General features: G+C 41.9%; 2 long non-coding RNA genes across 2 annotated transcripts; both read right to left on the bottom strand.

Annotated features, from left to right (window-relative positions):
- Positions 1-20,260: 20,260 nt before the first annotated feature.
- LOC133644187 (uncharacterized) lies at positions 20,261-27,513 on the bottom strand. The gene is made up of 3 exons (XR_009824737.1): positions 27,454-27,513; positions 27,314-27,368; positions 20,261-20,930 (listed from the first exon to the last, which is right to left on the bottom strand). It is a non-coding gene; the product is annotated as an uncharacterized LOC133644187 (long non-coding RNA).
- An 8,500-nt stretch (positions 27,514-36,013) lies between these two features.
- On the bottom strand, positions 36,014-60,347 carry LOC133644188 (uncharacterized). Its single transcript, XR_009824738.1, has 3 exons — positions 60,304-60,347; positions 60,153-60,218; positions 36,014-36,079 (listed from the first exon to the last, which is right to left on the bottom strand). It is a non-coding gene; the product is annotated as an uncharacterized LOC133644188 (long non-coding RNA).
- Between the last annotated feature and the right edge of the window lie 11,742 nt (positions 60,348-72,089).

Below are 72,089 nucleotides of genomic sequence, written 5' to 3'. Positions count from 1 at the left end.
CAGCCATACCTGCGATTTGGCCCACAAGTTTGACACCCCTGATTTACCAGAACATACCTTCATTCCTGGCAGCACGATGGAACAGGGGTTAGTGCATGTGCCTCACAATACGAAGGTCCTGAGTTCAATCCCGGGCTCGGGATCTTTCTGTGTGGAGTTTGCATGTTCTCCCTGTGATTGCGTGGGTTCCCTCCGGGTACTTCGGCTTCCTCCCACCTCCAAAGACATGCACCTGGGGATAGGTTGATTGGCAACACTAAATTGAATGTTGTCTGTCTATCTGTATTGGCCCTGCGATCAGGTGGCGACTTGTCCAGGGTGTACCCCGCCTTCCACCCGAATGCAGCTGAGAAAGGCTCCAGCACCCCCCGCGACCCCAAAAGGGACAAGCGGTAGAAAATGGATGGATGGACCTTCATTCCTCGTTTTTATCGGGGCTAATTAGTTCCACACCACACTTGTCAGGTTACACCGAAGAACATTAGCCGCGTCGTCAGCGGTTAACATCCAGTGGCTGACCCAGGGTTCGCACTGGATGCACAACGGCTACGGCGCCCTCCGCCAATCCCCACCATCGTTCTGAATCGCATTGTGCAGCAAAATAGCGCGGACTTTTACGAGATCTTGCTTATCTGCGCGTGATCACGCGATGAGGGGAGTTGTGGTAAAGCGAACCACAAACACTTCATTCTCTCCTTTCACAGGAGCAGATACAAATAAAGTCTGTCCTGCCATTCGAGAAACGTAATGGCTGCTTGAGGGCTACACCGGGGAATGTCTCCAGCTTTGCCGTCCATCAATACCCACAGTCACTTGACTTGTGGAAAAGACGACAATTTGGCCTACTTTTGTATTTGTAGCAAACAACACAAATCTCATTCCGCTCCCGCTAACCACTCCCCTTCTTCCCCAGCTCCTGTATCAGCTGGTATTTGACATAGGACCCAAAGTAGCTGTCCAGGATATAGAGAGGGGATATGCCTGTGATATGATTCTTTGATCTGTACCTCAGCGTGTCCTCATGCATTTGTGTCAACCAGGTGAATTTACATATGAAAAAAAAAGTCTATGTCCGTCTTAAACACGGAGCGTTTTATTTTGTGTTCGAGCATGACTTTCTCTCAGATTTGATCTAAATTGATCTGCTGTGTTGCGGCGACAGTCAAGAATAGAAAACATGCGTAATATACATTCTTTTGGCAGTTTCGCCCATATTATGTTGTAACTTTATACATTCATATGCAGTTTTTGTTTATATTTAATACAGAGTAGTGATTCATGTGTTTACAAAACTGCCTTTGAGGCTCTGTACAAGACTAAGCACTGTCTTCTTGTGTACGTTGTGAACTCGGCCTAGCAAAAAATTTGCACTGTCATATTAAAAAGTTAAAGAAAAATGTCAATTCTTTGTTGGCACAGACAAGAGAAGGATGTTATTTTGTTAGTTTTGTTTTCAGCATTAGCATTCACAGTCTATTGGCAGCTGAAGGGTTGTCTTCTTAATGTGATTTCCAGGGTTAATGGGAATGAAACTTTGTTTTTTTAAATGTTCTTAACTCCTGTTTATATATCAAAGTTTTATTGAGCAGAAAAGTGCAGCTTGGAGTGTCCTTGTTGACATAGCATACTTTTTGAGACTGACTCAACAGTGTCTCTGCTGGTGGCAACTAAGTACTGCATTTTGACTCACAAAAAACCTACAATTCATGTCTATTCAAGCCACAGTTGTACGAAGGATTATTGGTTTCATGTTCCAAGGTGCTGGTTAGTAACACTTCTCCAAGCTTTTTATCCTAACTCCATTATACTGTATGTCCCTCTCTGTTCCGCGGGTTGTAAAAGCTTGATGCTGCTCGCCATCTTTTGTCCTTGTTCGTCCTGAGCTCAGCGGCATTTTGGACAGTCAACTTGAAACTGTGCGTCTCTCTTTGATTGTCTGCTGTAACCTATTTCGAAATGGGTCAGTTGTAATTTAAATACCAACATTTGTAAAGTTACAAGGGACTTAAAGGCCTACTGAAACCCACTACAACCAACCACGCAGTCTGATAGTTTATATATCAATGATGAAATCTTAACATTGCAACACATGCCAATACGGCCGGGTTAGATTAGTAAAGTGCAATTTTAAATTTCCCGCGAAATATTCTGCTGAAAACGTCTCGGTATGATGACGTTTGCGTGTGACGTCACGGATTGTAGCGGACATATTGTGACACCATTGTGGCCAGCTATTAAGTCGTCTGTTTTCATCGCAAAATTCCACAGTATTCTGGACATCTGTGTTGGTGAATCTTTTGCAATTTGTTTAATGAACAATGGAGACAGCAAAGAAGAAAGCTGTAGGTGGGAAGCGGTGTATTAGCGGACGGTTGCAGCAACACAACCAGGAGGACTTTGAGTTGGATAGCAGACGCGCTACCGTGAGTACGCAGCTTTGGCTTCCAAACATTTGATCGCTTGCCCGTACGTGCGTGCCGCTATGTGCATGTCACGTACGTAACTTTGGGGAAATATATGTGCTGTATGAACTTTACGGAGGTGAACTCTGTTGGGCTGTGGGATTGAGTGTGTTGTGCGGGTGTTTGAGTTGTATTGGTGGGTTGTATGGACGGGAGGGGGGAGGTGTTTGTTATGCGGATTAAAGGCCTACTGAAACCCACTACTACGGACCACGCAGTCTGATAGTTTATATATCAATGATAAAATCTTAACATTGCAACACATGCCAATACGGCCGGGTTAACTTATAAAGTGCAATTTTAAATTTCCCGCCAAACTTCCGGTTGAAAAAGCCTTTGGAGGATGACGTATGCGCGTGACGTAGCCCGGGGAACAGAGGTATGCCTTCCCCATTGAATACAATACAAAAAAGCTCTGTTTTCATTTCATAATTCCACAGTATTCTGGACATCTGTGTTGGTGAATCTTTTGCAATTTGTTTAATGAACAATGGAGGCTGCAAAGAAGAACGTTGTAGGTGGGATCGGTGTATTAGCGGCTGGCTGTAGCAACACAACAAGGACTACTTACTTGGATAGCAGACGCCTAGCCGATGCTAGCCCCACCGCACGGATGATCGGGTGAAGTCCTTCGTCGCGCCGTCGATCGCTGGAACGCAGGTGAGCACGGGTGTTGATGAGCAGAGCAGATGAGGGCTGGCTGGCGTAGGTGGAACGCTAATGTTTTTAATCATAGCTCTGTGAGGTCCGGTTGCTAAGTTAGCCTTAGCGTCGTTAGCAACAGCATTGTTAAGCTTTGCCAGGCTGAGATCTATTAACCGTGTAGTTACATGTCCATGGTTTAATAGTATTGTTGATCTTCTGTCTATCCTTCCAGTCAGGGATTTATTTATTTTGTTTCTATCTGCATTTGAGACAGATGCTATCACGTTAGCTCATGCTAAAGAGCTTCGTCGATGTATTGTCGTGGAGATAAAAGGCACTGTGAATGTCCATTTCGCGTTCTCGACTCTCATTTTCAAGAGGATATAGTATCCGAGGTGGTATAAAATACAAATCCGTGATCCACAATAGAAAAAGGAGAGAGTGTGGAATCCAATGAGCCAGCTTGTACCTAAGTTACGGTCAGAGCGAAAAAAAAAAAGTATTTCACTGCATTCTAGTCCGTCACTCTAACGTTCCTCATCCACAAATCTTTCATCCTCGCTCAAATTAATGGGGTAATCGTCGCTTTCTCGGTCCGAATAGTTCTAGCTGCGTTGAAAACAATAGGAAAATATGAGGGAGTGAACAACTGACAACGTCACGCTACTTCCGGTAGGGGCAAGGTTTTTTTTTATCAGAGACCAAAAGTTGCGAACTTTATCGACGTTGTTCTATACTAAATCCTTTCAGCAAAAATATGGCAATATCGCAAAATGATCAAGTATGACACATAGAATGGATCTGCTATCCCCGTTTAAATAAAAAAAAATTCATTTCAGTAGGCCTTTAATTTGTGGCATATTAAATATAAGCCTGGTTGTGTTGTGGCTAATAGAGTATATATATGTCTTGTGTTTATTTACTGTTTTAGTCATTCCCAGCTGAATATCAGGTCCCACCCGCCTCTCACAGCATCTTCCCTATCTGAATCGCTTCCACTGCCCTCTAATCCTTCACTCTCACTTTCCTCATCCACAAATCTTTCATCCTCGCTCAAATGAATGGGGTAATTGTCGCTTTCTCGGTCCGAATCGCTCTCGCTGCTGGTGGCCATGATTGTAAACAATGTGCAGATGTGAGGAGCTCCACAACCTGTGATGTCACGCAACTTCCGGTACAGGCAAGGCTTTTTTATCAGCGACCAAAAGTTGCGAACTTTATCGTCGATGTTCTCTACTAAATCTTTTCAGCAAAAATATGGCAATATCGCGAAATGATCAAGTATGACACATAGAATGGACCTGCTATCCCCGTTTAAATAAGAACATTTCATTTCAGTAGGCTTTTAAAGTTAGTATTATTTGCCCATCAACTGTGTTTTGTTCAGGAGAGAACACACAAAAGCTAATACAAATAACAGAAGAAATTAAAAAGATGGTTTGACAAAAACAGACTCTTTGAATCTCAGTAAAACGAAAATAATACTATTTGGTAACAGTAGAAGGGAAAGTCAAACACAATTACAAATAGACAGAGTAGATATTGAAAGGGTAAAAGAAAACACATTTTTTGGTGTAATAAAAGATAAAATGAACTGGAAATCTCATGTAAAAAATATACAAGATAAAGTAATAAAAAACACTTCAATAATGAATAAAGCAAAACATGTTCTAGACAAAAAATCACTTCATATTCTTTACTGCTCGCTAGTGTTACCATATCTGAGTTATTGTGCAGAAAAATGGGGAAATAACTACAAATGTGTGCTTCATTCACTAACTGTGTTACAAAAAAGATGAATTAGAATAATACATAAAGTTGGATATAGAGAACATACAAACACTTTATTAAATCACAATTAATGAAATTTAACGATTTGGTGCATTTGCAAAAAGCTAAAATTATGTCCAAAGCAAACTATAACCTGCTACCCAAGAATGTACAACAATTCTTAACGAAAGAGAAATATAACCTTAGAGGAAAATCTAATTTAAAACATTTGTATGCCCGTACAACACTTAAAACCTTTAGCATATCTGTATGTGGAATTATATTATGGAATGGATTAACAAAGAAATGAAACAAAGCACTAATACATTTCAGTTTAAGAGACTGTTCAAACTACAAGTGTTCACAAAGTACACAGAACAATAATTACTATCGATATTCCGATATTGTCCAACTCTTTAATTACCGATACCGATATCAACCGATACCGATACAGTTGTGGAATTAACACATTATTATGCCTAATTTGGACAGCCAGGTATGGTAAAGATAAGGTCCTTTTTTTTTTTTTAATTAATAAAATAAAATAAGATAAATAAATTAAAAACATTTTCTTCAATAAAAAAGAAAGTAAAACAATATAAAATCAGTTACATAGAAACTAGTAATTAATGAAAATTAGTAAAATTAACTGTTAAAGGTTAGTACTATTAGTGGACCAGCAGCACGCACAATCGTGTGTGCTTACGGACTGTATCCCTTGCAGACTGTATTGATATATAATGTAGGAACCACAATATTAATAACAGAAGGAAACAACCCTTTTGTGTGTATGAGTGTAAATGGGGGAGGGAGGTTTTTTGGGTTGGTGCACTAATTGTAAGTGTATCTTGTGTTTTTTATGTTGATTTCATAAAAAAAAAAAAAAAAAAAAAAAACCCGATACCGATAATAAAAAAAACGATACCGATAATTTCCGATATTACATTTTAAAGCATTTATCGTCCGATAATATCGGCCGGCCGATATCGGACATCTTTAATAATTACGATTAACATTTTTTTTTTTTTTCTGACTTGCCTCTGGTGAGGGCGGTCGCATTTTTCTCCGCTCCCTCCTTCCCTGCTTGCTCTCTTTGTTTTTGTCTTGTCTGAACTATTTTGAAGCCTCTTTTCTTGAGCTGTCCTCAAATCTAAACATCAAAATGAATTTGATCAACTGGACTCTCGACGCAATTGACACAGTCTTTTCGACAAGGAAAAGAGGCTCGGGGGAGCCTGGCTGCCCTGATGGAACCATTGCTGCGGGGTACGTGAGAGATTCCTGGAATACTTGGAGAATCATGTGCCTCTCAGTCCTTTCCATCGAGGACGTGGAAGACATCTACCTATTTGGAGCTGTGATCGCAGGGCATTTGCTGATTGGGCTGGGCATTGCTCTGGTGTATCGTCAAATTCGGAAGACGATGGCAGCCACTCAAGGGGCCAACAGGCTGTTCAACGCAATGGAAGGATTGGGTCGCGCTGTGGGATCACAGACTGGAGCGATTGCTGATTTGAATCGCAAGGTAGATTCCATCTTGATGATGTTACAGAAAGAATAAATTGGAATTGTCAGAGCCAGCATATAGAGCAGGAATGTCATTGTTTTGACTGCTCGAAGAAAAAACAACATCTTAATCTACGATTTGACTCCCTCGAATGGCCTTGAGGAACAGGCTGTTTGAAAACACTCCCCTGAGGACTCCTCAAAGATGGACGCTTTTGACCTTTCCCTTTTTTTCAAAAGCACCTGGGTCGGACTCTTGAACTCTTGAACTCTTGGGGCCGGCCTCGGCCCATAAAGACAATCCAACATCTCACCCAAGTTAATTGGGCATACATGCACGCACACACCCCTCCCCAAATCAACGCCTTCACCACTGCTTTATTCCTCCGGGGTTGTGGGGGCTGAGCAGCGCTCAACAGCAGCTGCCGGCCTCCAAAGTCCTGTTGGATGACTCTGTTGCGAGTTGTTGTGATTAAATGTACCATGTTTATGTGTGCCATGCTATGTGAGGTTTTTTTCCTCGGACTCAGTCTGGACCATTCCTGAGGGTCCAGCCTCAGACTGATATTTTTTTTTACTTCCCCCCTTCCCCAATGTCACCTTTTTCCCACCTTTTTGAGGAGCGCCTAAGTGAGGCTGATCCGTTGGCGGCCCCGTCTTGTCTCCCTGTAACGTATGTCTGCTCTTAGCGGGATTGTGCCGAAAATGTAATTTCAGTTCTTATGTGTCTTGTACATGTAAGAATGGACAATAAAGCTGATTGATTGATTGAACATCTTGAAAACTTTTTTTTTTAAGCTCAGTTTCTTTCTACTCCTTTTCGGACGTGGTGTAATGAAACAACTGGAAATACTGTATGTGATGCATTACATTGTATCGTATGCATGTTCCAAATAAACTGAAATTGAACTGAACTAATATATATATTATATATTATATAATTATTGCAGGAGACTGCAACATATATCGCGATATAGATTTGAGGTCATACCGCAACTTATTTAAAACAATCTAAATTTGAATAAAGGCATGTATAATGTTGTCAAATACACCCTTGCCTTCTTTTGGAAGTTGTCATCTCTTGCATTTTGAACTGAAAAGTAGGTCAAATCTATATAAGTATTGGACTTTTGCACATTTACCCAGATCTGCACCGAACTCTAATGGTGTCTTCCTTGGCCCTGCGTGCACTAACCCGCTAAAAACTTTGTGAAAATGCGTTTAGAAAGTAGTTTCCGCTAAAACAAATGTTACCTTTATGATAGGGCAATAAATACTAATGGATTCCATAAAATGTATTGTGCCTGTAATAAAAGTTAAGACTTAGAAGAAAAAGACAATCATGCATATGTGTATATAAGCAAAAGAAAGAGTTGTTTTTATTATTCTAATTTATTAATCTGTGTGGGGAAAGTATATTGGAGCAATTGAAGCCACCAACAATGATGAAAGTCGAGCATTAAAATGAAAACAATGGGCAGTAAAATTGTGATAAAAGAAAGTTATGTGAGAGAGTTACACATAGAAATAATACAATTTCCTGGTATCAATTTTCTCCACATGTATTAGCATTTTCATCTAATATTAAAAAAAAAAGATGAATCTTATTGAGGGGAGTTGTATGTTCAAATATTCAATCAATTAATCAAAAGGTTATTTATATAGCCCTAAATCACGAGTGTCTCAAAGGGCTGTAGTCTTTTTATGGAAAAGTTGACAGCTGAAAGAACAAATCTCCCCCTACAGAAACCGCCAATGCACCTCTGGAATATTAACCGCTTTCCGATCTTTTATCATCCCCCAAAGTCTTCTCTCAGCAGGTCTTCTTGCCAAACATTGACTTTATCAGTCGACTTAACACATTTCTTGACTCTCTTCTTTGCCCTGCTGGGCTCACAGTGCCCGCGTGACACACAGAAGGGATCGAACAACGGGACGGCTAAGCTTTCCTCCGTGACTCCAGCCAAGCGTGGCAAGGACTCCTTGAAACAAAAGTGATAGTGATCTAGTGATAGCAGGACACTTCTTTTATTGCTACTGCTTTCCAGTTGCTCACATAAAACTGTAATAATTCTCAGCTTTAATACAGAGTAGTGATTAATGTGTTTACAAAACTACATTTGAGAATGAAAGCGCAATGGATGGAGGTTTTGTTTGGTTGACTTTTGGCAGATTTGAGTGATATAGACCAGTGTTTTTTAACTGTATGGCCGCGAGCGCCCTCTAGAGGGCTGACAAAAAATGTATGTTACTCAGCTGTACTCAGTGGTAATACACTTTCCCACCGCTTGTGGCAGTAATGACAAAATTAAACTGAAGAAGTCTGAAGCTAAGGTCATAAAGAAGTGTTTTAAGCACAACAATTATGACTAAAGTGATAAAGCTTTATTTTTATTTGCACTTAAATAATATTGACAGCTTACCTAAGAAACATATATAAATGTATTCTTCTATGTTAGCTACCTCTCTTTGTTTATAATGTATTTTTTCTGCTGGATCTACTCTATTTTATGCTGCAGCTAATACATATACTGTAATATTGTACATGGTAATTGTTATATATTGTATATATATTATACAAAAATATAACATATCAGTATATATCATATACTGTATATATAATATGGAAATATTACATACATGCAGTGTTGGGACTAACGCGTTACGAAGTAACGCGTTACTGTAACGCCGTTAGTTTTGGCGGTAACTAGTAATCTAATGCGTTATTTTTTATATTCAGTAACTCAGTTACCGTTACTACATGATGCGTTACTGCGTTATTTTACGTTATTTTTCATGTAGTATCGGCTAGAAACAGAAGATCTGAGTGTGTTTTTTGCAGCGCTGCGGCGTCGTGCTTCTGATTCTTCCTGTGTCACAAGGAGAGAAGAAAAGAGGCGCGCTCTGTATGTGTCTGGGTGTGGGTGTGGGGAGTAGGGGGGGCGTGTCTTCGGTTCGGCACACACGTGATCCGCGGTTTGATATATGAAACAAAAAAAAAAAGTTGTTCGCACGTTCAGTCCACACACAGCGTGGTCATGGCGAGCGGAGTAACGGAGGAGCTTGAACGCCCCGCGCCATTTAATCGGTGGTTTATAGGTGCAGACTCCGTTGTGCAAAACGAGGGTTTTAAACACATGTTGAACGTGCTACAGCCACGTTACGTCATCCCGTCGCGCACCCACTTCAGCGATAAGTTTGTGCCAGATCTTTATGAGCTGGGGGAAAAAGTTGTGGATGAACTATCCCGAGCATCATCTGTTGCGCTCATCAGAAGGCTGACGTCCAGGGGAACTATAAGCGCTCACTTCATCACAGCAGACTGGCAGATGAGAAGACACGCCCCCTCTACGAGAGTCACCTTGCGCAGGTACTGACACAAGCAGTGGAGGAATGGAAGATAAAGATATCCCAGTCACACGTGATAATGCCAAAAATCAAATAAATGCAGTGAATGAGGCAGGACTGGGACCACAGATAGGTGCTTTGCACATGTAGGGAATTTGGCATCACATCTCAGTCAAAAGGATGGAGCGCCTCCTTGAGAGGATCAGGAAGGAGGTTTCCTACTTCCACCCAAGCACAACAGCTGCTCATGTGCTTAAGACAAAGCAAGAAATGCTAAAGCTGCCTACTCATAAAGCTCATACATGATGGCCCAACGAGGTGGAACTCCACTTATGATATGTTGGAGCAGCAGGCAGCTATATACTCTGCATTGACCCACAAGACCCTGAAGACAAATGTCAAAGACATCATCACCCTGTCTGATGATGATGTGAGAGTGGCAGAGGAGGTCCTCCAGGTGCTTAAACCCCTCAAAACTGTTACATCTCTACTGAGCACTGAAACTTCACCATCTGTGTCAATGATCCTGCCACTGAAAACAAGGATTGTACAATCCATGGCTCCAAGTGTGGAAGACAGCACCATCACTCCAGATGTCAGGCTTTATTTCACTACCTATGTTTCAAGGAAGATGATGTGCCTTCTTATGTTGCACTTTAACTTGTTTTTTATTAATGGTCATTGGTCCAAGTTTAAAGAAAGGAGAATGCCTTTTTATGTTGCACTGTTTTTCATTAGCTATGTTAAAAGGAAAAAGACTTTTGGACTTGACTCGGGACTTGCCTGTCTTGACTCGGGACTTGAGGGCAAAGACTTGAAACTTACTTATGACTTGCAAAACAATGACTTGGTCCCACTTCTGCTGATATGTGCTATATAAATACAATTTGATTGAATGTTGAAAAATGAACAAAGGCGTCAACAAAATGTAGCATTCTCTCGAAGGGCTAATGTCCCTCCATAGTGCAAAGTCACTTCAAAGTCACTAATCCGACGTTTCTTACAAGTATGATTACTGGAGGACAAGGATTAGCTACAGGTACCAACAGGCCAAGCGGTGTGCGGCTTCAGCGGTCGCAGATTTAAAAACTCAGACATGGGAGGAGTTCGAGTAAGCCATGGAAAACGACTTCCGAATGGCTTCGAAGCGATTCTGGACCACTATCCGCCGCCTCAGGAAGGGGAAGCAGTGCACTGTCAACACCATGTATGGTGACGATGGTGTTCTGCTGACCTCGACTGCGGATGTTGTGGATCGGTGGAGGGAATACTTCGAAGACCACCTCAATCCCACCAACACGTCTTCCTATGAGGAACCACGCCTGGGGAATCTCTGGTGGGCTCTCCTATTTCTGGGGCTGAAGGTTGCTGAGGTAGTTAAAAAGCTCCTCGGTGGCAAGGCCCCGGGGGTGGATGAGATCCGCCCGGAGTTCCTTAAGGCTCTGGATGCTGTGGGGCTGTCTTGGTTGACAAGACTCTGCAGCATCTCGTGGAAATCGGGGGCAGTACCTCTGGATTGGCAGACCGGGGTGGCGGTTCCTCTCTTTAAGAAGGGGAACCGGAGGGTGTGTTCCAACTATCGTGGGATCACACTCCTCAGCCTTCCCGGTAAGGTCTATTCAGGTGTACTGGAGAGGAGGCTACGCCGGATAGTTGAACCTTGGATTCAGGAGGAACAGTGTGGTTTTCGTCCTGGTCGTAGAACTGTGGACCAGCTCTATACTCTCGGCAGGGTCCTTGAGGGTGCATGGGAGCTTGCCCAACCAGTGCTTTGTGGACTTGGAGAAGGCATTCGACCGTGTCCCTCGGGAAGTCCTGTGGGGAGTGCTCAGAGAGTATGGGGTATTGGACTGTCTGATTGTGGCGGGCAGCTTCTTGTATGATCAGTGTCAGAGCTTGGTCCGCATTGCCGGCAGTAAGTCGGACACATTTCCAGTGAGGGTTGGACTCCGCCAAGGCTGCCCTTTGTCACCGATTCTGTTCATAACTTTTATGGACAGAATTTCTAGGCGCAGTCAAGGTGTTGAGGGGATCCGGTTTGGTGGCTGCAGGATTAGGTCTCTGCTTTTTGCAGATGTAGTCCTGATGGCTTCATCTGGCCAGGATCTTCAGCTCTCACTGGATCGGTTCGCAGCCGAGTGTGAAGCGACTGGGATGAGAATCAGCACCTCCAAGTCCGAGTCCATGGTTCTCGCCCGGAAAAGGGTGGAGTGCCATCTCCGGGTTGGGGAGGAGACCCTGCCCCAAGTGGAGGAGTTCAAGTACCTCGGAGTCTTGTTCATGAGTGAGGGAAGAGTGAATTGTGAGATCGACAGGCGGATCGGTGCGGCGTCTTTAGTAATGCGGACGCTGTATCGATCCGTTGTGGTGAAGAAGGAGCTGAGCCGGAAGGCAAAGCTCCCAATTTACCGGTCGATCTACGTTCCCATCCTCACCTATGGTCATGAGCTTTGGGTTATGGCAGAAAGAACAAGATCACGGGTACAAGCGGCCAAAATGAGTTTCCTCCGACGGGTGGCGGGGCTATCCCTTAGAGATAGGGTGAGAAGCTCTGCCATCCGGGGGGAGCTCAAAGTAAAGCCGCTGCTCCTCCACATCGAGAGGAGCCAGATGAGGTGGTTCGGGCATCTGGTCAGGCTGCTACCCGAACGCTTCCCTAGGGAGGTGTTTAGGGCACGTCCGACCGGTAGGAGGCCATGGGGAAGACCCAGGACACGTTGGGAAGACTATGTCTCCCGGCTGGCCTGGGAACGCCTCGGGATCCCCCGGGAGGAGCTGGACGAAGTGGCTGGGGAGAGGAAAGTCTGGGCTTCCCTGCTTAGGCTGCTGCCCCCGCGACCCGACCTCGGATAAGCGGAAGAAGATGGATGGATGGATGGAAGGATTAGCTAAACACATTACACTACACACGATATGCTAACGGCTAAACTAGAGCTCTTCAATGTAAACAGGGGATCGATACAAAAATTGACGGAAACGTTATCAAGTGTAGTATTAGTATATGGTCGATACTACAGTGGTTAAATCAATATTAAAAAAAAAAAGTTGTTTTTGCTATCGTTTACAAAAATTAAGGAAATAAGTTCCTAGACGGATTAAAGGGCAAAAACCAAATAATTTAATAGAGCAAATAGTAGGAAACCATTTAAATATGTAATTGATATTGTTACATTGCCATACTTTGTTTTTGTGTAATTATCAAAAATGTAATCATTCAAAGACATTAAACATTTGAAGCATAAGTATCAGCATTGACACTTGTTTGATCGATACCCAAATGTGTAGTATCACCCTAATCTAATATAAAGTATTAAAACAGAAGAATAATAAGTGCTTATTTCATCTTAACAGTAAGTATAAAACTATATTACAACATAAAATGTCCTGACCTGCCAATACAGGTTACACCTTTAGTTTTTCTCGTGTTTAGTGTTTATTTCTCCGCCCTTCCTTTTTTTTACCACTTCCTGTTGCGAGTGCTGATTGAACACACCCGCTCTGGTGCGGTGACTTATAGACTCACCCGCAGGGAAGACTAATTACAAAGGTTTATATACCAATGTTGCCTGGCTTTCGACGCTGGTTCATTGTTTAATGTTCATGCCACACCTTTTCCATTTTCGAGCCGTTTAAAGATGCTTTGTGCAATTTCCTCAGTTACGTTTTTCAAAGCAAAACATTTAACAAGAACACCACCGACTAGCTTATGTTACCATTAGTGGTTTAACAGAACACGTTTGTCTATATTTTTCACAATTACAATGTTTATGTAAAACGATATTTTACCTGATTGGTGTTCACAACACGTACGCGCAGGGAGCGCGTGCACACATACAAAAGCAGTCCGAGAGAAGCAACGAACAGTTTCAGTCATGTTGCTGTTATGATAGAATATACATTCAATTACAGCTAACGCTAGCTATCCAAATTGCTATTATTAGCGAACAACGTTATTACGTACAAGAAGCCGTAAGAGGGCAGGATATACAGTGTAAAATACATTGGAAAGTTAGCGCCCTCTAGGCACCTATGTAAATGTTGCAAACAGCCCCTTTAAGCGTACACAAGTAGATTAGCAAGTACCGTATTTTCTGGACCATAGGGCGCACCGTTATATTATAAGGCGCACTGCCGATGAATGGTCTATTTTTGATCATTTTCATATATAAAGGCGCACCGGATTATAGGGTCTTTTTTTTCTTTCTAAATTTGAAAACACTATCTTGTGGTCTACATAACATGTAAGGGTGGTTCTTTGGTCAAAATGTTGCATAGATTGTTTTACAGATCCCCGTCATCTTTGTTGTAGCGGTGTAGCGTGCAAGGACGGGAGTGGAAGAAGTGTCAAAAGATGGAGCTAACTGTTTTAATGACATTCAGACTTTACTTAAATCAATAACGGAGCAGCATCTCCTCATCCGGACACAACACCGGAAATGTGTCCCGTGAAAAACCGTCTGACCGGAACTCTAATAACTAAAGTTCCTTGGGTGAATAATGTATACTCACTACACCGGTATGTTTTAGCGTTTTCATGGCGAGTTTACTGACAGATATAAGTAAGAACTTTACACTACTTTATATTAGAAATGGCAACAGCGGGGGATGAAAGCCACATAGGAAAACAGAGAAGAAGAAGAAGCTTATCGACTAGTGTCTGCACGGACTACAAAGGCGGACGCTCGCAATTTTTCAGGACTTATGCAGATCCAAATACAGATCAGCAGGCACCAGAAGGTAAAAAAAAGTTGCTTTTGCATAATATTGTAAAACAAAACACCAGATAATGTCTATCCTTATACACACACACACCATAATAATACTCGTATGTTGAAGCACAACAAACGGTGCAGCCTACACGTATCTCTTATGTATGACTACCATCTGCTGGTCACACTTATTACACACCATGTACCAAATAAAAATGCTTCAAGGTGGGTAAGCTCAACCAAACATTCCTTACATTAGGCGCACCGGGTTATTAGGCGCACTGTCGAGTTTTGAGAAAAAAAAAAAGGATTTCAAGTGCGCCTTACAGTCTGGAAAACACTGTAGATTAATAATAGTTTTGGGAAAATAATACAACCGGAAATGACGTGATATGTTACTGCAGGGACGTGCACATGATTATAGAGGGGCAGGGGCTCAAAGTCAGAAAAGGGCAGGATTTTTTTTTTTTTGGTCCTTTACACAATATGGAAATTAATGTCAAATTAAATTTGCTAATAGGAAGCTAACTACTTAGCTGTGTGTCCTTTGTAGGTAAAAGTGATTGCCATTTCTTTTGTGTCAACAAATTATGGTCATAATGAGTTAATTCACATTATCATAGGCTTGAAAGACATGAAAAGCAACAAAACACTGGTTTATTATTAGGCTATTTATTGTTAAAGATAAGCACTTTAATATTGAACATTGAACAGTGCAACATGAACTTTGAAAAAAAATACAAAAATAAATACCCAAATGGAAAAAACTTCAATGTGAAAATCTGTCCTTCTTCCCTTAACTTGATGAAAACACCATCAAGTTGTAACTTATGGTCTTTCTCACTTAATGCTCAGACTAAACAACTGAAACGCAATACAGGGCCAAAAATATGGACCAGGGGCCAGTAGAGGGCTGTATCCTTTCTTTTTTTGGCATTGTGCTGCAGGCATAATCAACATGAATCAAGTTTAAACACAGATGGTAATATTCCTAACAGATAACCTACATCTTATATCCCCAGAATGCTGAAATTATTATTATTAATAATAATAATAATAATTATTATTATTATCATTATTCTTATTATTGTTATTATTATCATTATTATTATTATTTGTTAACCCACACAGTAATAGCAAAGTCACAATAAACTTTATATCTAAAACTTTACTGTGAGAAAAATGTGATCCGCCGTAAACACAGTGCATTATATTTTGAAAATTAACCCGGTGTTTTATTTTGTATTTTGTACACTATTCCTGTCCCGCACGATCCGCTCTGATCTGTGCGGAATTGATGTGCCGTGCTCAATTGATGCGCTGTGCTCCGACGTCCGGCAAAACAGAAGCTGACACATTGAATAATAGAATAATACAGCGTTTTTCTGAAATATTACCCATATTAGATGCTGAATAAGTGGACGGCGACTAGACCATAACTCACAGGTTCAAGTTGCTCCACCGTCACGTCTCAGGGTCGCAGTTGGCTCTCTCTCCTCACTCACTCGCCCTCTCTCTCTCTCTCTCTGGCGAAAGCAGCAGGCTCAAACAACCCGGTATTACAAGAAAACGTGGAGTTTTTGTACCGCTGTTTTTTTTTGTTTTTTACATCCCTGACAGGAATTTTATTAATGTTGTTAAAGAAAAAAAAAACACACACACACAGGAAGAGGGCACTTTTTAAGACGAGGCAAAAAAGGGCAGGGGTTCAAGCACCCATAGGGCCCTATGTGTGCACGTGCCTGTGTTACTGCATATGTCAGAAGTTAAATTCAGACCCTCTGTAACCCGTTTTAAAATTATTCGATTGTCATTTATATGCAAATTATTAGTTTGTGGTGTATATTGTTATCGCAGACAGGGCTGGCTCTAGGCGAGAGTGTACTCATTGTAATGCAGCCAAAGTAAGACAACTTTTCCCACTTGGTGATACTCTAAGAGGCTACTGCATCGCAAAAATGCAAAATACAGGCAGGAGTAGAACAAAAAGTGTCTTTATTGCTCAAGACAGGGGTAAAGAGAAACACAAAAATAGATAACAAAAAACTTTGGTGCATAAGAAGAACAAAAGATGGCGCCGTGAAAAATACAGCAACCAGTAGAATCTAATAAACAAGAACAGCTTAGCTACCTGAGCCGGGAGGAAGACTACACAGAACAGGAAGGCAGAAAGTCTTACTGAAAAAACAGGAATAGGAGAGAAGAATCCTGAGCATGAACTCGAAGTCCTGTGTCCATGAGGAGTAATCAGTCAGTGCCTTCCTGCCCATAAAGGTGTGGTAAAATAGGCCAGTTAATGATGCACAGGGAGTGGTTAAGTCTGGAACAGAAACAAAAGGGGCGGTAACAAAGAAAAAACACAAGCCACCAAGGAAAAACCAATGAACTGCTCCAACACACCGGACACCAAAATGGTCTTACCACCCAAACAAAAGGGTGACAAGTGGAATGAAAGTTGGTGTCACAATAGCGTGTGACACAACTATTTCAGATGAATAGGCTAGGATGTCTTGAGAGTATTTAAAAATTATTGTGGCAATAATTAAACTGATATTGATTTAAATGTATTACCGTTGACCAAATATGTTGTATACTTTTTAATTGAAAAAAGATTGTTACTGCTGTCTGTTACAAATAAACACTCACTTGGGTCTACATGTTGAGTCGGTCTCTCAGCAGCAAACGTGCTGCTGCTGCTGCCTGAATAGATGCTGTCATCTCTGCATGCGTTGTAACTCTAAGGTACTTTTTTAATATGATACAAATATCACATTTATTTTGGATTTATTGATAAATAACACATGGTAAGAAATTGCCCTGCAATCATATTCCAAAATTATTTTTTCACAGGGAGGCTCAGGTGAACACAGTATCACCGGTATCTCCATGTGCCTGTCGTAGATGTAAGTATGTTACGAACAATTGTAACATACATTTCATTTAAATAATAGCTTGTATTGCAGCCAAATAAGCCAATAGTCAAGCTCACATTAAATATAGTTTAGACTTTTTCCACCCTACCTGCATTACGGAATTTTCTGCTTTACAGATGTTGCTTAATTACATTCTATTTACTTAAGAAGTTCACCCACGTGAGCTTATAGTTACCGTAGGGGAACTTCTGTGGCTTTCCCTGAATAGGAATAACAGCAACAACAGCCTGTTGCTGCTGTAATTAGCCCATATAAGGAAAGTCATGATGCAAACGATAAAAAGGAATTAGCTAAATGTACATACTACATACATACCTCTGCTTTCAGCCCGTATTTCCTCCTACTCCTTCCTTCGCTTTGTAGGCAGCACCGGATAACTCTGATGTCCCACTTTTTCTCGTAAAAGATTATCAAATCAGATAAAATTGCTCCACTCACTTCTTCGTCCGTGACATCGCACTCAACCTGCAGTAGCAGCAGTACATCAGTCAGGTGCATGGCGCAGGTAGCAACAAGCCATAGGTTTGATTGTTTTTCTTAATTTGTTTTAAAGAAAACATTTTAATTAAGTGTACAGAGCGCATTATGCATACATTTTTAATTTACCGCATTTTTCGGACTACAGTATAAGGCGCACTCAAAATCCTTTCATTTTCTCAAAAATCGACAATGCGCCTTATAACCCGGTGCGCCTAATGTACGGAATAATTCTGGTTGTGCTTACCGACCTTGAAGCAATTTTATTTGGTACATAGTGTAATGATAAGTGTGACCAGTAGATGGTAGTCACACATAAGAGATACGTGTAGACTGCAATATGATGCCAGTAAACACCAAAACTTTAAATGTTCCATTGAAAATAAAGAACATTACACACGGCACTCAAAAATCTGTCAAAATGTTTTAGTATGACTTGGAAGCCGCACCGCTTGATAGATTGTCGGCCCATTACGGCTACCTTAGTCAGAGGTACAAGTATTACTATGGTGTGTCTATCAGGACTGCAAAATGGCACCCATTAGCAGACCGATCTTCTGGCGTTTTGTCTCACAATATTATGCAAAACCAACTTTTCTTACCTTCTGGTACCTGCTGATGTGTATTTGAGATCTGCATAAGTCCTGAAAATTTGCGCACATCCGCCACTGTAGTCCATGCCGATACTGTAGTTGATAAGCTTCTTTTTCTCTATCTTCTTGTTATGGTTATGCTGTTGCCATTTCTAATATAAAGTAGCGTAAAGTTCTAACTTATATCTTGTATGGAAGCGCTAAAAACTACCAGTGTAGTGGGTTTACATAATTCACCCACGGAACTTTAGTTGTTAGAGAGTTCCGGTCGGACGTTTTTTCCCGGGAGACATTTCCGGCGTTGTTGCACTAGTGAGCCACAGATGAGAAGATGCTACTCCGTTGTCATTAAAACAGTTAGCTCCATCTTTTGACACTTCTTCGACTCCCATCCTTACACCGCTACAACAAAGATGACGGAGAAAAGACGCTGTCGAAGGTGAGCCACGTGAATAAGACCGCCCACAAAACGGCGCATCCTGAAGTGACTGTCAGAAAGAGATTGAAAATGATCTGTAAAACATCATCTATGCAACATTTTGACCAAAGAACCACCCTTACATGTTATGTAGACCAGAAAGAAGTGTTTTCAAATTAGAAAAAAAATCATACAATATGACCCCTTTAATGCGCCTTATATATGAAAAAAGATAAAAAAATAGACCATTCATTGGCAGTGCGCCTTATAATCCGGTGCGCCCTGTGGTCCAGAAAATACGGTATGCATTTTTGTTATTAAAAAAGTTTTAATTTGTTTTACGTTCTGCAAATGTGCCAATCAAAAAACTTTTTACGTTTTGTTGCAAAATTGTTTTCCTCAATATCTTAAATAATGCATGGATTTCATTGAAGCCAACTTTAGCATGGGTGTTTATAAAGCTTCACAATTTGTGTTTTTTCAACTATGAGGAGGTTGACTAAGTGCCATTCTTTGTTGAAATTTTACCTCACACTGAGGGAAACATAATAAATATTCAGTAAGTGGCGCATTGCTGTGTTACTGTCTCGGTGTCGTGAGGTCAAACCGAACAAAGCCCAAATATTTCCCAGCTGATGTCTTGATGCACGTTGTACTTCAAAGTGCACCTCCTCGTTAATCACCTCTGATGACTGACACGCTGCTTCTTCAATGGCATACACATCACTTCCTTACTCTTCATTACACCAGTGTTTTTAGGCCAACTTGTGATCATCATCCAAAAATTCTCCCCAAGTCCCATCCCCTTCATCCCGCTCTAATTACCAGCTGTCTAATTAACCCGCATGTTGTGGTTGTTTATTGCTCCAGAGGAGTGTGTGTAGATGAGGATGATGTTGCAGAATGTAGGCCAGATACATGAAAGGATGTTTAGCTTTTGGACACTCAAGACAAGTCGTTCATCCGCCGGATGGTGTTTGCAATCACGTTGTCATGGCTCTTTTGGGATGTCGCTCATCGCTGTGGCTTTGTTTTCCATTATTGTGTTTTGTCCCCAGAGCTCTGCGTTGTCCTTGGCTGCTTGTCAATATGTCAGCAACAGCTGTGCGTCAGAGATGTTAACATGCACTTGTAGTTTTAGTTCTTGAATTTTAATCTTGCATTTGTGATAAAGTACTTCAACTATTTTCATAACTTTGCATTACCTATGCAGTGTATCCAAAAATGATTCACAGCGCTTCACTTTTTCCACATTTTTTTTTTTTACAGCCTTATTCGAAAATGAAATAAATTAATGTTGTCCTCAAAATTCTACAGACAATACCCCATAATGACAATTTTGAAAAGGTAAAAACAATTTTGCTAGTTTAGGATGAATAAATAAATACAATAAAAAAATCACTTGTACATACAGTATGTTTTCACAGCCTTTGCTCAGTACTTTGTTGATGCACCTTTGTGTAGCGGGTATTTGGGACACCTTAATATATATTAGTGTGTTATTAGCACTAATAGGATAGGATAAATTAGGAGACTAATAAGGATAAAAAACATGGGCTAGTGTAGAACAGAACATCTAAATTTGGCTACAGAAGCTGGTATTCAGTAATAACTACACAAACAGAAAATTAAGTTTGGTGCAGATACCATGTATTGTAAAGAGTGTAGAACTAAATAGTTACAACAGAAATAAAGGGGAAAAAAATAGAAAACCCCAAAATATTTACAGGTGCAGTAAGAGATTGGTTGATAAGTGCACTTCCAAATGTTTTGGTTAAATTGGAATTGAACAACAAAACTTGTGTGTCACACAACAGAAAATATACAGTCCCAGAACTGATGCAACGATCCATGAGGGTTTGTCGAGAGGTTGTATAGAATGTTCAAGGGTTATAGCTAGGAGAAAGAGTGAGTGGGATGATGCACCAGGGTTCATGGAGTGTGTGGGGGACAGGCTGTGTGGCAGCCTTCCTACCAGACCAGTAGTTTTCTGCTTCTTAGGTGGACACAGTAGCCCTAGTTGTAGGTTCAAGCTCGCCATCGATTGGTTCCAAATAGAAACACCTGGCCTGTAGTACAACAACAGGATCAGTAAATTATCTAAATAAAGGCTTCCTTAACTTTAAAATTTATACTCAATTTCCACGTGTACACATTCTTAAATAATCATTAAATGTATGAATTACAAATAAACATCAAGTGCATGACAACCCAGTCAAAAGTGCTATAGCAGGGGTATCAAACGTACAGCCCAAGGGCCAGATCAGGCCCGCGAACAGGTTTTTTTCTGCCCGCGGGATGAGTTTGCCAAGTATAAAAATTTACCAGAAATTTTGTAATGAAAGAAACAGCTGTTCTAAATGTGTCCACCGGATGTCGCAATAGCAATTCTTTGCATCTTTGGAGATGATGCTATATGTACAAAATAAACCATGTTAGTACATTAGTCGAGAAATATGATCAAATTACATAAACATACTGTAATTTGATTTCAATATTTTTTTTTGATCTTGATAGATTGAAAATTAACACCAATGAGTAGACTGATGAACAGTGTTGGGTTAGTTACTGAAAACCAGTAACTAGTTACAGTTACTAGTTACTTTATTTCAGAAGTAACTCAGTTACTTAAACCAAAAAGTAATGCGTTACTGTGAAAAGTAACTATTTAATTATTTCCTTAAATTTATTTTTATTATAAAAGCTCCCATTAAAGGCCTACTGAAATGAATTTTTTTTATTTAAACGGGGATAGCAGATCTATTCTATGTGTCATACTTGATCATTTCGCGATATTGCCATATTTTTGCTGAAAGGATTTAGTATAGAACAACGACGATAAAGATTGCAACTTTTGGTATCTGATAAAAAAAAGGCTTGCCCCTACCGGAAGTAGCGTGACGTAGTCAGTTGAACATATACGCAAAGTTCCCTATTGTTTACAATGATGGCCGCATGAAGTGAGAGAGATTCGGACCGAGAAAGCGACAATTTCCCCATTAATTTGAGCGAGGATGAAAGATTTGTGGATGAGTAAAGTGCAAGTGAAGGACTAGTGGGGAGTTGAAGCTATTCAGATAGGGAAGATGCTGTGAGAGCCGGGGGTGACCTGATATTCAGCTGGGAATGACTACAACAGTAAATAAACACAAGACATATATATACTCTATTAGCCACAACACAACCAGGCTTATATTTAATATGCCACAAATTAATCCTGCATAAAAACACCTGCGTGTTTGTTACGCTAGCTCCTAGCTCCTCTGCTAGCTCCTAGCTCCATAGAACACGCCAATACAATTCAAACACCTGATCAACACACACAATCACTCAGCCCAAAAGACCGTTCACCTAACCCAAGGTTCATAAAGCTTATATATTTTTAAAAAGTTACGTACGTGACGCGCACATACGGTCAAGCTGTCAAATGTTTAGCAGCCAAGGCTGCATACTCACGGTACCTGATATTCAGCTGGGAATGACTACAACAGTAAATAAACACAAGACATATATATACTCTATTAGCCACAACACAACCAGGCTTATATTTAATATGCCACAAATTAATCCTGCATAAAAACACCTGCGTGTTTGTTACGCTAGCTCCTAGCTCCTCTGCTAGCTCCTAGCTCCATAGAACACGCCAATACAATTCAAACACCTGATCAACACACACAATCACTCAGCCCAAAAGACCGTTCACCTAACCCAAGGTTCATAAAGCTTATATATTTTTAAAAAGTTACGTTCATACGCAAAAAAAAGTTGCGCACATACGGTCAAGCGATCAAATGTTTAGAAGCCAAAGCTGCATACTCACAGTAGCACGTCTGCGTCTTTGTCATCCAAATCAAAGTAATCCTGGTAAGAGTCTGTGTTGTCCCAGTTCTCTACAGGCGTCTGTGTATCGAAGTCAAAAGTCCTCCTGGTTAGAGTCTCTGTTATCCGAGTTCTTCCATCTTGACTGCATCTTCCGGGAATGTAAACAAAGAAGCGCCGGCTGTGTACTGTTGTTGCTGACTACGTTCGAAAAATACGTCCATTTCGCACCGACAACTTTCTTCTTTGCTTGCTCAGCTTCCTTCTCCATAATGCAATGAACATGATTGCAACAGATTCACGAACACAGATGTCCAGAATACTGTGGAATTATGAAATGAAAACAGAGCTTTTTCGTATTGGCTTCAATGTGGAAGGCATACCCGTGTTCGCCGGTCTACGTCACGCGCATACGTCATCCTCAGAGGCGTTTCGAACCGGAAGTTTAGCGGCAAATTTAAAATGTCACTTTATAAGTTAACCCGGCCGTATTGGCATGTGTTATAATGTTAAGATTTCATCATTGATATATAAACTATCAGACTGCGTGGTCGGTAGTAGTGGGTTTCAGTAGGCCTTTAATGCCCTTTTAGCCCTCTTTTCAGTACTGTTATTGCACTGGAGAATAATACAATCTGTTGATCAACTTGACATGCATTTGCACCACTAAACTCTGCTAAGCAATGTGGTCTACATACAACACACAAAGACAAAGATATGTTTCAAAGGGCCAAATTATTTCAGGCCAGAACAAATTGACAAAATGATTTTAAATAGCTGCAACATAACATACATAAGTAACAAACAGCATAATAACAACATAGCTGTAAACATCGCTTCACCTAAGGAAGGCACACGTGACATACACAAAGCCTAACCAGGCAGATTTGAATTGTTGTTTTGGGCAGTAGATGGGATCTTTTATCCAAGACAACTTACATTTAACTAAAATGTTCTTTTCTTTGTGCTCGACAAAAGAAAAGAAGTGAGAATATCTCCATGTTAAGACACTCGACTGCGGCTCCGTTGTTAGTAAACACAGACACGCCCCCACCTCCCCTCCCCTCCCCACACCCAGACACACAGAGCGCGACACCGCAGCGCTCCAATAAAACACACTCAGATCTTCGGTTTCTAAACGATACTACACAAAAAATAACGTAAAATAACGCAGTAACGCATCATGTAGTAACGGTAACTGAGTTACTGAATATAAAAAATAAAGCGTTAGATTACTAGTTACAGCCGAAACTAAAGGCGTTACAGTAACGCGTTACTGCTGATGAACATTATCACATCATTTATTTAGAAAAAATAAATGACAAAAATAAAGTAAATATACTATTAACCACAACAGCTACTTGTAAAAAAACAAAACCCCAACAAAAATATGATTTGTACAATTTCAGAATGTGCTTGTTCTATTTTTAAAAAAGAAAATCTGAAGTTGCCTTTATTTTTAAGTTATCCTGCCGTGATTTTACCAGTCCAGCACACTTGGGAGTAGATTTTTCTCCATGTGGCGCCACGATCTAAAATGAGTTTGACACCCCTGTTCTATAGTGTGCTACATAGCCTGCACATTAACATTCAATAAATCATCCAACAGTAGTGTGTAATCTGCTTACCTGTGTGCATGTAGACACACTGCATCTCAGAGTAAGTTCATAAATAAAACCAAATAGTCAAAATAACACTTTACCATAAACAGGATATGAACTGAAACCCAATTTTATAAAATTGATGCTAATGAATTTACCATGAATAGATTTACGTGGACCCCGACTTAAACAAGTTGAAAAACTTATTCGGGTGTTACCATTTAGTGGTCAATTGTACGGAATATGTACTGTACTGGGCAATCTACTAAAAAAAGTTTCAATCAATCAATCAATTCTTACGCTAATGTTCGGCGCCGCTAGCTTAGCATGTAGTAGTGATGGGTCCGGCAACACCGATGCATCGGCGCATGCGTCGAGCTCATAGAGCAAAACCCTGTGTCGGTGCGTGTACCGCTTTTAGAAAGTCACGTGACCGATCATGAGCGGTTTCGGTCACGTGACCGATACACGAACTGTGTCGCATTGACGCCTGCGCGCCAAACTGTGTTTATAAGGAAGCACATCTGTCAACGAGATGCTGCTGCCAACAGAATCGCCGCACTTCTGTTGTTGGTCATTTGTAATTTATCGTCGTCTGAGATCATGGAGCAGCCTAAAACAAAAAGAAAGATTTCCGCCGTGTGGGAAAATTTTGATCATATATCGCAGTGGTCCCCAACCTTTTTGGAACCGCGGACCGGTCAACGCTTGAAAATTTGTCCCACGGACCGTGGTTTTTTTTTTGTCATAAAAAAATACAATCATGTGTACTTAAAGACTGTATCCCTGCAGACTGTATTGATCTATATTGATATATAATGTAGGTGCACTAATTGTAAGTGTGTCTTGTGTTTTTAATGTTGATTTAATAAAAAAAAAAATATATATGTATATATATATTTTTTCTTGTGCAGCCAGCATCCTGGACCAATCGATCCACAGACCGCGGCCCGGTGGTTGGGGACCACTGATATTTCGGAAAAAAAGATATTTGTCTTCATTTCCTTGTCGTTTCATCCTGTTCTCTCAAAGTTTCCACTTGATCTATTAGAATTCAAAATCTCTTCAAAATGATTCTTACTTTACTATTCATATTTTCTGCAGGTTAAATGTCGTATTTGTACGACAGAATTGTCGTATATTAACAAATCCACCTCCTCAATGCTGAGGCATTATAGGGCCAGGCATGAAAATTAAGTTCCAGAGACAATAACTAAGAAGAGAAATCGTCTAAAATTTAATACGTTGGAAAAACTGATTTTTTTTAATAACAATGTGTAAAAAAAAAAAAAAAACAATTCCCAGTCCACTAGCATCCTCATTCACAACACGTTCTCTTAGATTTCCATGTTATGATACATGTTCACATTATTTATTGACTGTATCTAAAAAAGATAAAAATATATTTTTATTTAAATGAAGATATGAAATAATCCTAAATGAAATACAATGACTTGGTTTATATTATTGTATATACTAGGTCATAAAATCAGTGTCGGTCCATAGGTTGCCTGTAGGGATTTTTAATGTCCAGCAGATGTCAGTATTTAGTGACACAATATCAATACAGTTTTGCAATGTGTTGAAACGCTTCATGACGCCTCATCAACCCATCACTACAGGATATGAACTAAAACCCAATTTTATAAAATTGATAATAATGAATTTACCATGAATTGATTTACGTGGACCCCGGCATAAACAAGTTGAAAAACTTATTCGCGTGTTACCATTTAGTGGTCAATTATACGGAATATGTACTGTACTGTGCAATCTACTAATAAAAGTTTCAATCAATCAATCAATTCCTACGCCATACTTGCCAACCCTCCCGGAAAATCACGGAATTCAGCGCCTCTCCCGAAAACCACCTGGAAGAAATTTTCTCCAGAAAATCTCCCGGAGCTGGAGGCCACGCCCCCCCCTCCAGCTCCATGCGGACCTGAGTGGGGACAGCGGCGACAGTCTGTTTTCACGTCCGCTTTCCCACGATATAAACAGCGTGCCTGCCCAATCACGTTATAACTGTAGAATGATCGAGGGCGAGTTCTTGGTTTCTTATGTGGGTTTATTGTTAGGCAGTTTCATTAACGTCCTCCCAGCGCGGTAACAACACACAACAACAGCAGTCACGTTTTCGTCTACCGTAAAGCAGTTCGTCTGCCGTAAACAGCAATGTTGTGACACTCTTAAACAGGACAATACTGCCATCTACTGGATAGCCTCCGGAACACTGAAATTCCAGTATTTTTTTATTTATATGTATAATAAAATAAATAAATAGAGGATAATAAAGAAACGAGCTATGGGCCACAAATGGCCCCTAGGCCGCACTTTGGACACCCCACCACCAGGGCTGCGTTAACTTAAGGGTTTTAGCGCCCCCCCACAAAAACAAACCTCAACAACCCCTCACCCCCAACAACACCCCCACCCGCCCCAAAAACATAAGTTTGAAAAAAAACAACTCATGATTGTACTGTAGGGACGGCGTGGCGAAGTTGGTAGAGTGACTGTGCCAGCAATCGGAGTGTTGCTGGTTACTGGGGTTCAATTCCCACCTTCTACCTTCCTAGTCACATCCGTTGTGTCCTTGGGCAAGACACTTCACCCTTTGCCTCTGATGGCTGCTGGTTAGCGCCTTGCATGGCAGCTCCCGCCATCAGTGTGTGAATGGGTAAATGTGGAAATACTGTCAAAGCGCTTTGAGTACCTTGAAGGTAGAAAAGCGCTATACAAGTACAACCCATTCATCATTTATCATTACATATAAATATATATAGCTAGAATTCACTGAAAGTCAAGCATTTCATACACATATATATATATATATATGAAATATAAATGTAATACTTGAGTTGGTGAATTCTAGCTGTAAATATACTCCTCCCCTCTTAACCACGCCCCCGCCCCACCCCCGACCACGCCCCACCCCACCCCCCGGAATCGGAGGTCTCAAGGTTGGCAAGTATGTCTTATGCTAATGTTCAGCGCCGCTAGCTTAGCATGTAGCATCGTCATTCATTACTCACCAGTTCCTCTATTTATTGAGTCACGACGGCAGCCACGTAGGCCCAGTAGGAAGCACTGAAAGTTTACAATGAGCACAAGTTAACCATGTAAATTAAACGCTAGAGCGAATATTTGTTAAAAGTTTTATGGAGAGCCATACCTGTCCACAGCTGTCGGCTAGCTTCCCGGCACTCTGAATGGAGAAGACGCCGCAGCAGGTTAAACACTCGGTTGGCTCAGCGCAATCACGTGACAGAGGTCACATGGTGCGCACCACACCGGTGATTTAAAGGGACAGGACGCAAAACTATTATACTGTGGTGGATATACACACACAGGACACTTATTAATTATTACGGTTATAATTCACTGCGTTCTAGCCCATGTTTACTTGCATAGGTGCATAGGTGCTTTTACTTTGAAGTGTTGAGACACACCTCTGTGGTGCTGACGTAATTACCTGTGCGACAGTTTTGTTGTTGTTGTGTTGTTCTCTCTGAAAATAAACGGAGTGTTACTTGGCTCTCCAAAGAGGAATAAATCTCCGTCGTTTCTCTGCCTACACTCCTACATTGGTGACCCCTTTTTACTCTTGGACGTTTCCAGAGTTTACTGAACATGTCTGCTACACTAAAGTTGCCCGACTTTTGGGAAGGGAACGCAACTGCGTGGTTCGCACAGGCGGAGGCTCAATTCGCCATCAAAGACATTACGGCGGACGAAACAAAGTTTTATCATGTGGTGGCGTCCCTTACAAGCTCGACTGCGGGGAGAGTGGTGAGTCTGCTAGAACGTCCTCCTGCACGCAACAAATACGCCGCTCTGAAGGCGCATCTACTGGAGACTTTTGGACTTTCTGAATCCGAACGTGCGCGCCAACTCCTCTCACTTCCCGGTCTCGGCGACAGTAAGCCTTCTGAGCTGATGGATCACATGCTGGCTCTGCTGGGAGACCATCAGCCGTGTTTTCTTTTCAAAGAACTATTCCTGCAGCAGCTTCCAGAACAGGTGCGTTTGGCACTTGCGAATTCATCTATTACGGATTTTCGCCAGTTGGCCAGGGAGGCGGACAAATTTTTCTCAGCTGGGAAGAAATGTTTTGCAGCCACGCCCCCTTCCACGTCTACTGCCACCAGTGATGATCATATGCACCAGCCATACTCCATCTCTGCCACCACTACTGTGCCCCGACGTGCAAAGCAGTCAGGAGGATTGTGTTTCTACCACGCCAAGTTTGGCAACAAAGCCAAGAAATGCCTTCCCCCCTGTACATTCAGTGCGTCGGGAAACGCACCGGCCGCCACCTATTAGCAGCCGTGGGTGACGGCCGTACCAGCGGCTTGCTGTTTATTACTGACTCCCTCTCCGGTCGTCGCTTTCTTTGTGACACAGGTGCCCATATGAGTGCGCTGCCAGCATCAGCCACAGACATTCGCGCAGGGCCGTGTGGCCCCCCCCTTCTGGCCGCAAATGGCAGCACAATCCACACCTTTGGCACACGCACTGTGACAGTGAGTTTTGCTGGTCAGCGTTTTACCTGGGATTTTGTGTCAGCAAAGGTGTCCACTCCCCTGTTGGGTGCTGATTTCTTGTTTGCCAACAAGCTTCTAGTGGATGTGAGGAACCGCCGCCTCGTCCACGCTGAAACATTCGGCTCATTTCCCTGTGAACACAGTGACACTGCCCCGACGAAGCTGTCCAGTGCCCTCTCGCCCGCTGATGACTTTTCTCACCTCCTCAAGGAGTTCTCAGACATCACCGCACCTACCTTCTCCTCCACCTCCGCCAAACATGGTGTGTCGCACTACATCTCCACCAATGGCCCGCCTGTGCACGCCAAAGCCCGGCGCCTTGACCCACACAAGCTCAGTATCGCAAGAGCTGAGTTCGACGCCATGGAACGCCTTGGCATCGTCCGCCGGTCGAACAGTCCCTGGGCCTCCCCCCTTCACCTGGTGCCAAAGCCCAATGGTGGTTGGCGCCCGTGCGGCGACTACCGACGCCTTAATGCTGTCACTACGCCGGACCGGTACCCTATTCCACACATCCATGACTTTTCTGCCCACCTGGCGGGTGCGTCTATTTTTTCTAAAGTGGACCTCGTCCGGGGCTATCACCAGGTACCAGTTCAGCCTCAGGACATTCCCAAAACAGCGGTGATTACCCCATTCGGGCTTTTTGAGTTTCTACGGATGCCATTCGGACTAAAAAATGCTGCCCAGACCTTTCAGCGATTGATGGACACGGTGCTGCGTGACTTGTCATTCGTTTTTGTCTACCTGGACGATATCCTAGTGGCCAGCACGTCTGAGGCAGAGCACCTATCACACCTGCGTCTTCTCTTCAGTCGTCTCCAGCAGCACGGCTTGATCATCAACCCAGCGAAATGCCAGTTTGGACTGTCTTCCATGGATTTCCTGGGCCACCACATCACTACAGCAGGGGCGATTCCTCTGCCGTCAAAGGTGGAGGCAGTGTTGGGGCTTCCGCAGCCTCACACTGTCAAGGCTCTACAAGAGTTCTGCGGCATGGTCAATTTTTACCACCGTTTTGTGCCTCGGGCTGCCGACCTTATGCGCCCCCTATACAGCGCTCTCAAGGGTAAAAAAACTTCTAAGCATGCCCTTTCTTGGTCCACGGACATGTTGGCAGCTTTCTCTGCTACAAAGGATGCACTCGCGGACGCAACTATGCTGGCTCACCCGGTGCCTGACGCCCCTGTTGCTCTGACCACGGACGCCTCAGACTATGCTGTTGGTGCTGTTCTCCAGCAGTTGGTCAATAGTGTTTGGCAACCTCTCGTTTTTTTCAGCCGCCAACTTAGGTCCAGTGAGCAGAAATATAGCACTTTTGACCGTGAACTCCTCGCCCTGTATTTAGCCATCCGTCATTTTCGTTTCCTGCTGGAAGCCCGTCCGTTCACTGCCTTTGTGGATCACAAGCCTTTGACCTTCGCCATGGCCAAGGTGTCGGAACCATGGTCTGCCAGGCAACAGCGCCACCTAGCTTTTATTTCTGAATTTACCACGGACATTAAACATGTGTCAGGAAAAGACAATCCCGTGGCTGACTGCCTCTCCCGTGTGGTCATTGGTGCTGTCCACCTTGGAATAGACTATGCCCGAATGGCTGTGGACCAAGTTTCGGACCCCGACATTCAGGCGTACAGAACAGCGGTCACTGGCCTCCAGTTGGCGGACGTCCCGTTCGGCGATGCCAGCACAACGCTGCTCTGCGACGTATCTCTGGACCTGCCCCGTCCTGTGGTGCCGCAGGTCTGGAGACGGCAAGTTTTCGACGCCATACATGGCCTCTCGCACCCAGGCAGCAAGCCGTCACAGCGTCTCGTGGCAGCAAAGTTTGTCTGGCATGGCCTCAAGAAGGACATTCGCGACTGGGTCAGGACCTGTGTGGCATGCCAACGCGCTAAGATCCATCGCCATGTTAAGGCCCCGTTGGAGCAGTTTGCAGTTCCCGAAAGACGTTTTGACCACGTCAACGTTGACCTGGTAGGACCCCTTCCTCCCTCCAGGGGATTTACTCACCTTCTGACTATGGTGGACCGGACCACCCGTTGGCCGGAGGTTGTCCCACTGTCGGCAACGACATCAGCTGATGTGGCCCGGGCCTTCATTGGTACCTGGGTCGCCCGGTATGGTGCCCCATCTGACCTTTCGTCTGATCGTGGCCCCCAGTTTACTTCCGAGCTCTGGAATACTGTTGCCTGTCAGTTGGGTGTCTCACTCCACCGCACTACAGCATACCACCCTCAAGCAAACGGCATGTGTGAACGTTTTCACAGGGACATGAAGGCCGCCCTTAAGGCTTCTCTCACAGACGACGGCTGGGTCGACAAGCTCCCGTGGGTGATGCTGGGGATTAGAACTGCGCCTAAAGAGGACCTCCTGTCTTCCTCAGCGGAGTTAGTTTATGGCCAGACCCTCAGAGTCCCAGGTGAATTTATACCCCGCACTACAGTCCCCTGGTCTGCTTCTGACCAGCGGCGAAGCCTCATGGACACTGCCCGTACCTTCCTACCAGTCCCGACCTCGCACCACTGCTTGCCCCAGGTGCACATTCCCCCTGACCTGCGAGCAGCGGGGTACGTGTTCATCCGCCACGATGCCCATAGGGGGCCCTTGCAACCACCATACGACGGTCCTTATCGGGTTGTGGAGGCTGGGGATAAGACATTTGTCATTGACATTGGGGGCAGACTGGATCGCGTCTCAGTGGACCGGCTGAAGCCAGCCCACCTGGATTTGGGCCGTTCAGTTGAGGTGGCTCAGGCACCACGTCGCGGTCGACCCCCACACTGCCAACCGACGTCTGCTCGCCGTCAGCAGCCGGCTGTCACCCTCCCGCTTCACCCCCCTCCACCTGCCCAGGAGCTTCGGAATCGCTTTGGGCGGGTCATTCGGGTCCCTGGTCGTTTCACTGGGCCAGTTCTTGTGAATTCTGGGGGGACGTGTGTGGTGGATATACACACACAGGACACTTATTAATTATTACGGTTATAATTCACTGCGTTCTAGCCCATGTTTACTTGCATAGGTGCATAGGTGCTTTTACTTTGAAGTGTTGAGACACACCTCTGTGGTGCTGACGTAATTACCTGTGCGACAGTTTTGTTGTTGTTGTGTTGTTCTCTCTGAAAATAAACGGAGTGTTACTTGGCTCTCCAAAGAGGAATAAATCTCCGTCGTTTCTCTGCCTACACTCCTACAATACTTGCAGATTTGAACCTGGGTTACATTTGGCTGAAATTACAGCCTCAAGTATTTTTTAATACGATACCACAAGCTTGGCACACATATCTTTGGGCTGTTTTGCCCATTCGTCTTTGCAGCACCTCTCAAGCTCCATCAAATTCAATGGATTGATTGATTGATTGAAACTTTTATTAGAAGATTGCACAGTGAAGTACATATTCCGTACAATTGACCACTAAATGGTAACACCCGAATAAGTTTTCCAACTTCTTTAAGTCGGGGTCCACTTAAATTGATTTATGATACAGATATATACTATCATCATAACACAGTCATCACACAAGATATTCATCAGAGTATATACATTGAATTATTTATATTATTTACAATCCAGGGTGTGGGATGTGGAGGGGGGGTGGGGTGGGTTTGTTTTGGTTGATATCAACACTTCAGTCATCAACAATTGCATCATCAGAAAAATGGACATTGGAACAGTGTAGGACAGACTAATTGGTAGGATATGTACAACAAGTAGTGGACATAGAGAGAGAGATCAGAAAGCATAAGAAGAAGTATCTAAATTTGATTATTTACATTTGATTATTTACAATCCGGGGAGGTGGGATGTGGAAGGGAGGGTGTTAGTTTATGGTTGAAGTTGCCTGGAGGTGTTCTTTTAGTGCGGTTTTGAAGGAGGATAGAGATGCCCTTTCTTTTACACCTGTTGGGAGTGCATTCCATATTGATGTGGCATAGAAAGAGAATGAGTTAAGACTAGAAATGTCTGATAATATCGGCCTGCCGATATTATCGGCCGATAAATGCTTTAAAATGTAATATCGGAAATGATCGGTATCGTTTTTTTGTGTGGTTTTTATTAAATCAACATAAAAAACACAAGATACACTTACAATTAGTACACCAACCCAAAAAACCTCCCTCCCCCCATTTACACTCATTCACACTCATTCACACAAAAGGGTTGTTTCTTTCTGTTATTAATATTCTGGTTCCTACATTATATATCAATATATATCAATACAGTCTGCAAGGGATACAGTCCGTAAGCACACAGGATTGCGCGTGCTGCTGGTCCACTAATAGTACTAACCTTTAACAGTTAATTTTACTAATTTTCATAAATTACTAGTTTCTATGTAACTGTTTTTATATTGTTTTACTTTCTTTTTTATTCAAGAAAATGTTTTTAATTTATTTATCTTATTTTATTTTTTTTAAAAGGACCTTATCTTCACCATACATGGTTGTCCAAATTAGGCATAATAATGTGTTAACTCCACAACTGTATATATCGGTATCGGTTGATATCGGTATCGGTAATTAAGAGTTGGACAATATCGGAATATCGGATATCGGCAAAAAGCCATTATCGGACATCCCTAGTTAAGACCTTTGTTAGATCGGAATCTGAGTTTAACGTGGTTAGTGGAGCTCCCCCTGGTGTTGTGGTTATGGCGGTCATTTACGTTAAGGAAGTAGTTTGACATTTACTTCTGTATCAAGGAGGTGTAGCGGATTTTATAGACTAGGCTCAGTGCAAGTTGTTTTACTCTGTCCTCCACCCTGAGCCAGCCCACTGTGGAGAAGTGGGTAGGAGTGAGGTGTGATCTGTGGTGGAGGTCTAGAAGGAATCTGACTAGCTTGTTCTGGGATGTTTAGAGTCTAGATTTGAGAGGAAAGCGTTGGTTTTCATCCAGGATGTCTCTATACATTGCTGCATTCCTCTAGTCTACTCAGTCACTTTGCGAGTATTTTAACACATAAATACATCATTGAAAATATTGATGTCATGTTACAGAGAGAAAAAAGTAAATGAAGCCTTTTAGACAAGTGACTAACTAACCAAGGTGAAAATGCCCCCTGGTGGCGAAATGTAGATACAACTCCCAACATGAACCTTCATCAAATTACATACAAGCTCTTGCATACAATTATCCATCCATTCATTCGTTCCATGTTCTACAGCTTGTCCCTCTCAGGGTCGCAGGGGGTGCTGCAGACTATCCCAGCTGCATTCGGGCGGAAGGCGGGGTACACCCTGGGCCAACACAGATAGACAGACAACATTCACACTCACATTCACACACTAGGGCCAATTTAGTATCCATCCATCCATTTTCTACCACTTGTCCCTATCGGGGTTGCGGGGGGTACTGGAGCCTATCTCAGCTGCATTCGGGCGGAAGGCGGGGTACACCCTGGACAAGTCGCCACCTCATCACAGGGCCAACACAGACATACAGACCACATTCACACTCACATTCACACACTAGGGCCAATTTAGTGTACACATGAAAAATAATAGACACTACCTAATGTGACCACACATTACAGTGTGTCACAATGTGATTGTCCACACTTTTTCTAACGCTCCACTAAAGTTGTACGGTATACCGGTATTAGTATAGTACCGCGATAGTAACGAATCATATTCGGTACTATACCGCCTCTAAAAAGTACCGGTCCCCCACACCCCTGTCGTCGTCACGTCGTGTCATTGCTGGTTTATGAGCAGATGAGCATGTTCGGCAGCGCACAATCACAGAGTACTTACAAGCAGACACAGTGTGTAGACAGAAAAGGGAGAACGGATGTATTTTGGCTTAAAAACTAACTATAAAAGTGAAGTTATAACACTGAAATGCCCTCAGGAAGAGGTGCTTTAGGACATGGCTAACTAGCTAGCGGCTAAAGTCCATCCGCAGTCTGCAGTGTTTTAGCTACTTTTAAATCACTAATCCTGGCCTCTATGGTGACAAATAAAGTAAGTTTCTTACAAGTATCATCCCTAAACATGCTTACCTACACACCGTAGCTCACCGGCGTCACCGCTCATGACGCCGTTCCTGAATGTAAACAAACACCGTGGGTGGATCGACACCTAACATCCACTGTAGTGATACCAAGTACAGTAGCGTATCTAGTCGATACTACTATGATTACATCGATATTTTTAAGCATCACAAAATCTTCTTTCGTTTAAAAAAAATGTATATTATGTTTATAAACTCAGGAAATATGTCCCTGGACACATGAGGACTTTGAATATGACCAATGTATGATCCTGTAACTTCTTGGTATCGGATTGATACCCAAAAATTTGTGGTATCATCCAAAATTAATGTAAAGTATCAAACAACAAAAGAATAAATGATTATTACATTTTAACATAAGTGTAGATAGAACATGTTAAAAGAGAAAGTAAGCAGATATTAACAGTAAATGAACAAGTAGATTAATAATTCATTTTGTACCACTTGTCCTTAATAATGTTGACAAAATGATAGAATGGAAAATGACACAATATCTTACTGCATATGTCAGCAGACTAAATTAGGAGTCTTGGTTTGCTTACTTACTACTAAAAGACAAGTTGTCTTGTATGTTCACTATTTTATTTAAGGACAAACTTGCAATAAGAAACATATGTTTACTGTACCGTAAGATTTTTTGTTAAAATAAAGACAATAATGCCATTTTTTGGGGTGCCCTTTATTTAGAAAAGTACTGAAAAGTATCCAAATACATTTTGGTACCGGTACCAAAATATTGGTATCTGGGACAACACTACGTTCCACACAACAAAGTAATAAAAGTATGCCTGATTCGTGCTGACACATACTGGGTGGATATCGGTATCAGCCAATACTCAAGACTCCATTATCGGTATCGTATCAGATGTAAAAAAGTTCTATCAGGACACCTCTAATTATAACAAGATCAAAAGTCAATTGTCAGCAGCTTTTGTTGACTCAATACTGTACTTTCAAAAGTCCTTTTTTTCCTATGGACTTTGAGGCGGTGGTGACATTTTCCATCTCTTCACAGTGCAGTTCCTCTTGAGTTTTTCCAAGTAAACACACATGCACACGCTGCAAGCAAAGGCACATGCATTTTGAATTCAGCCAATTTCGTTTTTTTATTTGTATTGCACCGAGTCACTTCGAGGGTTACCTGGAGGAACTTTCCAAAACACAGAGCAGGTTTAAGAGCTCACTCCTTATTTATTAGACAGCTGGCAACACCTTTCATAAGCAAGCACATGGGGCAAAGCTTTAAAAACAAACAAGAAAATATGTGTTTTTAAAATTAGAAAACAAACAGGAAGCCAATGCAGGGATGCGAGAATTGGGGTGATGTGCTCCCTTAATAGTGGTGCAGAATTATGGACTAACTAAGTGTGAACGTGCTTTGTGACCTATTCCAGTGTAAAGGGCCTTTTTACTGTAGTCCAGATATGACGAGATAAAAGCTTGCATGCCCTGTTCAAATTGTCCAAAGGTAAAAAATATTTCATTTTTGATAAAAGCCAAAGATGATGAACCTTTAACAATGGCGTTGATTTGTTTGTCCAACTTAAAATTCTTGTCTACAGACTTCCCTCATTTATCGCGGCTAATTTGTTCAAGACAAAACAGCGATAAATGAATTTCCGCAATGTGATAATTATTCATTATAAATCAAATACTTCAATAACTAGAGTATAAAAAAACTTTATGAATGACGCTTGGAGGCTAAACTGGGGCCCCTGTTTAGCTGTAATTTGAAGAGCTCAAGGTCGGACAACGAAAAGTGGATGCTTTGTCAGAAAGTGCCTCCACAGGTTATATTCCTTAGAGATTGTGTTGATTTATTTACAAAGTAAACACATCTTCTTTTTACACTGCACTGTCAATAAATTCATTATTCTGCCCTCCCTAATCGTTTCCAGCATGAAGAAACAGAAGCTAAGTTTTGTTGATGGATAATGTTCCTTCTTTTTAATTATTTTTCTTCCTCAGTTTAATTTCTTTATACGTCTTCTTCCTTATTTGGGTTGTAAGACTGAAAATATAAACATTACAAAAGTATAATGTCCATTGTGTATGTTACATAAATACAGTAGAAGGTTTATTGTTAATTCACATAGCAAACATTGCACATATGTGGTTTAACACAATTAAACCTAAGGTGTAGCTTTATCGCCCTCTTCTGGTCAAATTCAGCGCTACATGTATTTAACCAGTTTTGATCGGCCAAGTTAAACAGCCAAAAACAACACAACTACGAATACAAAAGACATCATAAAGTCAGCAATTTCAATACATTCATACTTTGTTGTCGGGTCACTGTTAAAAGTCTGACTTTCACAATTTGTTTCGATTTTTTTCCAGTGTTGATAGCAATGTTCCCTCTAATTGTTCATGTGTGTGAGCACAAAAACTCCCTTAGCATTCGGTGGAGCACATGTGTGCAACATCACACGTGGCAATACCAGCAGCACATCTGTCTCAAACCAATCTTTTATAATAACACTCAAATGAGAAGAGTCATTTTCATGAGATTATTTTGTAATATTAGTGATTTGGCCCACTTGTAATGAAAATAAAAGAAAAAGAAATCTTGTTTTTCATAAGCTATGGATTATTATTAGTATTATACAATATGTCTGGGTGGGGGTCCTGCTTTGGAAATAATTTGTACCACTTTCAGAGATCACATTTAGTTCCCTTTAAACATCCTCATGTTGCACAATGAAATGTAAGCATAGGATGAAGTGTGCATTCCTGTAACTTTCTCTAGTAACAGCATTCCATGATTAATATCAATAAATTAACATTAATAATAAATGACAGTAGAATAAGCACACGTATGACTGAGGAGTCATAGTGTAACTTTGTGTGTGGCCATAAACGCACCAGTGGCTTAGTGGTATGCGTGTTGGTGACAGATGACAAGTTGGTTTTGGCTTGGTTTGTACGGCAGAAAATGACTAGTTTTTCGAGATAGAAGTTCTTTACTCATGTTTTTGGTGTGGTTATGGCCGAATATAAACAGTTTTGCCCAATAAAGTGATCAATATAATTCCTGTCCTCGAAGCATCTCGATAGACGTTACAATAATTGAACGGTGTTCAATTGAACGGTGTTGACGAACACCGTTAGGGCCGCTTGTTGTCACTGTCACTCAGAGTTGCATTGCAAAATTACACAGAATAAATGTGTTTATTTTGTTTAGAATTCAGATGGGATTTGATTTGGTGAGCGGCATATATTTGCTGTGCGCAGAGGACGCTTGAGCAGTGCGCAATTGCACAGGCACGCACCTTAGAGGGAACGTTGGTTGATAGTTCTATCTTCTTCTACTCACCCACTGCTGCTTCATTGTGACACATATGCTTCGCTTCACGGGCCAAATGAAAAGCTTTGACGGGCCGGACGTGGCCCGCGGGCCCCCAGTTAAATAGACCAGCTGTACAAAGTATGTCCGCTCTTAAATGGGTCTGCGCTAAAAATTTAATTTTGTTGTACTTTTTAAGTGCAATGACAATAGGGTGCTATCCTATCCTATAATAATAAGATGAGCCGTCTAGGTCTATGCCAGCATGATTCACAACAATACCTATTTAGAAATCAGCAGTGATGGGCAAGCTACTAAGATAAGCTAAGCTACAAGTTACTCTCGATTAAATGTAGCTAAGCTACAGGGGAAGCTATCCCCGGAGAATTGTAGCAAGCTACACGGCAAAATTAGCTTGCTTCATTTAACAGCATTTCTATCTATGGGCCCACATGTATAATATCAATGTTCATATAGGGTCCATTACGATTAACTATCTGTGCATTTAGCTGGGGACACCCTAAAACTACCTCTAGGGATCCCAACACCTGCTGTATGTATTTAATTAGTTTGCATTTTCTTTGGCCCACCTCTATAATGTTATTAATTTTCTCTACCTACAGTACAAACAACATCATCTATCTATATCTTGACAAAAAAACTGACTTGTGTGTTGTTTGGGAGCAGTTGGTAATGGTTATGCGCAGTAAAACTTTTCATGAACTCAACTCACCTTAATGAGTGTTCCTAAATTTGTGTTGGAGATCTTAGATTAAGAGAGCAGTTATGATTTTGGTTTACAGAGTAAACAACAAAAAAAAAGGCTTTGGGCAATGTTTTCTCTAAACGTATAGATTGGTCTAGATATGGCCAAGGACACACATTATTGTGGGTTTCCTGGAAGTCATCTTCATCACTGAAGGAAAAATCTAATCTGCGGGACAGAATTCCTCTGCCATTTTCAAGTATTTTTTTTTTTTGAGTCGTCAGCTTGAAGCGTCCCTCTGTCTCCGATTCCCTCGTCGTCATGTGACATGAGCGTGTGACCGTTTGATTATGCTTACCCGTCTCGATGACCTGCTTTATCTTGCCTCTGATTGGCCAGTCCTTAATGTTTCGCCCTAACCTTTGCCAATTGTGACTCATTATACGAACACCAACCAATCTTTTCTCCGTGTGTATGGATGCTCTCATTCATCCAGGTCATCGTATTTTCTATGTATTTTTTGTTGGCATGGATTCGCAGTCCATTTCCTCTCTTTGTAGCTTGCAGCTTTGATGTAAGCTACCCAGCTACATGGAGCTAAAAGTAGCTAAGCTACAGGAATAGCTACTCATTAAAAAAGTAGCTAAGCTACCGCCAAGCTACTGGAAAATTGAGGTAAGCTACGTAGCTTAGCTACATGTAGCTTGTTACTGCCCATCCCTGGAAGTTAGTTTTTGAGTTCATCTAAAAATTTTACTTATGGGTTTTAAATGCTTACACCAAAGTAGTCCCACCCCATCTTTTTGAGCTGTGGCAGCCTTATTCTCGCAGCAGGACCCTGAGCTCCTCCTGGCTGGCCCAAAAACTAGGCTAAAAACCAGAGGAGGGGCAGGGCCCAGACTGTGGAACAGCCTTCCACTATCCCTTAGATTAGGGGTCGGCAACCCGCGGCTCCGGAGCCGCATGCGGCTCTTTGACCACTCTGATGCGGCTCAGCTGCATACTTGCCGACCCCCCGATTTCCCCAGGAGACTTATGGATCTCAGTGACTCTCCTAGATAACTCCCAGGGCAATTATAATCCTATTTTCACTGTAATTACTAAATTAAGGGTGCGCCCTAAATGCACTGCAGTAATTGTCCTTTATAGCATTTACAAACAGCGTGCCAGCTCAGCCACATGTTGTATGTAGCTTTAACTTGCACACGTAGGAGACAGCAAAGCATACTTACTCATCAGCCACACAGTTTACACTGACGGTAGCCGTATAAAACAACTTTAACACTGTTACGTTACAAATATGCGCCACACTGTGAACCCACACCAAAACAGAATGAAAAACACATTTCTGGAGAACATCCGCACCGTAACACAACATAAACACAACACAACCAATACCCAGAATCCCATGCAGCCCTAACTCTTCCGGTCTAGATTATACACCCCCGCTACCACCAAACCCCCCCACACATCAACCCTCCCCCCCTCCGTGCGTCGGTTGAGCGGAAGAGTTAGGGCTGCATGGGATTCTGGGTATTTGTTGTGTTGTGTTTATGTTGTGTTACAGTGCAGATGTTCTCCAGAAATGTGTTTGTCATTCTTTTTTGGTGTCGGTTCAAAGTGTGGCGCATATTTGTAACGTAACAGTGTTAAAGTTGTTTTTGTACGGCTACCGTCAGTGTAAGCTGTGTGGCTGTTGAACTAGTACGCCTTGCTGTCACTTACGTGACCAAGCACAAACTGCATTCTACATGTGGTCGAGCAGGTACACTGTTTGGGCAGACTGTAGAGGGCGCCAAAAGCAGTGCCATCACGCCCTGAATTTCGGGAGTCCCCCGGAAATAATAAGGGGGTTGCCAAGTATGACGCTATCAAGCGCCATTCATTCAAAACTCGCGGGCCGCACTAACATCAAATTTCCATATTAAGGTGTGTGCCGGTGCGTGTGTGTGAGACCCCTGGTTAACATAGCACAAAGCAATTTAAGCTTTGTATGCAGTGTTTTTCATTTTAAATTAAATTTTTTTTTTTTTGGCTCCCATTATTTTCTTTAATTTGTGAAACTTGCCAAAATGGCTCTTTGAGTGGTAAAGGTTGCCGACCCCTGCTTAGATCCTCGAAGTCTCTGAGCCAATTTAAATCTACAAAACCCAAAACCAGTGAAGTTGGCAAGTTGTGTAATTCGTAAATAAAAACAGAATACAATGATTTGCAGATCCTTTTCAACTTATATTCAATTGAATAGACTGCAAAGACAAGATATTTAATGTTCGAACTGAGAAACGTAATTTGTTTTGGAAATTAGACTTAGACTTCCTTTTTATTGTCATTCAAATTTGAACTTTACGGTACAGATAAGAACACAATTTTGTTGCATTAACTCATGGTAGTGCAGGATGAAAAACCAATAAGGTGCATATATAAATAAATAAATAGGTTACTGTACAGATAAATATATTGCACTTTTTCATATGCATCCACGTTTATGAATGTATGTTATATTGTCTTTTTTATTCCAGCGAGTTAATCCATTTTGGGGGGAGTTGAGGGGATAATTATGATGCGTTCAAGAGTCTTACTTAGAATTTAATGGCAGCAATGGCATTTTTACCACTGTGTTACATGGCTTTTCCTTTTAACAACACTCAGTAAACGTTTGGGAACTGAGGAGACCATTTTTTGAAGCTTTTCAGGTGGAATTATTTTCCATTCTTGCTTGATGTGCAGCTTAAAGGCCTACTGAAATGAAATTTTCTTATTTAAACGGGGATAGCAGATCCATTCTATGTGTCATACTTGATCATTTCGCGATATTGCCATATTTTTGCTGAAAGGATTTAGTAGAGAACATCGACGATAAAGTTTTGGTCGCTGATAAAAAAAGCCTTGCCTGTACCGGAAGTAGCGTGATGTCACAGGTTGAAGGGCTCCTCACATTTGCACATTGTTTACACCAGCAGCGAGAGCAACAATTACCCCATTAATTTGAGCCAGGATGAAAGATTCGTGGATGAGGAACGTGAGAGTTAAGGATTAGAGTGCAGTGCAGGACGTATCTTTTTTCGCTCTGACCCTAACTTAGGTACAAGGGCTCATTGGATTCCACACTCTCTCCTTTTTCTATTGTGGCTCACGGATTTGTATTTTAAACAACCTCGGATACTATATCCTCTTGAAAATGAGAGTCGAGAACGTGAAATGGACATTCACAGTGACTTTTATCTCAACGAGAATACATCGGCGAAGCACTTTAGCTACGGAGCTAACGTGATAGCATCGTGCTTAAATGCAGATAGAAACAAAAGAAATAAGCCCCTGACTGGAAGGATAGACAGAAGATCAACAATACTACCAAACTCTGGACCTGTAACCACACGGTTAATGCTGTACCGCCTGGCGAAGCCTAGCAATGCTGTTGCTAACGACGCCATTGAAGCTAACTTAGCTACGGGACCTCGATAGAGCTATGCTAAAAACATTAGCTCTCCACCTACGCCAGCTCTCATCTGCTCATCACGACCCGTGCTCACCTGCGTTCCAGCGATCGACGGCGCGACGAAGAACTTCACCACGATGATCGGTGCGGTCGGCGGCCCGGAGACGGAGGAAGTCAAGGTGAGGACAGCGGCGCGGCGGGCGTTGTAGCTTTCGACGACACCCCGGCCGCCATCAGAGTCGGCAAGAAACATATATTTCCCCAAAGTTACGTACGTGACATGCACATAGCGCCACGCACGTACGGGCAAGCGATCAAATGTTTGGAAGCCAAAGCTGTACTCATGGTAGTGCGTCTGCTATCCAACTCAAAGTCCTCCTGGTTGTGTTGCTGTAGCCAGCTGCTAATACACCGATCCCACCTACAGCTTTCTTCTTTGCAGTCTCCATTGTTAATTGAACAAATTGCAAAAGATTCACCAACACAGATGTCCAGAATACTGTGGAATTTTGCGATGAAAACAGAGCTGTTTGTATTGGGATACAATGGTGTCCAATACTTCCGCTTCAACCCTTGACGTCAGGCGCAAACGTCATCATACATAGACGTTTTCAGCCGGAAGTTTCCCGGGAAATTTAAAATTGCACTTTATAAGTTAACCCGGCCGTATTGGCATGTGTTGCAATGTTAAGATTTCATCATTGATATATAAACTATCAGACTGCGTGGTCGGTAGTAGTGGCTTTCAGTAGGCCTTTAAAGGCCTACTGAAACCCACTACTACCGACTTAACTTATAAAGTGACATTTTAAATTTGCCGCTAAACTTCCGGTTCGAAACGCCTCTGAGGATGACGTATGCGCGTGACGTAGACCGGCGAACACGGGTATGCCTTCCACATTGAAGCCAATACGAAAAAGCTCTGTTTTCATTTCATAATTCCACAGTATTCTGGACATCTGTGTTCGTGAATCTGTTGCAATCATGTTCATTGCATTATGGAGAAGGAAGCTGAGCAAGCAAAGAAGAAAGTTGTCGGTGCGAAATGGACGTATTTTTCGAACGTAGTCAGCAACAACAGTACACAGCCGGCGCTTCTTTGTTTACATTCCCGAAAGATGCAGTCAAGATGGAAGAACTCGGATAACAGAGACTCTAACCAGGAGGACTTTTGACTTCGATACACAGACGCCTGTAGAGAACTGGGACAACACAGACTCTTACCAGGATTACTTTGATTTGGATGACAAAGACGCAGACGTGCTACTGTGAGTATGCAGCTTTGGCTTCTAAAAATTTGATCGCTTGACCGTATGTGCGCAACTTTTTTTTGCGTATGTACGTAACTTTTTTAAAATATATAAGCTTTATGAACCTTGGGTTAGGTGAACGGTCTTTTGGGCTGAGTGATTGTGTGTGTTGATCAGGTGTTTGAATTGTATTGGCGTGTTCTATGGAGCTAGGAGCTAGCATAGGAGCTAGGAGCTAGCATAACAAACACGCAGGTGTTTTTATGCAGGATTAATTTGTGGCATATTAAATATAAGCCTGGTTGTGTTGTGGCTAATAGAGTAAATATATGTCTTGTGTTTATTTACTGTTTTAGTCATTCCCAGCTGAATACCAGGTAGCGTGAGTATGCAGCCTTGGCTGCTAAACATTTGATAGCTTGACCGTACGTGCGCGTCACGTACGTAACTTTTTAAAAATATATAAGCTTTATGAACCTTGGGTTAGGTGAACGGTCTTTTGGGCTGAGTGATTGTGTGTGTTGATCAGGTGTTTGAATTGTATTGGCGTGTTCTATGGAGCTAGGAGCTAGCAGAGGAGCTAGGAGCTAGCATAACAAACACGCAGGTGTTTTATGCAGGATTAATTTGTGGCATATTAAATATAAGCCTGGTTGTGTTGTGGCTAATAGAGTAAATATATGTCTTGTGTTTATTTACTGTTTTAGTCATTCTCAGCTGAATACCAGGTACCGTGAGTATGCAGCCTTGGCTGCTAAACATTTGATAGCTTGACCGTACGTGCGCGTCACGTACGTAACTTTTTAAAAATATATAAGCTTTATGAACCTTGGGTTAGGTGAACGGTCTTTTGGGCTGAGTGATTGTGTGTGTTGATCAGGTGTTTGAATTGTATTGGCGTGTTCTATGGAGCTAGGAGCTAGCATAGGAGCTAGGAGCTAGCATAACAAACACGCAGGTGTTTTTATGCAGGATTAATTTGTGGCATATTAAATATAAGCCTGGTTGTGTTGTGGCTAATAGAGTATATATATGTCTTGTGTTTATTTACTGTTGTAGTCATTCCCAGCTGAATATCAGGTACCGTGAGTATACAGCCTTGGCTGCTAAACATTTGATAGCTTGACCGTATGTGCGCGTCACGTACGTAACTTTTTTAAAAATATATAAGCTTTATGAACCTTGGGTTAGGTGAACGGTCTTTTGGGCTGAGTGATTGTGTGTGTTGATCAGGTGTTTGAATTGTATTGGCGTGTTCTATGGAGCTAGGAGCTAGCAGAGGAGCTAGGAGCTAGCATAACAAACACGCAGGTGTTTTTATGCAGGATTAATTTGTGGCATATTAAATATAAGCCTGGTTGTGTTGTGGCTAATAGAGTATATATATATGTCTTGTGTTTATTTACTGTTGTAGTCATTCCCAGCTGAATATCAGGTCACCCCCGGCTCTCACAGCATCTTCCCTATCTGAATAGCTTCAACTCCCCACTAGTCCTTCACTTGCACTTTACTCATCCACAAATCTTTCATCCTCGCTCAAATTAATGGGGAAATTGTCGCTTTCTCGGTCCGAATCTCTCTCACTTCATGCGGCCATCATTGTAAACAATAGGGAACTTTGCGTATATGTTCAACTGACTACGTCACGCTACTTCCGGTAGGGGCAAGCCTTTTTTTTATCAGATACCAAAAGTTGCAATCTTTATCGTCGTTGTTCTATACTAAATCCTTTCAGCAAAAATATGGCAATATCACGAAATGATCAAGTATGACACATAGAATAGATCTGCTATCCCTGTTTAAATAAAAAAAAATTCATTTCAGTAGGCCTTTAAGTTGTTCAACAGTCCGGGGTCTCCGTTGTAGTATTTTACGCTTCAGAATGCGCCACACATTTTCAGTAGGAGACAGGTCTGGACTACACGCCGGCCAGTATAGTACCCACACTCTTTTACTACGAAGCCACGCTGTTGTAACACGTGGCTTGACATGGTCTTGCTGAAATAAGCAGGGGCGTCCATGATAACGTTGCTTGGATGGCAACGTATGTTGCACCAAAACCTGTTCAAACGTTAAGTATCTAGTGTTTGCAGTGTATTCAATTGAATATAGGTTGAAAAGGATTAGCAAATCATAGTATTCTGTTTTTATTTACGATTTACACAACTTGCCAACTTCACTGGTTTTGGGGTTTGTAGATTGTGGAGGTTGCCCTCCCGTGGGTCCTCCAGACCACCAAGCACCGACATGAGAGCCCGGTTCAGGGTTACAAGAGTTTTATTTTTCAATAATGTCTGCAGGTTGCTTTCCAGCAAGTGTTCTTTTTCCTGTGACAGGCACGCTCTCGCTCTCACGCCAGCTCCAACAACCTCTCTCCTCGCGGCTGATGCTTATACAGGGTGGCAGGTGATTAGATGACAAAGCCCACCTGGGCCATCTACGCACCTGTCGCTGACTTTGAGGCCGGTCCTGGCACACCCCGTTCCGCTGCAGGCCCGCAGACCACGCCCCCTCCACATCGATTAAAAACATTTTTACTCCCTGGTGTTCAAATCCAGTTAGGCAGGATATCTTGGTAGTTTTTATTCGTTGTATTATAAAATTTTTTAAATGTCTTACATTTTAGTATTTTAGGTGATATAATCCGCACTTCTTTAAAGGCCTACTGAAATTAATTTTTTAAATATAAACGGCGATAGCAGATCCATTCTATGTGTCATACTTGATCATTTTGCGATATTGCCATATTTTTGCTGAAAGGATTTAGTAGAGAACATTGACGATAAAGTTCGCAACTTTTGGTCGCTGATAAAAAAGCCTTGCCTGTACCGGAAGTAGCGTGACGTCGCAGGTTAAAGGGCTCCTCACATTTCCCCATTGTAAACAATGCAGCGAGAGCGATTCGGACTGAGAAAGCGACGATTACCCCATTAATTTGAGCGAGGATGAAAGATTCGTGGATGAGGAACGTGAGAGTGAAGGACTAGAGTGCAGTGAAGGACTAGAGTGCAGTGCAGGACGTATCTTTTTTCGCTCTGACCGTAACTTAGGTACAAGGGCTCATTGGATTCCACACTTTCTCCTTTTTCTATTGTGGATCACGGATTTGTATTTTAAACCACCTTGGATACTATATCCTCTTGAAAATGAGAGTTGAGAACGCGAAATGGACATTCACAGTGACTTTTATCTCCACGACAATACATCGGCGAAGCTCTTTAGCTACGGAGCTAACGTGATAGCATTCGGCTTAAATGCAGATGGAAACAAAATAAATAAACCCCTGACTGGAAGGATAGACAGAAAATCAACAATACTATTAAACCAGACCTGGGCATTCTACGGCCCGCGGGCCGCATCCGGCCCTTTGCGCATCCCTGTCCGGCCCGCGTGAGGGCAATCATAAATTACAAAATAAATTTCAAAAAGTATCTATGTCGAGTGTGCAATACAACGGTGCTGCTTTTGTTTTGAAAAGCGTTATTTGTATTACTTCTGTGTGGACGTAAGCGCGTGTGCGATTGTGAGTGAATTAAACGGCGCAATCACAAATTACAAAATAAAGTTTAAAAAACATCTATGTCGTGCGCACAATACAACTGTGCTGCTTTTATTTTGAAATGTGTTATTTATGGCCGTATGGCCGGGGGGAACCTGTGAGTGAAGGTGCAGAGACAAGTGATGAGACGCTAAAAAAAGAAAAGTTGATGAGGAATGCCGTGTTTTCAACAAGACATGGACTGGCAAGTATTTCTTTACATAAATTAAAGGTAAAGCCGTGTGCTTAATTTGTGGTACACAGCTTGCTGTGTTTAAAGAATCTAATTTTAATCGCCACTACACGATGAAACACGAGGGAAAATACCGGAATGTGTCTGATGAAGCGCGCGCAAGGGAGGCCGATGCGTTGATGGTAAAACTGCAAACCCAACAAGGACTTTTTGCCATATTTCACACCCCCAGAGATGCAGCCGTCAGGACAAGTTTCATCATTTCTCACAAAAGCGCCAGAAAAAGTAAGGCGTTTTCTGACGGAGAGTTTATTAAGGAGTGCTTATTGGACTTTGTTGCCCGGAGACATGGACTGTTTTTCGCTGGTTTTGGATGAGAGCTGTGATGTACGTGACACCGCCCAGCTGCTCTTCTTCTTACGTGGGATAACTGCAGACTTTCAAATCACGGAGTAGCTGGCAGCCATGCAGTCAATTAAAGAGACAACCACAGGTAATGACTTGTTCACATAGGACAGGTAAATAAATGCGTGTTTGGACATGTTAGGACTGAAATGGGACAAGCTGGCAGGTGTGACAATCCAATTCACTTTATTTATATAGCACATTTAAACAACAAAATGTTTCCAAAGTGCTGCACAACAATATTAAAAACAATATTCAAATATTATCCTTAGCTCCACCAATGACTGAATAAAAAGAAAAAACAATTACATATAAAACCAATATAATAAAGCAATATCAAATAAATATGATTAAAAACTATTTTTAACAACAGATGGTTGTCCAAATCTGACGGGGAAAAATGTTGGATAATGCAGGATAAAGTGACCATCAAAAGCAATCTGCTTTTGTACAAAGTTAAGTTAGGTTAAATTAAATTATTATTATTAATTAATATTATTATTATCATCATTATTATTTATCTTACGGTATATCAAAAATAATATTGAGCAAAATTTAATTGAAATATTGTCGTGTGGCCCTCCAGCAGTGCTCGGGTTGCTTATGCGGCCCCCGGTGAAAATTAATTGCCCACCCCTGTATTAAACCATGGACATGTAACTACACGGTTAATGCTTTCCAGCCTGGCGAAGCTTAACAATGCTGTTGCTAACGACGCCATTGAAGCTAACTTAGCTACGGGACCTCGACAGAGCTATGCTAAAAACATTAGCTATCCACCTACGCCAGCCAGCCTTCATCTGCTCATCAACACCCGTGCTCACCTGCGTTCCAGCGATCGACGGAGCGACGAAGGACTTCACCCGATCATAGATGCGGTCGGCGGCCCGGAGACGGAGGAAGTCAAGGTGACGTCGCCGGCTAGCGCGTCTGCTATCCATCTCAAAGTCCTCCTGGTTATGTTGCTGTAGTCCGCCGCTAATACACCGATCCCACCTACAGCTTTCTTCTTTCTTTACAGTCTCCATTATTCATTAAACAAATTGCAAAAGATTCACCAACACAGATGTCCAGAATACTGTGGAATTTTCGGATGAAAACAGAGCTTTTTGTATTGGATTCAATGGGGATACTTCCGGTTCAACCATTGACGTCATGCGCAAACGTCATCATATCGAAACGTTTTCAGCCGAAAGTCTGCCGGGAAATATAAAATTGCACTTTATAAGTTAACCCGGCCGTATTGGCATGTGTTGCAATGTTAAGATTTCATCATTGATATATAAACTATCAGACTGCGTGGTCGGTAGTAGTGGGTCTCAGTAGGTCTTTAAATGTATATTTTACTATTGTATTTTATTCATCCTTCTGTGTTGCAATGTAAATGTGACACTAGGTGCCCTTTTTTTGTTTAAAATTGTTTCTTAAGTCTGTACAGCACTTTGGTCAACTGGGGTCGTTTTTAAATGTGCTATATGAATAAATAAACTGAACTGAACTGAAATAAGTGTCCTTCACGACTGTGGTCTGCAGGACACAGAGCATTCCCGTGAGTGCGAGCAAGCAGCACAATAACAGGACAGCTTCATGGCGTACATGCCAGCGGAGATCATAAGCACATGTCAGGTGCGTATTATTGCTCACCGTTTGGTATTTATATTTCCCTCAGGTTGCCACAGTGTTGATGGCGTCTGATTAGTGAGCAAACAGGAAATGAAACACAGGGAGGGGGGACCCCACTTAACAGCCACAAATCTCCAAGGGCCCACAAACTAGTGTGTCTTGAGACGTCTGCATTTAATAATCATTTTCCCAAGTTACCGCCATGTTTGTTCGGTCAGTGGTGTTAATAAACGTGTTCTACTGCACTGCTTTCAATCTTGAGGACAATAGTGGAGAAATGTTGGCAGCCTGGCCTTGTTTTGTTTATTTTGTATCTGTATCTGAAAAAAAGGTGTGCTGGGGATTCGGGAATTGATTTGTGGGTAGAAAGCTTGTTTGGTGCAAAACAAAACAGACCAGCAGAGAAAGAGAGGGATGTTAAGAAAGGAGCCAGAGCAAACTTCATTCACAACAACTGAGGGATGGAGCAAATATAACATGCTTTTTATTGTAATAGATAAGGAGCTTTTTTTTGTATATATCCGAGTGTGTGGACTCTCTCCGCTATTGACCGCCTTTGCAAGGGAGATTAAATACGCCTCATAAAACATTCAGGGCTGCAGGCAGGAAGTTGTACTTGCACAGAAAAACCCATGCAAGAAGATGCGGTAAAAATAGTGAGCGCAGTAGCCAGAAGCATGCTGAGACAGGAAGGACAATAGATTGTAGTGCTTCATCTCGCACCAAATAGAACACCCACATCCAATGCAGAGTAACAATACATGAACACTTTTATACTGACTTTATTTTGGGGGCACATTTGACTCACTTTCTGCTTTGTGAGGGCTTGGATCTGTGCTCGAACGTGGCCTACTTCTTCTGGAGGTATGCATAATTGTCCATGCACGAGCATGGACAATTATGGGGACAACAATGGACAGTCCTCAAGAAGTACAACCTGGACTCCAACCTGCTGCTGACCTTCTACCGCTCATCCATTGAGAGCCTGCTGACATACTGCATCACAACATGGTACGGCAGCTGCACCGTTGCAGACAAGGAGAGGCTCCAGAGAGTGGTAAAAGCAGCACAGCGGATCATCGGCTGCCCTCTCCCCTCCCTGACAGACATTTACACCTCCTGCTGCCTCAGCAGAGCTACCAACATTATCAAGGACAGCTCTCACCCTGGCTTTGACCTGTTGCCCTCAGGAAGGCGCTACAAGGTCATCAGGTCTAAGACACACAGACTGAAGAACAGTTTTTTCCCTAAAGCCATAACCACGGTGAACTCTCATTGGCACTGATTTTATAGTTTAGCACCTCTCTGTGTGCAATTTTTACTTTCCACCCACAGTCTGAATGCTTCTGTATATATGTATACAGTATAATATTTAATATTTAAACAACACATTCAGAACATGCGTTCTCAGGACTGGACTGTGTGCTTTACCTCCTTTTACACTACTTATTTTCTTTCCTTCCTATGTTTTGCATATTTATAGACTGTCGCACTGATACTTAAGTTGCTTTTAATCTCATTGTACCTGTGTATAATGACAATAAAAGGCATTCTAGCTATCTATTCTATGAGCGTGCAAAGTAGACGAGCCCTATGATTTTATGTGATCGCGCCTCTCGCCAGTTTCTCGCCAATAATCCGGGTATCTGGGTAATATCTTCGACCCAACTCTCTCGTTTGAGTCACACATTGAGAGGGTTACTAAAACGGCCTTCTTTCATCTCCGTAATATCGCTAAAATTTGTTCCATTTTGTCCACCAGCGACGCTGAGATCATTATTCATGCGTTCGTTACGTCTCGTCTCGATTACTGTAACGTATTATTTTCGGGTCTCCCTATGTCTAGCATTAAAATATTAGAGTTGGTACAAAATGCTGCTGCTAGACTTTTGACAAGAACAAGAAAGTTTGATCATATTACACCTATACTGGCTCACCTGCACTTGCTTCCTGTGCACTTAAGATGCGACTTTAAGGTTTTACTACTTACATATAAAATATGTCCCGGCAAGAAATCTGCGTTCAAAGACCTCAGGCTTATTAGTGGTTCCCAGAGCCCCCAAAAAGTCTGCGGGCTATAGAGCGTTTTCTATTCGGGCTCCAGTACTCTGAAATGCCCTACCGGTAAACCTCAGTAGAAGCATATAAATCCCATCTTAAACCCATTTGCATACTCTAGCCTTTAAATAGACCCCTCTTTTACACCAGTTGATCTGCCGTCTCTTTTCTGCTCTGCCCCCCTCTCCTGTGTGGAGTCAAGGTTTCTCATTCTATCCCATTGGGTTGAGTTTTTCCTTGCCCCGATGTGGGATCTGAGCCGAGGATGTCGTTGTGGCTTGTGCAGCCCTTTGAGACACTCATGATTTAGGGCTATATAAATAAACTTTGATTGATTGATTGAATCCATGTTACGGTCGCACATGCACAAGCACATGCGAGTGCAGAACGTACGAGTGTTGCAGGTACGCATGGTCTGGGTAGGCAGGTGAGTAGGACCTCAATTGTTTTAATAAAAAAAAATATATACCGTATTTTTCGGACCATAGGGCGCACCGGTTAAAAAGGCGCACTGCCGATGAGCGGGTCTATTCAGGTATATTATATCGGATTATAGGGTGCATTAAAGGGGTCATATTATGATTTTTTTTCTAAATGTAGAACACTTCCTTGTGGTCCACATAACATGTAATGGTGGTTGTTTGGTCAAAATGTTGCATAGATGATGTTTTACAAACAATTTTCAAGTAGTTTTCTGAGCGTCTCTTCAGGATGCGCCGTTTTGTGGGCGGTCTTATTTACGTGGCTCACCTTCGACAGAGTCTTCTCCCCGTCATCTTTGTTGTAGCGTGGAGGACGGGAGTGGAAGAAGTGTCAAAAAATGTCGCCAACTGTTTTAATGACATTCAGACTTTACTTAAAAAATAACGGAGCAGCATCTCCTCATCCGTGGCTCCGTGAAAAAACGCCTGACCGTAATCCTCTAATAACTGAAGTTCCTTGGTGAATTATGTAAACCCACTAAAGGTTTTAGCGCTTTAATAGCTAGTCTACTGACAGATATAAGTAAGAACTTTATATTAGAAATGGCAACAGCGGAATATGAATGCCACATAAGAAGGTAGAGAAAAAGAAGAAGCTTATGACTACGGCGTCGTCACGGACTACAATTGCGGACGTGCACATTTTCAGGACTTATACAGATCACAAATACCCATCAGAAGGTAATAAAAGTTTGTTTTCGATAATATTGCAAAATAAAACGCCAGGTAATATGTCTACTAATAGGTGCCATTTTGCGGTCCTTATACACGCACCATAATAATACTTGTATGTTTAATGCGCTGACAATCAATCAAGCGGTGCGGCTTCATAGCTTACCAAAGTCGTACTAAAAACATTTTGATAGATTTTTGAGTGCCGTGTGTAATGTTCTACATTCTCAATAGAACTTTTAAAGTTTTGGTGTTGTTTACTGGCATCATATTGCAGTCTACACGTATCCCTTATGTATGACTGCCATCTACTGGTCACACTTATTACACCATGTACCAAATAAAATTGCTTCGAGGTCAGTAAGCACAACCACACTGCAAAAACTGAAATCCAAGTAAGATTAAATATATAAGTATAAAACTACTTCTTTAAAGTAATAATTTCTTACTTCAAGCATGAAAAAAAAAATCATGATGCCAAGCGCATATCATTATGTCAAGATAATGGCACTAGCATTTACCTAATTTAAGAATATTTTTCAACATATTGAGCAAAAAGGTCTAAAAATGTTTTTCCAACAAGAAAAGTGCACTTGTTATTAGTGAGAATATACTTATTTTAAGGTATTTTTGGGTTCACTGAGGTTAGCTAATTTGACTTGTTTTGGAAAGTCTTGACAAGCCGAATTTTCTTGTTCTATTGGCAGATAATTTTGCTTAGTTCAAGTAAAATACCCCTAATTTTTGTATTTTTTTTTTCTTGTTTTTGAACACTGACTTTTTGCAGTGCAGAATTATGCCGTACATAAGGCGCACGTGACGATTTTGGAGAAAATTAAAGGAATTTAAGTGCGCCTTATAGTCCGAAAAATACGGTATATATTAATATTTGCAATTTGTTATTCTTATAGCCAGACCTGCACTGCAAAAAGTCAGTGCTGAAAAACAAGAAAAAAAATACAAAAATTAGGGGTATTTTATTTGAACTAAGCAAAATTATCTGCCAATAGAACAAGAAAATTTGGCTTGTCAAGACTTCCCAAAACAAGTAAAATTAGCTAACCTCAATGAACCCAAAAATACCTTTAAAATACGTATATTCTCACTAATAACTGTACTACTATAGGAGTACGTATTTTCTATTGTTTCATTGAAAATAAAACAGCAAAGTCCATTTGGCTGTCATCTGTTTTAATTATGAGACACAATTGTGCTAGACATAGGGCCTCCCTATGTCTAGCATTAAAAGATTACAGTTGGTACAAAATGCGGCTGCAAGGCTTTTGACAAAAACAAGAAAGTTTGATCATATTACGCCTATACTGGCTCACTTGCACTGGCTTCCTGTGCACTTAAGATGCGACTTCAAGGTTTTACTACTTACGTATAAAATATTACACGGTTTAGCTCCAGCCTATCTCGCCGATTGTATTGTACCATATGTCCCGACAAGAAATCTGCGTTCAAAGAACTCCGGCTTATTAGTGATTCCCAGAGCCAAAAAAAAGTCTGCGGGCTATAGAGCGTTTTCTATTCGGGCTCCAGTACTATGGAATGCCCTCCCGGTAACAGTTAGAGATGCTACCTCAGTAGAAGCATTTAAGTCCCATCTTAAAACTCATTTGTATAATCTAGCCTTTAAATAGACCCCCCCTTTTTTAGACCAGTTGATCTGCCGTTTGTTTTCTTCTCTCCTCTTCTCCCCTGTCCCTTGCGAGGGGGAGTTGCATAGGTCCGGTGGCCATGGATGAAGTGCTGGCTGTCCAGAGTCGGGACCCCGGGTGGACCACTAGCCTGTGCATCGGTTGGGGACATCTCTGCGCTGCTGACCCGTCTCCGCTCGGGATGGTTTCCTGTTGGCCCCGCTGTGGACTGGACTCCCGCTGATGTGTTGGATCCACTGTGGACTGGACTTTCACAATGTTATGTCAGACCCACTCGACATCCGTTGCTTTCGGTCTCCCCTAGAGGGGGGGGGGGGGGTTACCCACATATGCGGTCCTCTCCAAGGTTTCTCATAGTCATTCACCGACGTCCCACTGGGGTGAGTTTTTCCTTGCCCGTATGTGGGCTCTGTACCGAGGATGTCGTTGTGGCTTGTACAGCCCTTTGAGACACTTGTGATTTAGGGCTATATAAATAAACATTGATTGATTGATGATTGATTGATTGTGTCAAAGTGATGTTTTTTTTTTTACATGCTTGAAATAAGAAATTATTACTTTAAAAAAGTTGTTTTATACTTGTGTTTATTACACAGCTTTGCAACAGTTGATATTCTAGTTTCAAGCATGTTTTACTCAATATAGGTCATCAAATCTCAGCAACAATCTGTAATATCTTACTGAGATCATTTAGGACCAAAACACTTAAAACAAGTAAAACACTCTACCATAAAATCCGCTTAGTGAGAAGAATTATCTTATCAGACAGAAAATAAGCAAATATCACCCTTATTTGAGATATTTCATCTTACTTAGATTTCAGTTTTTGCAGTGTGTGTGTTTACTTCCGTACCTGACGGATTCTGCTACAACTGTTGCCTTCCTAAGAAGGTTGTCATATTACATCACTTTTTTAAGACCTAAAGAACCTCTTTGGATTATATTACTATTTGTTAAACTGTCTTGTGAATGTATTTTCTGGCAGTGCCTCGTATTTGTTTTCTAGTCTTGTATGGGCTGCTTTAGTGCGCAAGCAAGTCAGCACTCTGGCCGCTAGCTGAGGGTGTGGCTACTTCCGTTTGTCAGCCATGTCGCCAATGTAACGTTTTCAGAAATGATTTTGTACTTAACGTAAGTATGACATCATCATTCTCCCTAATGGGGCTAGAAATTCTCGCCGTAGTGCCTTTAGTCACCACACACACAGTATGAACTGGGGTGGCGTACGTGAGCTTGTAGGCAATGTTCCCTCTAATTTTTCATGTGTGTGAGCAAACGCAAAAACTCCCTGAGCATTCAGTGGAGCCCATGTGAGCAACATCAGACGTGCACACTGTGGCTACACCAGCAGCACACCTGTCCCAAACCTGACTAAATAACAAGTTCAATCTCCATCCATCCATCCATCCATCCTTTCGGGGTCGCGGGGGGTGCTGGAGCCTATCTCAGCTGCATTCGGGCGGAAGGCGGGGTACACCCTGGACAAGTCCCCACCTCATCGCAGGGCCAACACAGATAGACAGACAACATTCTCTTATTATTATAATCAAATGACAGCAGTCATTTCCATGAGGTTATTTTCTAATATAAGTGTTTAGGCCCACTTACAATGACAATAACAACAAATATTGTTTTTCATGAACTGTGTACTTGTATTGTTTGTCTGGGTGGAGGTCCTGCTTTGGAAATCATTTTTACCCCTTTCAGACATTGCATTTAGCTCCCATTAAAACATTCACATGTTGCACAATGAGATGTAAGCAGGGGATCATGTGTACATTCCTGCAACTTCCTGTTTGTAAAAAATATATTTTTATTAGTATTTATTTAATATACGAACAGCATTTCATGATTAATATTTATAAATAAGGATTCCAAATAAATGACACTAGAATAAGCACACATCTGATTGGTAAATCATAGTGTAACGACCTGGAATGACACTTTATGTGTGGTGTTGGAGTTGTCCGACTTTTTGTGTGGCTGTAAACGCATCACTGGCTAAGTGCCGTATGTGCATGTGTTGGCGCAAGTGAGAAAGAGCGAGCGGCTGCTGTTGATATAACAAAGTTGCTTTTGGTCTGGTTTGTACTGCAGAAAATGACCACTTTTGCTAGATATAATTTTTTTACTAATGTTTTGGTGATGTGTTTATAGCCGACAATAAAGATTTTGCTCAGTAAAGTGATGGATGGAATTCATGTCCTCAAAGCGTCTCGACAGACGTTACAATATTTAAACAATGATGACGAAAACTGTTTTCTCTGTCGTGTCGAAAATGATTATGCGCTTAATTTTTATTTGATTTTGTGCGTGGCATAGATTTGCCGTGCGCAGAGGACGCTTGAGCAGTGCGCAGATGCACAGGTGCGCACCTTAGAGGGAACGTTGCTTGTAGGCGCTTGTCGCTACGATACTATTTTTTCCACAGAAGAAGACAGTGGATTTCGTTTAAAACAAACTTTATTCTTACAAACAAAATAAAATAGCTATACTGCTAAAAAATAAATAAAGGCAACACTTAAACAACACAACGTGACTCCAAGTCAATCACACTTCTGTGAAATCAAACGGTCCACTTAGGAGAAATGGCAGTAACATTTAGAGCCAATTGTAGGTGGCCTAATTACAAAATTAATGAACGCTACAATAGTATAAGACATGTGTACTAAAAGGTGTGCCACACACAACAAATAATAAGGTACACAGGCAACAAATAAGTGCACAACACATGGCGGTAAGGACTAAACAAGTCGGCGACACAAGCGGTTATACAAAAAACCACACAGGTAGATAAAGAGTTATGAAACAGACCAAAAAGACCACCAAGTTCTGTCACTCTTGTGAGGCAAACTGTTGGTGCCAACAAGCAGCTTCCTCAAATAAATGCAAATTGGTGATACAGCTGGGTTGCCAACCATCCCCTGAAAAATGCAACTGTCCCTTATTTAGTAACACAACTATGCGTTCTGTGTTGAACTGTTAAGGGATGCACTTTGCCCTGTATTATTATTACCGTGAGGTAGTCTGTAAAATGTAAAAATATTATTTAGAATGACAACAGCATCTTTGTTTTCTACCTGTCAACTGTCAGTTTAGGCTGCCCGCCGGCTCCTCATCACCACTTCAAGATGGCGGCCGAATTTCTCGCGTCACAGCAGCCAATGCTGCGGTTACTTATAAGACGTCTGTGGTTATAACTTATAACAATCTGTTGCGTCCACTGCAGTTCGCTACCTTATTCATACTTTTTGTCAAGTGTTTTTTTTTAAGCAGGGTTGCATGAGGTACCTACACTTATTGTTACGTTAGTCAATGTATCACACACACAGTAACGTAACGTTAGACGGCGGTCAGCAGCACCGCGTATTTTAGCCACCTACAAAAACACAAACATAGTCAAATAAAGGTCAGTTAAAATGTATAATTTTTTTTATTTAAACGGGGATAGCAGATCCATTCTATGTGTCATACTTGATCATTTCGCGATATTGCCATATTTTTGCTGAAAGGATTTAGTAGAGAACATCGACGATAAAGTTCTCAACTTTTGGTCGCTGATAAAAAAAGCCTTGGCTGTACCGGAAGTAGCGTGACGTCACAGGTTGAAAGGCTCCTCACATTTCCCCATTGTTTTCAATGATGGCCGCCAGCAGCGAGAGCGATTCGGACCGAGAAAGCGACGATTACCCCATTAATTTGAGCCAGGATGAAAGATTTGTGGATGAGGAAAGTGAGAGTGACGGACTAGAGTGCAGTGCAGGACGTATCTTTTTTCGCTCTGACCGTAACTTAAGTACAAGGGCTCATTGGATTCCACACTTTCTCCTTTTTCTATTGTGGATCACCGATTTGTATTTTAAACCACCTTGGATACTATATCCTCTTGAAAATGAGAGCCGAGAACGCGAAATGGACATTCACAGTGACTTTTATCTCCACGACAATACATCGGCAAAGCACTTTAGCTACGGAGCTAACGTGACAGCATCGTGCTTAACTGCATATAGAAACAGACGAAATAAGCCCCTGACTGGAAGGATAGACAGAAGATCAACAATACTACCAAACTCTGGACCTGTAACCACACGGTTAATGCTGTACCGCCTGGCAAAGCCTAGCAATGCTGTTGCTAACGACGCCATTGAAGCTAACTTAGCTACGGGGCCTCGACAGAGCTACGCTAAAAACATTAGCTCTCCACCTACGCCAGCTCTCATCTGCTCATCAACACCCGTGCTCATCTGCGTTCCAGCGATCGACGGCGCGACGAAGGACTTCACCCGATCATCGATGCGGTCGGCGGCCCGGAGACGGAGGAAGTCAAGGTGAGGACAGCGGCGTTGTAGCTTTCGACGACACCCCGGCCGGCATCAGAGTCGGCAAGAAACATATATTTCCCCAAAGTTACGTACGTGACATGCACATAGCGCCACGCACGTACGGGCAAGCGATCAAATTTTTGGAAGCCAAAGCTGTACTCACGGTAGCGCGTCTGCTATCCAACTCAAAGTCCTCCTGGTTGTGTTGCTGCAGCCGGCCGCTAATACACCGATCCCACCTACAGCTTTCTTCTTTGCAGTCTCCATTGTTAATTGAACAAATTGCAAAAGATTCACCAACACAGATGTCCAGACTACTGTGGAATTTTGCGATGAAAACAGAGCTGTTTGTATTGGGATACAATGGTGTCCCAATACTTCCGCTTCAACCATTAACGTCACGCGCAAACGTCATCATATCGAGACGTTTTCAGCTGGAAGTTTCCCGGGAAATTTTAAATTGCACTTTATAAGTTAACCCGGCCGTATTGGCATGTGTTGCAATGTTAAGATTTCATCATTGATATATAAACTATCAGACTGCGTGGTCGGTAGTAGTGGGTTTCAGTAGGCCTTTAAGAATATGTGTACATATTGCATAGGGCCCTGACATCTAAAAAGTACAACTCTGTTCATTGTTATGTTCATGTATTTGTGATGTTTTTCATGTGTACGCACACATCAACACACATACAGTATGAGATGAGATCAATGAGATAAGGTAAGAACAGGATAGAAACTGCTGTGGAACTAGTTACAATGCAATATGCCATGGAAGTACAATGTCAACACTTTTGTGCAAATAAGTACAGTTGCACTTGTTTTTCCAAATGTTTTTTTTCTGTAAAAGAATGAGTTAAATGTTTAAAATGACTGGTTAATAGTACTATTATGAAGTGCAATGTCAGCACAATTTTTTTCCCAGCAATTTCAAATGCACTTGTTTGAATAAATAAATACAGCGTTTTAAAAGCATACACAATCTGTGTAAATATATTAGTCTGTGGTTAAAAGGACTTGAAAGGACTCGAAACTCAAAATGCAGGACTTGGGAATTAACTTGAGACTTTCCAGTCTTGACTTTGGACTTGACTCGGGACTTGCCTGTCTTGACTCGGGACTTGACTCGGGACTTGAGGGCAAAGAGTTGAGACTTACTTAGGACTTGCAAAACAATGACTTGGTCCCACTTCTGGTAAACAACCAACCAAGCATGGATGTTCTTATACGTGCAAGCACGTCTTGGAAGGTGGAAGGGACGGGGTTTAAAAGCCCATGAAAGGGAGTGGGGGAGAACAAGGAACACAATAATTAAGCGGCGTTTGGTCATTTTAACGTGAAAGAAATTATATCGATATTGCGATATTTTCTGAATTCATATCTTGTTTAAAAATATATCGATATATCTTACAACCTCGATATATTGCCCAGCCCTAAGGGGTAGTAAAAGTTTGAACGAGCCAGATGTACTTGAATGCAGCAACCATGTGTAAAATTCAAATGACATGTTCCCTATACCTGAAACTGCTACTACCGGTAACCAATCACACAGTGCACTTCAGGACTACAACCAGAGCTTTAAAGCTCAAACAAACTGTGAACGGGGTGCACATATTAGTAAAATGGAACAATCAAAATGGAGTAACCCAACAAAGGTCATTTGAAAAGCTACACCTACCACAATATCAGGCAGGCAGTGTATGTGCACAAAACTCCACACTTCTACCAGGGTATCTGGTTCACACTATAAAAGGGGTATGTGCATTATTATTAAAATGTAGTGGTTGCAAACATCAAAGAAAACTCATGAAACCAAAATCAACACCTACCTAGTAGCTAGCCGGTCTGCTCACCAAACACTCAAAAGTCAGGCTTTGGAGAAAAGGGAAGGCCGTAGGGCTTTCTCTCTTATTTATAACCTCCCCAGGGCCCTAAAGGGCTACCAGTTCTAGCACCCTCTACCTGTCACAGTAATGCTCACTGTACATATCCTACGAAGTCAGACCTACACTGATTCAATGTCCATTTCTCAGATGATGCAATTGTTGATGACTGAAGTGCTGATATCAACCAAACCTAGATTCATTATTATCGCGGTACTATACTAGTACCGGTATACCGTACAACCCTTGTAGCTACAAAATCCTGGCACATGGCCTTTTTCACCGCAAAGATGAGATGTGTCAAAGGTGCGCTGCCTCACGCCAATTTCATGACTGCCGTAGGTAAATTTCTACATGCTGTAGATGCTTTAGCAACACACAGAGGTGGTCATTCGGGCTTTGCCAAAATGTAATTTCAACTTCGTAAGAAAGTTCAGGGCAAGGACACAAAGTTCACTTTTTTGTCAATGCATTTAATTTAATGTATCAACTTCATATGAATATTTTACATATATTAATTTATCTAGGTGATCCTTTTACCACCTATTGCTGTCATTACGTGATCATGGCCATGTCAGACCGAGGAGGATGTCACGTATTCAGGCTGCTACGGCACGAAGCTCTCCTAAGTTGTAATAATAAATTGAGTAACCAAGCAAGAGTCTTTTGTATCCTTTGTGATATGCATGCATGTTTAAATGTAAAATATTTCAGACAAATCCCTCCATCCATTGTATTAACACAATTGTCCTTTCGGGGTGTGGGGACTATCCCTATAACATCATTTTCAAATCAAACTCTAATCTGGCTGATGAGCAGGCTACTTTATGAACACATTTTGTTTTAAATTACACAAATTACATTTTTATTGGGTAATCACAATATATATAAAACTTGTGAAGGGGACACGGCAAAAACTTGAAACGCGAGAAAGAAGCACCTCCTACTGACTTGTGATTGGTCAGACGAACTCAAGGACATGGCTACTTCTAAAGATCCCCCCAAAAATGTTTTAAAACCCGCGGAGACCTGGCATTCCAGGCTATAGCTCCCAGACTCTACAACAATTTGCACCAGTCCCTCCGTGATTTTGACTGTGTTGAAACATTTAAGAAACATTTGAAAACTTCTATTTTTAGAAAAGCTTTTAGTTAAAGGGCTAGTTTCGCAATGGATAACGCGTCTGACCACGGATCAGAAGATTCTACGTTCGACTCCTGGCTAGCTCGGCAAAACTTTTACCATGAATTGATTAACGTGGACCCAGACTTAAACAAGTTGAAAAACTTATTCGGGTGTTACCATTTAGTGGTCAATTGTACGGAATATGTACTGTACTGTGCAATCTACTAATACAAGTCTTAATCAATCAATCAATCAAAATGCAGCTTTTACCTATCGATTTTAATCCACTTTGTATAATTTCGTTGATGTTGCCCCTGTTGCTTTAATTGAATTGTTGTTTTACTTCATCTATGTTTTGTACAGCATTTTGTGATTTTATCTGTGAAAAGCACTTTATAAATAAAAATTCACTTACTTACTTACTTACTTACTACTTTTAACATGATTTGCGTATTTACAAAGGGCCGAGGCCTAGGCCCGTTCTGGGCATGCCAGAATGGGCAATTTCAAGTTGATTGCGATTTAATGAAGAAATGTGCACACTTTTAATATATTGGAATTTTTGTTGGTGTCTGAAGTGTGGTGGCTAATTTCTGTCCTAAAATTGTTTTGGTTAACTTTCACCTAAATATATTAGGAGAGACATGACATGTCAGGTCAGGTTACCCTGACAGAATACTAATTCTTTTTGTGGGGTGATTTTTGGACATTGGACAGTTACATAAGTTGTTATGGTAGAATCACACCATCAGGGAGCGTATAAATAACAAGGGAGGACCAAGCCTGTAGTGCGCTCTTTCTTGATTCCTTCACGAGGGTGCACCTTCTAACGTCTCCGGAGACACTGTCTGTAATCATGACAACCCAATCCAACTTTGTACCATCTGCTTATGAGTGAATAAACTGTTGTAACAAATTCTCTATTGTTCCTGTTTAAGATTCGGACTTTTCCACTACAGAAGTTTTCTGGATTTGAACATATGTCTATTTTTAGTAGGAAAACAATGCAACTGGGGGCCTCATCTAACAAGAGTTGTGTGGTATTGGGATTTTAGTAGATCAGACCCTAAATCCACTTCCCTTTTCTTCTTTTAATTTCTTCCTCTAACGCTAATTAAAAAAACCCGTTCTAATTGTAAATTACAACCACTGGACTTAGTCCCCCCCTCTTCCGCTCTGAAGTCAAGACGGTGGTCATACTCACTTCTGAATGCAACGGTGCGGCACACTGTGTTTTGTCGTAGTCAAAATGCTGAGAGAACGTGTGTGATTTGGAATACAAACCCATGAGTGCACCATTAATTGTCATTTTTCCAGTGTAGCCCTCACATGACCCCCTTGCCCCCCACTCTCCGCTCCACCATCGACCACCCTGACTCCCTATGGGCCTTCCGCCTGACATTTGCTTGGGATGTTTATGAGCATTGCAGGGCACGCTCAGCTTAACTCGAGCGGCCGCCCTTTCCTAATCGGCTCTCCTGGCCTGCACGGCTAACAAGCAAAGTAGAGCAGTGGTCAGCAAAAAAAAAAAAAATTGGCTCGGTGGTTTGTTTTACGTATATGTGGCGGCATGAACTCAAGTGAATAGCGTCCTAATTTGCACATAAATAAAGCTGCCTGCGATCATTTGCAGCAGTGCATTGTGTTGCTAAGCTCGCAGGGGCCAGTGAGAAGATCTTGATCGGAGCCTTTCCTCGGTCTAATAATGTACTCGGGTGAACATCTTTGCGTGTGTGTGTGTATATAATTGCTTTTTATTGTCCAATGTCCGATCCTTGCTGTGGTGCAGAAGTGATGCGGTTGAAAAAAAAACAGAAAGAGTGAAGAGCAGCGCTTCCTAATCCACCCACAATGCAGTGCTTAGTCTCCATCTGCATACAACGTGGGAGGCTATTGTGTGAACCCACAGATCTGATACCGTACAAAACACACACACACACATGTGCACGCACACACACACACACACACACACACATCATTCAATTAAAGCTGCCCAGAATGAAGTGTGAGATGTTTGTATGTACATGAAGCATGTTCGCCTGCAGCTCGTCTACACCAACCAGGAAGGAGTCAGAAGGCTTTTCCCGTTCAAAGTGTTTGTTTATTTCCAATACAAACAAAAGCGGGGATGACACATATAGGCCTGATCTTCTAAAGGTTTGTTTGTACTAAAACACATGCAAACTTGATAGCGCACGCAAAGCTGATCTCCTAAACTTTAAGTGAGTGAGTGAAGGGAATTAATTAACTCATGTTATGTTTTGCATATGAGCAGTAGAAGCATTTAAGTCCCATCTTAAAACTAATTTGTCAATGTTATTATTTGTCCTATTTAAAGGCTAGTGCAGGGGTGTCCAAAGTGCGGCCCAGGGGCCATTTGCGGCCCGCAGCTAATTGTTTAGCGGCCCGCCACACATTCTGGAAATGCTATTGCAAAAATTAAAAATAAACATTAAAAAAAGTGGAATGAGGTGAAATCTAAAGAGGAAAAGTTGCAATGTTGACACAAAGCTGCCACACAGGCTGTTTGTTTTTCTTTTGTCTTTCTTTGTTTTGCTTTTTTTGCCATTGCTAAAAAAAAAATTTTTTTTAAAAAAAAAATTCAATGTTATAATCAATTATTGACCTATTCAAGACTCCAATTACTTCAAATATTTCGCTTTAAAATGTTGTATGTGGAAAATATTACATATATTGTGTGGTTGCCATATAAAAACAATGTTTTCTTTGACATAAGAGCATAAAACAAACAGGACAGATATATCTGAAGTTTATCTCGTAATTTAAGTGTTGAAAGTAAAACAAATATATGATAAAAATGTATCACTATATGAGTAGGGGACCTTTTGGATCCCAAATATATTTAATGAGATTTTATTTATCTTTTCACTGTGATTGATCACAAATAATAATGAATTAAAATCAGTGGTGTCCTGCATTATTGATCTTTTTAGGGTTTCAATTACTTCACATCAAACATTGCTTTCTGAATGTTTTGGGCGGTGGGGAAAATACTGCATATTTCAGTTTTACTATAAAAAACAAAGTTTTCTTTGACAGAAAAGGCATAAAACCTTTTTTTTTAACGTTATATCAACCTAAAGTTGATATAGAGATTTACTGTAAGCGTTTAAATAAATAAAAATAATAATAATTTGACTCATTTTTAACATTTTAATGACTGAGACCCTTTATATTTATATATTTTGTTATGATTTGAAAATGAAAAATATCAAAACGGCCCCCGCATGCTTTAATTTTTTTCGTGTGCGGCCCTCAATGGAAAAATTTTGGACACCCCTGGTCTAGTGTGTACTAGCCTTTAAATAGACCCCCCTTTTAGACCAGTTGATTTGCCGTCTCTTTTGTGCTCTGCCCCCCTATCCTGCGTGGAGATGTTATTAGGTGACCACAGATGAAGCGCTAGCTGTTCAAAGTCGGGACTCGAGGTGGACCACTCATCTGTGCATCAGTTGGGGACGTCTCTGCGCTGCTGACTTGTCTCCACTCAAGATGATCTCCTGCTGGCCCCACTATGGACTGGACTCTCACACTATTAACTAGACGTCCATTGCACCGGTCCCCTCCAAGGCAGGGCCGGCCCGTGGCATAGGCCGTATAGGCAAATGCTAAGGGCGCCGTCCATCAGGGGGCGCCACGCCAGTGCCACAAATTTTGGAGAAAAAAAATTAAAATTGGTACTGTTATTTCTAAATACAAAAAATAATCCCACGTTAATTAAAATGCAAAGTAAAGCCTATTTAATAGAAATATTATTTGTTACAACATTACGCCAACCCCCCACCCTCCCCCCGCACGGTGCGCCCCCTCCCTTCCCGTATCATGACTCTTTATGGACGTCACCGCATCAAAAAATCAACACAAAATGTCAAAACGGCCAAAACTGTCAGGTGCCCAGGGAAGAAAAAAAGAAAAGAAGGGGAGGAGAAACGAGAAAAAGACAGAGGTAGCAGGGAGGTAACGTTAGCCTACATGAAATTATTTGTCTGTTACAGAATGTGATAGTAACCTGGCTTTTTAGCATTAAGCTAATGTTACATGATTCGGCAATTGCTAATCAATAAATAGCTAGTTCTGTTTTAATGTCGGGTTAATATTGTGGAGGGGGCTAAATTGTTATGGCAAATAATAATGTAACTTTAGGTAATTACAGTACTCCCACCTTACATTCCTCAGGGACATTTGTATTAGATCTTTTAAGCAGGTGTTTTCTGTTTACATTGTTATTGCCTTCTGGTTAGCTAATGTTTGCCCTGCAGGTAATAGTCACTTTACCACCCCTTTATATATTAGGTATAGTTGTAAGCCTAGTTGTTAAAGTGCACATCATTAATGTTAATTAAGCAATATCACATGAGAGGGAATGCTGTTTTTTAATTTGAGCACTGCTGTGATTCGGTTAAAGATAATCATAACATAACATTCTCATATAATATGTTAATTTGCTTTCTTTAAGTAAAAAAAAAGGTCAAAGACAAAGCTATTCGGTTTCTTGTGAGTATATACACTTCACTGCCGATGTGGGGGGGCGCCACCTAAAATCTTGCCTAGGGCGCCAGATTGGTTAGGGCTAGGCCTGCTCCAAGGTTTCTCATTGTATCCCATCGGGTTGAGTTTTTTCTTGCCGTGATGTGGGATCTGAGCCGAGGATGTCGTTGTGGCTTGTGCAGCCCTTTGAGACACTCGTGATTTAGGGCTATTTAAAAAAAACTTTGATTGATTAATTGATTGATGAATGTCCATATTCATCTTGGGGAAAGCAAACCACCAAGTTTAAGTAAACAGTGGTATTTCAGGATGAGCACATAATAAGATAAGGCCCCTTAGTTTGATATTCGCAGGTGGATGGGATCACTTCTCGTAGGAAAGAGGCCCTAATTGGGACTTCGGGACTTCGGAATGCAAAAGTGATCACCATATCCTTGAGAGGAGACTACCTGTCTAGCTCAAGGCCAACATTTAAGTTATGACTTAAAGCAGTTGTTTTGCAGACACTTACACACGCACATCTCCTTTTATGGTCAGGATGTGCTCTTCTGACCCAGCGCACACACACAGACAGGAGGTAGGAATATGTTGTGTACAGGGAGGAGGAGACGGCACAGACAACAGGGGCGTGGTATAGCTCTATATTTATTTATATACATACACTATATATATATATATATATATATATATATATATATATATATATATATATATATATATATATATAAGTAACAAATAATAACATGAATAAACAAGGGAAATGGAGTGTGAAGAATCCAAACAGTGTGTGTGTGTGTGTGTGAGACTATGTGTGGAGATTAGCTGTAGAGTGTTACCAGAGAGTTGAGCGAGAGGCAAGTCCAAAAGGGGCACGGCATGCTCGTAGATCCGTGATACAAGCAGGTAGTCGGGGGCTATAGCGAGGCGTAGATGGTCCGTGTCCAGGCGGAAGGTCGAGATCCAAGAGGCAGTCAGGGAAGCAGAGGAAACGCGGGGGAGACGAGACGCAAAGCTCGTAACGCGGGAACGGAGGGAGGCTGCTGCATTGACAAGAAAACACGAGACAATCAACACGGAGGGGAGAGAAACACAGAGAGAGAGTTTGCATAGAGCTAGACTGGTTTGGCTTACTGTACAGGACAGGTCGCTACGTTCTGGCCCGGGATAGCAGGTTAAGCAGGCCTATGAAGGCAGGTCTGATGATCAGTTTCAGGTGCGCTGATTGCTGGTTATTGCTTGCAGCTGTGCACCGGCGCAGCCTCAGCAGAAGTGGCGCGCGCAAGTGCGCTCTTGGAGGCGCAATCAGCAGAGCGCACAGATGAGTGCGCATTGGCATGCGCCCGGGCCGTGGCAGCTCGCTTGTAATAAAACAACTATTGGTTCAGTAAAGCGTCTCCGACGTCTCTTTTGATGCAGCCACACTGCCGTGGCATCCTTCTGTCCGTACGAGGACAAGACCAGAAATACACATTATAAGCAAAATAGAGAGCACAATCCCTTCAGCGTATCTGTCTTAATGAATATGCAGAATATATGCTGATCATCAGAACGCCCACAATACTGGGAGGGGGAGATGCAAACACAATTATTTAGCACGCGCAATGTGATTCAACAAGGCCAAAACTGTTCTGCGGGTGCTATTTTGCGTCTGTATTTAGCACGTCTGAAATTTTAATCGACACACGCATGCACACTGGGCAGCATGGCTCAATTTCAATTCAATGGTTTTTATTTGGTCATCAGTTCATGTAAACAGTACACTTCAAGTGCATAGCAGATAAATAAATACAAGTTTACATTTCCTGCCCAAAAAGGTATAGGCTGAAGCTAAAAGTGTCAGAAAGTGTTGGTGACGAACCCCAAGATGCAGAGATGGCAGGCTTGTTGCAGGAAAACATGATTTAATGTCCAAAACAAAAGCAGGAAAACAGGAATCAGGAACCAGGAAACAGCTAACAGGAACCAGCATACAGGAAACAGCAAACAGGAACCAGGATACAAGAGACGAGGAACCAGGGAGAAGTGGCGACAGCAAAAAGTGCACAGCATACAATACTCCAGCACTGACTGGAGGGCGAGGCAGGTATAAATCGTAGCCTGATTGGCAATTGCCACCAGGTGTGCCAGACTGCCAATCCGGTACAGGTGAGAGAAATAAGCGCTCAGGGAGACGTGCAGGAAAAGGAACCAAAATAAGAGCGCTGACAAGAAATAAAACACAAACACAGAGGAAAAAACAAAACATAACCAAACTGTCAGTGACAACCCTGACAGTAGCCCCACTTCCGATAACGGATAACAGACGTTCGAGAAAAACAAAAACAAAAATAGTCCAAAGTCACGGGAGGGCGGAGGGAGGAAGGGCCGCCAGGCCAAGTATCCCCACAACCAGCGGGGAAGAGTCAGGTGGCGACGGCTAGTTGAATGCTGGCGCAATTGGCGAGGCAGTCGCCCATGGAACGGCCGACGAGAGGGCCGCATGCCGGCGCCTGATGGCCACCTGTGCGTCAGGCCAGCTGGAGGTCGCGGAGGTGACGATGCTGGAGACGCTGGCGAAGCCGTGGGACGGCCTGCCGGAGACGAGGAAGCTGGCGACGCAGTGGGACGGCCCGCCAGAGACGAGGAGGCTGATGTCGTTGCCGTGGGCAGAGCCAGAGACGAGGAGGCTAATGTCGTCGCAGTGGGCAGAGTCAGAGACGAGGAGGCTGATGTCGTCGCCGTGGGCGGAGCCAGAGACAAGGAAGACGATGTCGTCGGAGCCAGAAACGAAAATGACGATGTCGTCAGCAAGGGCGGAGCCAGAGACGAGGATGACGATGGCGTCAGCGTGGGCAGAGCCAGAGGAGCAAGCGGTTCGTCTGCCGGTGTGGGCGGAGCCAGAAGAGCAGGCGGCTCGTCTGCCGGCCTGGGAGGGCCCACCGAGGTTGATGGCAGCGTCCGCAAGGCCACTGGGGTTAGAAGTAGCTGTGCTCCCCCCTCAAGGGACGGATCCAAGACATCCCCAAATAGGCCCACAGACGACAAGGATGGGTGGGAGGGAGCTTGAAATGAGGCGAAACATCCCCTCGATTCGGCAATCAGCGCCAGGATCCTGTCAAGCCTCTCCGCCATAGAAATCTCCACGGGGTTCGTATTTGGCTGGGGTATTCTGTCAGAAAGTGTTGGTGACGAAGCCCAAGATGCAGAGATGGCAGGCTTGTTGCAGGAATACATGATTTAATGTCCAAAAGAAAAACAGGAAACAGCAAACAGGAACCAGGATACAAGAGATGAGGAACCAGGGAGAACTGGAGACAGCAAACAGTCCACAGCATACAATACTCCAGCACTGACTGGAGGGCGAGGCAGGTATAAATCGTAGCCTGATTGGCAATTGCCACCAGGTGTGCCAGACTGCCAATCCGGTACAGGTGAGGGAAACAAGCGCTCAGGGAGACGTGCAGGAAAAGGAACCAAAATAACAGCGCTGACAGGAAATAAAACACAAACACAGGAAAAACCAAAACATAACCAAACTGTCAGTGACAACCCTGACAAAAAGCTTATTATGCATACCCTTTCCACATTCACTTTGTACATGTTAAATAGAGAAAAGAAAAGAAAAACAAAAAAAACAACAACAAGAAATCGATCTTGAGATAAAGAAACACAAGAAAGGACTCTAGAATCTCTCTCAAAATCATAGTACTTGATGCAGGTTCGATCCCCAGTTCCCCTGCCACCATGTCAAGTAAACTTGAGCAAGATACTGATACAAGATACAAGCTCCTGATGCTGTGTTATCAGTAAGTAAATGTGAGCACCTTGAAGGTAGAAAAGTGCTGTACAAGTATAATCCATTTATTAATCCATTTACGGCTGTGAGAAAAGATCCCTCCGGATAGACAGACGATGGACAGAGTCCTTCGTCCTACATATTTGGACAGTCAGAAAAAAAAAAAAATTAGACATATATATTCAGCAATATCATTTCATAATTTTATAGCTGGTGGATGACTTAAAGGACTGATAAAACAAATTAATAGAATAGAATAAATGACATGGAAAATTCTCTTTGGCTCACCAATGCAGGCGACAGACAGCACTAAAATACAAACGATGTCATATCTAAAAAAATAAAACAAAGACAATAAGAAAACAGGTTAGTTAAAAGAGGATTAAAAGCAAATATAAGTTAGGATCGAAAAGAGTGTCAGTTAAACATAAAAGTAAAGCAGTTCAGGTCAATAATGTGGATTTGTTCACTTTGTCACATGGCAATGGCATTAGGGATAAAATACTTTTTAAAGTACTTTTGGCCAGTGGAGTCCTAGAGCGCCTTTCTGACTGCAAGAACTCAAACTGACAGCACAGAGGATGTGAGTCGTCTGCCAGAATCCTCTGAGCTTTCTTCCTCATCCCGTCAGTAAATATATGTCTGAGAGGCTTTTGGGGATGTCCCACAATTTTAGATTGATGTATTTTGGTGTCTTCTAGCCTTAATGCTGTTTGTTTTGTCATTTAGGAAATATATTATTATGATATATCTCTTATATGAAAAAATGCGCAGCAATATGCATTTTATTGCGTTTGGATCATTCCAGATGCATGAATGCAACGCATCAGTGGGCTAAAAATAGTTTCTGTTGTCTACAGATTGCGATTTTAAACAGCCCACCTGGTGGAGAGCATAATAACATGGCTGTGGCGGGAAATGAGTGTCTCAATGGCCACAGCCAGGATAGTACATCCAAAGACCTTTGTTAAAATAGGGCGGTCTGCGCCACTTTTGCACCAATTGTAAACTCAGTCTTTGTAGATCACACGCAACACGGCCACTATAGTACATGCCAGGGTTGTACGGTATACCGGTACTAATAAAGTACTAATGAATTGCAAATGGTACTACATTGCCTTTGAAAAAGACCTTTACTTTTATATACCTTGACTTTTTGACGTACAGAGCCGAGGAGCATGTTGTGTGTTGTCAGCACCCACAAGAAGAAACAGTGTGGAGAGGAAAAATGGAAAATAAAGGCAATTCTTCAAAAACTATCAATCCAAAGTGACACTTTGAACATGGAAGCGCCGCGCTCTAGCGCTGCTTTAAAACACGCCTCGCCAAAGGTGGAAACACAGCACAGTATTACCACATGCACTTCATACTTGGGTAAACATTTAAATAACAATAATCCAGACCTGCCAAATGAGTTTCAGCTCCTCTGTTGTGCACATGCAGATACGTAGACGCCCCCACACAGCTGTTTGGCTTTAAAACCGCCCACGCAGAGCAAACTAATGCAAGTGAAATGATTGAATTTTGTAAAAAAAAATCCTATAATTTGTGTTTTAGCTTTAATGTGTGTTTTACCTGGTACATGTCTTACCTGTGTACATACCTGTGTACTTTTAGCCATTGTATTGTTTTTAGCATTTCCTAATAATGGTATTTGTCTTGACCAAGAGTGGCAACATTAAATCATGAAGCATTCAATACAATGTCAATAGAGCTTTCTATTCTATTCTAACCTAATCTTACATTATGGTAGGCTACAACTAATTGTAAATTGTTCTTTAAATGCAAGAAGAAAAGCCCAATTTGTTTAATGCCTTTGAATTTTTATGTTAATCTTCTAAAATTGTTCTTTAAAGGCCTACTGAAATGAATTTTTTAAATTTAAACGAGGATAGCAGATCCATTCCATGTGTCATACTTGATCATTTCGCGATGTTGCCATATTTTTGCTGAAAGGATTTAGTATAGAACAACGACGATAAAGTTCGCAACTTTTGGTCTCTGATAAAAAAAAGCCTTGCCCCTACCGGAAGTAGCGTGACGACACCGGAGGAAGGGCTGCTCACATTTTCCTATTGTTTACACCAGCAGCGAGAGAGATTCGGACCGAGAAAGCGACAATTACCCCATTAATTTGAGCGAGGATGAAAGATTTGTGGATGAGGAACGTGAAAGTGAAGGACGAGCATGCAGTGAAGGACAAGCATGCAGTGCAGGACGTATCTTTTTTCGCTCTGACCGTAATTTAGGTACAAGGGCTCATTGGATTCCACACTCTCTCCTTTTTCTATTGTGGATCACGGATTTGTATTTTAAACCACCT

The sequence above is a fragment of the Entelurus aequoreus genome, linkage group LG27 (assembly GCF_033978785.1).
Source record: "Entelurus aequoreus isolate RoL-2023_Sb linkage group LG27, RoL_Eaeq_v1.1, whole genome shotgun sequence".
Taxonomy (NCBI): domain Eukaryota; kingdom Metazoa; phylum Chordata; class Actinopteri; order Syngnathiformes; family Syngnathidae; genus Entelurus; species Entelurus aequoreus.
This window is presented reverse-complemented; position numbering and strand designations above follow the sequence as displayed.